This window comes from Vidua chalybeata, chromosome Z, assembly GCF_026979565.1.
Source record: "Vidua chalybeata isolate OUT-0048 chromosome Z, bVidCha1 merged haplotype, whole genome shotgun sequence".
NCBI lineage: Eukaryota > Metazoa > Chordata > Aves > Passeriformes > Viduidae > Vidua > Vidua chalybeata.
In genome coordinates this window covers 20,271,788-20,343,876 of record NC_071570.1, presented here as the reverse complement: position 1 = coordinate 20,343,876, position 72,089 = coordinate 20,271,788, and positions in this window count along the sequence as shown.

The following is a 72,089-nucleotide window of genomic DNA, read 5'->3' as shown; positions in this document are numbered from 1 at the left end:
GGCCAGTGTTCATGGGGCAAAAGGTTCTTCTAAACTTAATGCTATAATAAATCACATAGAAATAGGCATAGCAAACCAGATCTGTGGTTCATTGAATCCAGTATCTTGTCACAGTGGCATGCAATAGTGGTTTCAGAGGCAAAGGAGCAAGATACACCATTTATTTCTCCGAAGTCCAAGTTGTAAAAGCTGGCTTTTACTCTGCCTTCACAAAAGTGTTCTCCCTGGCATTGTGAGAGAGTGAATAAAGTGCCTGGCACATAGACAAGATCTGTAAAATCTCTTGGGACTTTACTTGCTCTTTGCAATTAAGGTATAATTAAGCTGTGTTATATCATATGCTGAACTGAGCTGTTCACAGCTGCCAATACTATATATATATTTATTTATTTATTTATTTATTTATTTATTTATAATAATAATGCATATATTTCACAGTTAAGAAGAGATGCTGCAGTTGGGGCAGTGTGAGTTTGCTGGCCCCAAGTTGGGCAACTCCCTGGGGGCTCCCATGGCAGGGGAGACCCTCCTGGAGCAGTTCTGTGTCAGGAACGAGAGACGCATTGGACTTTTTCCGTCTCCAGCTTCTGTTTATTGTTATCTTGTCAAAACTTCAGCACACTGTCTGCGCCCAGACCTTGCATGCATGAAAACAGCATAAAAATGGCTAATAACTTTGTGCTGCAAGGTCTTTTTAAGTCTAATCAAAAACTAAACTACCCAATTAAGAAGTGACACCTAGATTATTTCCCTTTCTAATCCAATAACTGACCCCTAAACACCTGCAATGCAGACTTTTTTACCCAATTACAAGATACCACCTAAACCCAAGAAGAACGAGGAAGAAGAAGAGGGAAGAAAGGAACTTGAGACAACAGCCTATACCCTCCATCTTGAGCCCATCTATAACATACTAAAATCCTATAACCAAAATTTCTCACCCATGTGACATACTACTATCTAAAATCTCTACAATCTATTTCACACTTTTGTGGTTTCTAGTTTACTTTGAGGCTTAGGAGGCCTTCTCCATGAATGAGGGTCAAAGTCAGTGTTTTCTTGGGAGTCAGAGCACCCCAGGGCAGACAGGGGGATATACCCCTTGCCCTGGGTTCCCACATCTCCCCCTTCTGCTTGAACCAAAAACACTCCTCTCACAGCCTCATTCATCATTCGTCGGGTACACTGAAGTAGACATGGCACAAATATTAAAAGAACAGTGATGCCAATCAAGACGAATATACCTATCTTCACAAGTGCTCTCCATGCTGGAGCAAGATTAAACCAATTGAACATGCCATCTAGCCATGACCCATTCTCTTCCCCGAGTTTGGCCACTCCATCCTCCAATTGTTGAATGCTTTCATGAATAGATTTTAAATGATCAGACAAATTCATGCAACACACTCCTTCAAATTTTTCACATCCATGTCCATGCACTAACAAAAGATAATCAATTGCTGCTCTGTTTTACAGTCGCCTGTCTCACACCTTGAACATCAGCTAATAAATTGCTCAGTGCAAGAGAGGTAGCATGAGAATGCTTACTCAACCAGCACCCCAATTGGTTCAAATGCTTCAAGGCCACTCCTGTAGCTACCTGTGGCAGAAGCAGAGTTGTTATAAATCTTTGGCCTTTCTCCCATGCACTAAAGCTCTCATCACAATTGGAGTCATATCAACTGACAGACCTTTTCCCTCTACATCTTTGTTCTCTTATCATTGTCATGTTGGGTCTCAGCAAAGAAAGTTTCCCAATGCTGCATGGACCACCTTTGACATTGAATGGGATGGCGGGCCAAATTCTGTCCCCACAAATGGAAAAGATTCCCTGCGCTAATTGCAGTGGAACCTTGTTGGACAGTGTGACCATCACTGTTGTGAAATTGCACCAAGATGTCACATTTCCATATATAATGTAATTCAGGGTTACATGTGTTATCTCATCCTTATTTTGTTTTGACCCAGGAAGATTAAATACTATACAAAAATCCATCTTCACTGAGCCAAGAATTTCTAATTCTTGAGGTTCATGAGGAGCCTCAGGGAGAAATTTCATCCAAACAACCCAACCGTCCACTGGATTCAAAATTAATTGTGACAGTCTCCAAGGGATGTTTTTTGGAACTGGCTATTTGTCTACTAGTAAACCAACCAAACATGTGGAGAATGGCTTTCTTGGCCTTGATTGAGTCAAAGAAATGATGTCCAGACCTGACTCATTGACCAGAGTCTCCCAAACATTTTCCCTGGGTTGACTCACGGGCAAGGCTGCGTTGCTTAAAGCAACCAGTGAAGAGATAAGGCTTGAGCTTCATGCTTATCCCCCGCAAAAATCAAATGCACAAACTCCAGATTATGGACTGATTCGTGCAAAAATCTGCAAACCTCAACACAGCCCTCCCTCACAACCCCCCCCGCTCCAGTCCACAAATTCTGCACACAAGATGAAAAGATGACTGATGTCTGTGATGTCAGCTGCAATCTTGACACTGGTTCACGTCTGTGTGCTCGCTTCTGTGCTCCCGGGGTCACCGCCTGCTTGGTTCTGGACTCAATATGGTTTCATGTGTTTCACCAGAATCCACTTTGGTCCCACACCTGTGGAGACACAAGCACACTCCCTGCCCCAGGCCACCAGTCGGAATGGGCCCTCAATCTGCCCTGTCTCCAGGCCTCTGATCAAAACTAAAGGATTCTTCCCCCAGCTTCACCCGGGTGCTATTTGAAAAATGCCCAACAATTGGTGGAGCAGGTTTTGTGAAGGAGAATCTGCCTTGCCCTGGGTTCCCACAGGGCAGGAGTTTGGGAGTTAAACTTCTGCTTTTGGATGCTCTGAAAATCTTCTCACATAAATTTAGACCAAACACTGTCTCTGTTTTTCTGAAATAAAACTGAGTCAGATTTGTTTGTCAAATTCCAATATGACTTAGCAGTTTAGCAAGTGTAAAAATTCTGTTAGCAAGTGTAAAAATTCTGGAGGTGTGCACTTTCATCTCAGAAAGTACTGTTACATTTGCATAGCCAATATAGTCCTGAGATGAAATTGGACTCTTCTGCAATTAACATATTTCCTGACACAATTTCAATTAAAATCCTTAGTATCAATGGTGATGAAGGCTCTAGAAATAATGTTTGACTTTCAAAACTGATACAGCATTTGAAAGGCTGAAAGTTGATAGGAAGTGGAAGACGTCTGATTAAAATCAATTTAGGAGCCATTGTGAGGTTCCAAGCTTACCTGTCATTCTAACTTCTTATACTGAACCTTGAGTTTTTCTCTTCCATAATATAATTCCGCTTCTGACAGAAGATAATGAATTGCATGAGGGACACCCCTGGTGAAATACTTGTAGCAGAGGAGTGCATAAAATTTCCTGCAATTTTTTCATGAGCACCGTATGCCTTTTCTATTTCTGTACCTTTTTTGGTAAATTACAATGAAAAACAAGGGTTATGCAATGCATTTGTTGAATTCATGACCTTCAAAGCCTAACTTTTTTACAAGACCAATAACCATACAAATGTTCCTCCTATTTCATTCAGAATAGTTAAGGTAATAGCTATAAATGAGAGGAGCTGTAACACTGGTTGCTGCTCCAGCACTTCATCCTAGTGCAAACTCTATGGATTAGTGGTGCCTGGTGGTAGTAAAATGCTTTTCAGCTTTTTCTATCAACTTCCATATTAAAAAAAAAAAAAAAAGAAAAAAGAAAAGGCTTATTTCCACATGTGCAACTGTCAGCATCTTGTCCAAACCTCTTCATTTTGTTTGTGTACAGATTACAACTGATTGATGTTCAACACTTTAAGAGCCTAATTCCAGCTATTGCCCATTTTCCTTATCTTGATTAATTGCTTTCACTGTTGAAATGCAGCCTTTTGTACTGGAAATAAGTAATTAATAATTTAGCACTGAACAGTGAGAAATATTTTCCAGAGGGGTTTGTTGTGGGGAGGTTGTTTGTTTGTTTGTTTGTTTGTTGTAGATGTTTTAGCTTGCTTGTTTGTTTGTTAAGTTTTATGATTCTCCAATCATTTCTGCAGAACAGATGACTGTACAGCAAGTCACACATGTAGGAGGGAATAAATCAGCCACCTGGCTTCCTCAGTGGTCACTGAGCCAGTAATGTATTCTTTCCGGATGGTCTAAAGCATTAGTATATCCCTTCCAATTCCGTTTTAGGCAAGACGGCACTTGATTATTCTTGGAACCACATATTGCCAGACATTAAATTTACCTAACAGATCTCTTTATAACACAATATAGTCTTCCTTAACATGACCTACTCAGTTATATTTAGATAGAAAGTTTGTGATGACTTTTTATTGTGCCATTGTTGATTTTTTTCTTTTTGTTTTTAACATAAAAAATGAGTAAGAATGAAGGGAGCATTTTTGCTTGAATTGTTTTCTCATCCCTCTTTGGTTTTAAGAGATTAATTTAAACTCTGGTGTTCCCTGGTGTCTTGGATAAATGGTATGTGGAGCACACATATTCTACCTGAAAAACAGGAAGTTGAATCATTTACTGTACAAGTTAATACATTTTTCTTCAGAGTGATGAATAAATCATTAAATTTATAGTGCTTTATAGATCAAATCATTAAATTGACCATGTTTTAGAGAGAAAAAATTAGACATAAACAACATTTATAACCGCAGTTCAGGCTCAGGACTCATGCTGACCACTGACATCAAGTGACACAGACATGTCTTAAACAGGCCACTTTTTTAAACTGCTTTTAGAAGATGACCTAAGTTGCTACCTCATAATGCCTTCATTTCAGTGACATCATTCTGTTTCCCTCTGATGACTGAGTTAGATAGGGTTTTAATATCTATTTCAAAAGGAAAGGGGAAAAATGTGCTAACATTTTAATTTCCCTAATTCTATGTGGCTTAAAATGGATATAGGAAAGCTTTTCTTCAACATGTTAGGTTTAAAACATAGATTAATTTCTTGGTAAAGTGCAAACAGATAGAAAAATGTATGTAGAGCCTATCTGTTTGAAGTTAGTACCAAATCTGAGACAGCCTAGGCTTCTCTCCTTAGGCTTATACAGAGTCTGTACATATCAGGTTTATGAGAGGCTGGGCAGGGGCAAATGTGAAGGAACTTCAGTGAAATGTAAAGTAACTCAAATAATGCTGGTCATTTTCTTTTAATAGAAAGTTGAAAAGGAAGTACACTACAGACCTGTAAAAAGAGGTTCACGTGATCATGTCTCCTCTGCATCATGCACTACAAAAGGATGCAAAAGACAAAGAATAAAACATTCCTGGTCTGTGATCTGGGATTACGTTTTTCTTCTCCCTCCTCCCTTCCTCCCCAAATGCATTTGAATAAGCAATATTAGACAATGCATGGTGAAAAATATAAAATTCCATTTAAAAATGTGGTTTAGGTAAGGTTTACATGTGCCAGTAAATTCTTTCAAAACACAATCATTGACAACACTTTACAGGAAGTAATAAGTTTTTGGAGAATCTATAGTAGGTTCAGTTTTAAAAATTCAGGATACTTTAACTTTTAGGCAATAATTTCAGGAAAAAGCAGAAGGAATATCCATCAAATGTACTGTAATGAATATTAAAAAAAATTCTTAAAACTGTGATCCACAGATAGCATTCCTGTTGTAATGCCAACATCCTAGAGTAAATTACTTTAGAGAACTACTCTTCTTTTTCAATAACAGACAAAATGCTGTGCAATGAAGTCAACTTCATATTCACCTACCTTTGTTCCTCTGGGAAGTGGTGGTGGCAGGGCACTGCTTTCTGGTGCTTTGACATATCCATTGTAGGCTACTTAAAAACAGTTTTGATGGGGCAAAGGAGGAAGGTTTTTAGACTCTCCAGCCATATTAAAAGTCTATGATGCAGCAGCTGTCCATGGAAGCACATCAAAGAGGAATAAAAGGGCTATCCAGGGGAATACTGGATATCCAGGGGAATACTGACTCAAAAAAACCCCAAACATTGAGGAAGCTTTTTAACCTGCCAAACCTACTCTTTTCAGATTGCTAGCTCTAGAACCTAACTCTAATAAAAATTTCTGCAAACTAAGAGACCTCTTTCTCACCTCTTCCAGGCAACATGAAGTCAAGTTTCAGATAACAATATCACAACAGGGATTTTAGAAGCATTTCAGGAAGAATAAAAAAAGCAAAATTGTGAGACACACACAATTTTCATTGAAGCATCTCTGCTTAAGCAAGTAATCTCTTGGTCTAAAAAGAAGTGTATATGAATTTGTAGCAACTAATTCTTTAACAGCTTAATAATCATAACAGCAGTATAAAATGTTTTGCTCCTTGAAGCAAATAAGATGGCATTACAGTTTAGTTTTGAATCATAATTGAATCCTGTGCAATCTCACAGGAATTCCAAAGTATGCCATTTACATATTTACCTAACAGCACAGCACTGAATTGAAATTACAGTAAAATTCTGCCAATGTTTGGCTGAAGTAGGTTATGTAATCTGGTTGATCCTGCAGTACACTTAAACCTGGATAAAACTAATTTTCAGTGCTAATCATTTTTATTCAGGCTACATCAGACAAGTAGGGGAAGTTTAACTAAATATTACATTTTTCATATCCTAATTTTGTACATTTAAATTTAGGGTAGTTTGCCATCACTTATGGTTCTTGTTTTCAACAGCAACAGCAGTAGAATATGTAGCTTTCTATAGTGTGGCTATTCTAATTCCTTAACATACAAGAGGGGAAAAACAAAGCATGCAATAAACAGTTCAACAAGTTTGAGTGCGAATATTTGGCTTTGTTTTCTTTTGTTTAAAGTTTTTTAAAAAAAATCAGCTGTAATGTTAAAAAGAGGCTCTAGAGTATAACAACAGAAAGACAAAAAAACAAAATCAAAATCATATAAGCTATATTTAAAGCTAAACTTTGTTTAACATCCAGATTTAATGCCTTTTTCTTCAGAAAAAAAGACATGGTTTGTCAGCTGTAGAGACACACTACCATGGCAGATAAGGATGATATCGATGACTGCTTCAGGTTTTGTCCAGAACACTAGTATATATGATTCTACACTTCCAAAATAATATCCACAAACACGAGCTTGAGAAACTGTCTTTAAAAAAGCAAAGAAAACTATCTTTTCATTCTGTGACTCCAGAAGCTGTCCTAATAGAACCCGAAATACTAGTATCATGATGCTAAACTAGACTCATTCTTACTAAGAACAACAGTGTTGCATTGAAAAGGAGGATTATACAGTTTATCCACGTTATTCCATTCTGGAGTGGCAGGGGGGGAAATGCTTAAAACATTTATTAGATTTAACTTTGTCCAGTGAGAACGCTGACAGGTCATGACACTTTTATCAAATTCTCATTTAAAGTAGATACTGACTTCATAAAACAATTTTTTTGTTGTTTTTTCCTTTCTCTTTTTATTTTAGTGGTATGTTGTGAGTAAAACTTCATGATGTAAAACAAATATTTCCACCCCATTTTGTAGCCAGATCATATTTTACATTTATTTACTGGTAATCAGATCATACAGCATTCTTCTTATTTCACACAAACCTTTATGTAATATCCAAGTTCTAATCAAGTGGATTAAATCAGTGTTTTGATAGCTAAATATATTTTCAAATAATGCTAATATGTTAAAAGAACTTGAGTGACAATTCAATTCCAGTAAGGCAGAATGTATATGGTTCTTCATTTTGCCATGGTTGATGGTATAATTAACACTATTAAGGTTTAGAAACCATCCCTAGAGTATGAGCCAGGCTTTTTCAAAACTAAACAATGTATGTCATACTCTAGAGAAATTGCAGGTTCTTTGCAAAAACAAGTAGATTTCTTCTCATCAGTTACATTCTGATAATTTTGAAAACACTTTATGAAGAAGAATAACAATTGCTAGCTTTTGACTTGTTCATTGCTTTCTTGGTTTGCTGGGTTTTTTTTTTGTTTGTTTTTTTGTTTTTTTGTTTTTTTTTTTTTTTTTTGTTTTGTTTTTTTTTTTTTGACAAGTTTTGAAGTTTAATTCTCCAAGAGAGTTTCAGAAAGCAGTAAGCATCTCCTCCACAAATTTGAAAATAACAAATGTACAGAAATGTGTACAAACAGTATAATTTCACACTTTACATAAAAAAACCCAAAACATTGATGTCATCCAAAATAAAACACATTAACTAAGCGTCAAAGACAAATGAAAGTCTCTGAAAAAGCAGCATAACATAAACCTTTCAAAAATGTCAAGGCATTTGGCAAAATAGACAAAAATATCGCCATTGGTGTGCTTTCTTTGTAGTGTCTCTGTGTTCCCACATGACCTGTAACCATTGCACACTTTCAAATGTCATCTATTATAAAGTTTGGCTATCTTAAATTCAAGACACTGATAGACAAAAGCAAATTATGCCCTAGAACAACACTTTTTTATGTCTGACAGGCAACCAGACATGAGAGAGGGCTTAGGTTCCTTGCAGCAGCTACACAGTCTATCAGATCACTAAAACATTCTGAAAATAGGCTATATCAATAGTACTGGATTTTTACCTTCATCTTTATAAAACATTAATTCAATCTTCTGTTTGTATAGGATAGCTAATTGAAAGCAGAGAAGGCATGAGACAAGAAACCAGTATCCATGATACCTCAATTGACAAAGCCATAAGATAAAATTCAGTAGAGGCTAAAACTGCTGGAAACAGTAGTTAACCAAGCCATGCAGGACAGACATGGAACTGTAATTTGATTAAAAATAGCAAACATGGATTCAGAAAAGGAAATAATAGTACCTCAGAATTTTCTGAGAAAAACAAACAAAGAATCTCTTAGGAAAAATGCATACATATCTTGTTTAATTTTTTATATTGTATTCACTTATATTTTCATACAGTTGTCTAGAAAAGATACTTTGATAGTTCTTACTACATGTAGCCTGTATACATTCTGTATACATTGCTAACATAACAAGTTGATTTTTTTAAACTGTGTATTCTGTTTGGAGAGGGAAAGGATATTAAAAACTGATTTCCTCTTCAGGAACATAGAAAATTGTAAAACTCACTTACTCAGATTTTAAAATAACCTTATTCTTTATTTCTGGGAATAAGAAAGCCTTTTAATGGCATTTGTCATTTAAGAACCTGCATTTTCTGGATTAGATCCCACCAACAGGCAGGGCACAGCAATCAAGTATTAGCAATCATGTGTTCTGTTAAGACATTATATAATTAGAATGCAGTACATCACATAGAGTTTATTTATTTATTTATTTACTTATTTACTTGAGAGTGGGGTGGGTGTGTGGGTGTGTGTGTGTGTGATTGTGCATACACACATATTTGATTATAAACATAAGGTTCATTTGTTTCTTCTCAAAGTTCTGAAGATCTCTTTGCTATTTCTCCCTTTTTATTAAAAAAAATTACTTGTCATATACCTTCCACTTTCTGGGAATAAGTACTCATAATTCTGATGAACTGTTTTCAATTTTTCAGACTCTTCTTCAGATGCATTTTTACTGTGCATCTCCTGTGCTTTTGAATTTTTGGTGTAAGTCTTGTTTGAGGTTAGCTGAGCACAGTTTCAGCATCATCAGAAAATCATCTTATAAAGGTAAAACGTGGCTTACAAGAGTTACACCAACCTTCAGAACATGCTTCTGAAACAGATATTGTAAATTGACCAAGAGTCTTAGATACAGCAGAGCTTTATCTCTGTACTAGAATTTGTACCAGAAGTATACATGAGACTAAATATTGATATTTCCAGGGTTTAAAGGTGAGGACAAATGAAATTCACAGTACAGAGCAGCACATTAGAGTGCTGAACTTTCTAGCAGCTAGTTGTAATGTAAATTTTTTAAGATGAAGTTTACTTTTGTTCTTCAGAGGAGTCACTTATTCCCTGTCACAATGCGCTGTTGTATTGTGCTGGGCAGCTGCGGCGTGGGTTTTCGCTCTCCCTGGCTGCACGCGGCTCCTGGGAGCCCGGCTGTGGCGTAGCTTCCACGTGCTGCCGGGGTTTGCTGCCGCGGGTTCCCGGACATGGCTCCGTGTCTCGGGCGCGTGGGCTGGCCAGCCTCTGTTACCATGCGCTAGGGACCCGGCAAAGAGGTAAGGAATTTGTCCATTTACTCTGTGCTTGGCAGGAACGGTTTATTGGTCACACATGGCGTGGTTCGATGGAAAGACGCGACCGCTCTAGGCACTCGCATGGGAGAAAATGGCGCCTGGGTGCCGGCGGGATAGGGCTTTATGGAGGGGCGGGGCGAGAGGATCCACGGCCTGCCGGCCAATAGGGGCGGCTGCTGTGGCGGTGATGCCAGCAACAGCGACCAACCAGAGAACCCCGCAGGGGCGGGCACCGAGCCTCAGCCAGAGCGGGATCGTGTGGCTTAGGGTGGCCGGCACGGGGTTTCCCGGGGCCGGACGGCAGGGTGGTTACAGGAGCGGCACAGGGGTAAGAATCCGGCAGCAGGCAGCATGGGGCCAGACACCGCGGGAGGGAACAACACGGGGGAAACGCGGGATTACAGAACTTGACTTATTTTAACATAAATTAAAAACACTAATCTAAACCCAAACTCCGGGATGCAACATCTCCCCGCTTAATAAAATATAAAAAGAAAGCAGTGGTGTTGATTCAGTCTCTCAAGCGGTGGCCTCTTCTCCCAGCTTCTTCTGCTGCTGCAATTGCAGCGACTGCTACGCAGGTGGAGAGGGCCTGGAGATGGTGCTGAGGCTGGTTCTTCTCAGGGTGATTAGGGATAGGGAAACTAGGAAACAACTTTATTACAAACACAGGAACTGTGGGTATAACTAGGCTGAGGTAGCTGTAAGGGAAGCATTGGTTAGAGAGAGGTAGAATCTTTTCCTTCCTTGCGGTGTCTGCAATTGGATGCAACCCCTAGGTTGGTGGGATCACAGGTTGCATCCACTGGCACCGTATCACTCTGACTCACTGACTGCTCTGCTGTGTAGGGTTTAACATGCCTCCTGGGGATCCACCTGACTCCTGAAGGCGTGGACACGCAGGCATATCCCCGTCCCCAAGTCAAAAGTGGAAATGGACCCTGGATTTCTTTAGAGTCCAGATCCCTCACTAACACTGGAGGCTGCTCCTCTGGCTAGAGCTCCTGATGTTGTTTGAAATGTCTCAGGGCTGGCAGTTCTGGTCTGTCAAAGGAACAGTTTAGGAAATTGATGGTAAACAATGGTTTACAGAGCCTCTCGTGCGGTGACAGCACTCGCACATCCTTTCGCTGCTTTTTGAGGACTTGCTTTAGAGTCTGGCAGGTTCTCTCTATTATGGCCTGGCCGGTGGGGGAGTGGGGAATCCCGGTCTTATGCTGAACCCCCCAATCTTGCATGAAGTTGCGGAACACCTTGGAAGTATAGGCTGGACCATTGTCTGTTTTAATCGTGGTTGGGACCCCTAAGGTGGCAAAGGCCTGGACAAGATGTTTCCTGACGTCTGTGGCCCTTTCCCCTATGTGGGCTGAGGCAAAAACTGCCCCCGAGAAGGTGTCCACAGTTACATGGACATTCTTGAGCTTACCGAACTCAGGGACCTTGGTGACATCCATTTGCCACACCTCACAACTGTGGAGACCTCTGGGATTCACACCTGCTCCCAGCGTTGGTAAAGCTGCCTCCTGACAGTTGGGGCATGAGGCCACAATTTCCATGGCTTGGTCACGCCACAGATTGAACTGGCGTAGCAGCCCCGGGGCATTCTGATGGAACTGTTGATGGTTCAGCTTGGCCTGCTTGACTATGCTCGGCTGGCCTCCTAGGTGTACAGGGGCTGCCAAGGCGTCTGCTCTGTGGTTTCCCTCAGCAATAAAGCCTGGGAGATCCGTGTGTGATCTCACATGTACCACATAAACGGGATGCTCACGGTTAGAAACCAGGTGTACTAATTTTGAGAGCAACCCAAAGATGACCTGATTTGGCACCTCTTTTACAACTGCATGTTCAGCTCTAGACACTGCTCCAGCTACGTATGCCGAATCTGTTACTAAATTAAGTGGTTGTTCAAACCTCTCAAAAGCTCTCACTACAGCATCCAACTCAGCCACCTATGGGGAACCTTCTACTACCTTAATATCTGATTCCCACACCTGAGTCTCTGGGTCCCTCCAAGTCACCACTGACTTGTGGGACTTCCCTGACCCATCCGTGAATACTGTTAGTGCTCGGAGGGGTTTTTTGCTCTGTAATTCTTTGGGCAACAATTTGAATTCAGTATTGAACAAATAATGGCCAGGATGCCCGATCTTAATTTGGCCTGAGAAGCTGTCTAGAGCGAACTGTAAGTTCTCATTTTGACTTAGCAGGTGTTCAAAAGCCTCTTTGGTCATCTTCCCCATGGATGTTTTGATGGGAAGATGGATACATGTAAAGTCACAGCCAGCTAGTACTTGCAGATGAGCCCTGGCCCATATTATGAGCTGCGCCATCAGCTCTTGTGGCCTGGTGATACTCTTGGACTGCCTGTGGCCAAGGAACACCCACTCTATTATTAAGAGGGGGTCCATCTGACCCTTGTCCCACTGAAATATCACACCATACAAATGGGGCAACTCACCCAAGACGATGAATCGGAAAGGCAGCCCAGGTTGGCAACAGTGGGCCTGCCTGCTCGTGATGGCTTTCTGGACCTTCTCGAGCGCTGCTCTGGCCTCTCGGGTCAGGACTTTCGGGGAACCTAAACCCTCATCCCCCTCCCTTTCTGCTAACAAATCAAAGAGGGGGGATAATTCCCCCATAGTGAGTCCTAGACATGGCCTGATTCAATTTAATGACCCGCACAGGCGCTGGAGATCATTCAGCATCTTGGGGTTATCATTTATCTGTATCTGTTGGGGTCTGATCGTCCGGTTGTTAATTTACAAGTCCAGATACTTCCAGGGTGGCAGCAACTGTACCTTTTCTTTCTGTAACTCAAATCCGGCCATCGACAAGGCCCTAACAGTGTCTTCCAGTGCTACTTGCAGGATCTCGCTGTCAGGGGCACAAATCAGCACATCATCCATGTAATGATAGAAAATACAGGATGTCCACTTGGCACACATTGGGGATAGAACCCTAGCGACATACCATTGGCATATAGTAGGGGAACATTTAAAACCCTGTGGTAGTACTGTCCAGTGGTAGCGCTTCATTGGGGCTTCTCTGTTGATGGAAGGCACAGAGAATGCAAAACGGGGAGCATCATCTGGATGGAGTGGGATTTGGAAGAAACAATCTTTAATGTCAATCACAGCCAAATTGTAATTCTGGGGTAGCATAGATGGAGATGGCATACCCGGTTGGAGGGAGCCCATATCTTGCACTGCCTCATTAATTTTTCTCAAATTGTGGAGGAGTCGCCACCCATCTCTCCCCGGTTTTTTTATTACAAACACAGGAGAGTTCCAGGGGCTGTTTGTTTCTACAAGGTGTCCTTTTTCTAAGTCTTCGTTAACTGGTTTTGTGAGCGCCTGCAGCTTTTGCTTACTCAGCGGCCACTGCTCCACCCAGATGGGCTTATCTGTGAGCCATGTTACTTCCTGTGTGGGGCGCTTCTCAGTGGCTGCACCAAAAAATGCTGGGGGACCGGAAATTCTAATTTGGCTCCCCTCTGCGACATGGCATCCCTCCCCCATAATGTAAATTTGCAGTCGATCACGAACAGATTCACTGAGGCCAGCAGCCCATTCGGACCCTGAATTTGGACAATGTTTTTGGATTGTCTTGCCGGCTGTGGCCCGCCTAGTCCTAAGACTGGTGTGGCCACGCTTTGCAGCTCCCAGTGTGACGGCCACTTGTGTGGTAGGATGACTGTCACGTCTGCCCCTGTGTCTAACATCCCATGTAGGTGTACAGATCGCCCCTCGCATTTGAGTTTGCACCATATGAGGGGTTTTTCTTCTCCCAACTTCCCAGCATAAAACACAGAGAGCTCCAGGTCATTGCACAGAGCACAAGGAATGGGAATTGCTTGTGCAATTACCTGGCCCTTAAGCAGGAAGGGGGTGGGGTGGACACAGCGTGCTGCAAGATAGAAGAGCCTCGGATTGAGGGTGGAGATTACTGGAGGGACTTCTATCTCCAGTGGAGTGCTCTTTGTGTCCCCAACAACGAGGTACCTGCAATTTAAGAGATCTTCCTTTTTCCTGGTCTCACAGCGGCAGATGTGTGATAGAAGCTCTGCATCTGCTATGAAAAACTGCCAGGGAACGAAAATGAACAGAGTTAGTGAGTCGGAGTGGATAAGGCTCCCGGTTGTCACTAGTTGAGAGGCAGACGCTTACTGATGGTACTAGATGGTGCATTGCGGCTCCTCTTGCAGCACCGCGACTTGCCTCATTTTTGTCTGAACGCGCGGCAAGTGCGCGTTCATGGGTCAGTTTTTTTGGACCGTGGGGTTCCCATTCCCCCTCCCCCCTCCCGCAACTCTGGGTAGCGCAGTCCCTAGAAGTGGGCATTGAGCCTGGAAGTGTCCCTCCTGATAGCAATGGTAACACCGGTGTATGGATGGAAGTCGCTTCAGTGCTGGGTTCCTCGAAGGAGCAGCAGCCGAGGCAACTTGCTTGTCCTTTCTCTTTGGGGCCTCTTCCTCTTCCATCAGGTGCGCCTTCAGTGTGCATTCCTCGATGATCTGGCTGAGGGTTGGCGGTGGTGAGGCCGGCATTGACATGATGACTCTTTTGCACATGGCGTTGGCATTCATGTGCACCACTTCTAGGATCATTCCTTCCCGGCGTTCAGGTACTTCCATGTGTCTCTCTACGGCTGCCCGGACCCGATCTACAAAATCTAACATAGGCTCCCCCACGACTTGCTTGACTGCCGTGTAGGGTATCCCCGGATCCCTGGCGGGCATGCCCAGGAACGCACACTCTGCTGCACTCCTGGACATGTCTAACACAGCTGTGGGAATTCCCCGAGCTTGCAGTTGCCCCTCACTCCATTCTCCCTCACCCACAAGATGGTCTAGGGTGATTGGTTCTTCCACGAAATCCAGGCTGTAAGGCCCCTCGTGGATTTCGGGAAGCAGGTCTGCTGCTAGCCTTTTCCACCTCCTCTCCCACAGGTCATATTCAGAAGGGAGAAGCAGGCAGTTGAATAAACGCTTAAGGTCAGCCAGCACTACAGTTTTAGATGTTAAAGTGGCTTTTAGAATCCCTTTAAAAAAAGGACTCTTTCTGCCAAATTTTTGCAATGTCTTGCAGACCTCTTTGAGTGAATTGTAGGAGAAGGGTGTCCACACAGGGTTTTCCCCTCCCCTTGTGTAGGGGACTGGAGTGTGGATCGACTGCTCGACTTCATGGAATGGGCTCCGTTGCAGCCCCCCTCCTCCCCCCACCCCAGGTCTCCGAGGAGCGGGAGGATGCAGGGGCGGAGCGCGAGGGAGAGGACGGACAGGGTGGGGAGAATCCTCCTCTTCGGAAGGTGGGAAGAAAGCTACTGAGCCCTCCCGGCTGGGAGAGGGCGGGGCTGCTGACGCGGCAGGTAGAACATGCAAGGAGGGAATGCCTACGCTTACCCAAGGAGGGACAGGGGGAGGGGTGGTAACCCGATGCCTTGAGTGGGCAGTTCCCGCACCCACCGGGAAGCAGGAGGGGGTGGGGTCATAGGGAACAAAGGGAAGAAAGGGATTGTGGGAAGGGGAAGCCTTGCCATGTGGCCGCCCTCCATCTTGGGAAGACAAAGAGATCGACCACGTGGCATTGGCCTCCTCAGGGGGACAAAGAAAGGGGTTTAAAGAAACAGAACTGCGCGGGGTAGCACCAAAACTGGGATTTTCAACTGGGAAAAAGGGATTGGAAGGAGGGTTTAGGGTCGTGGACTCAGCGAATCGACCGATCTCGCTAAGGCAGGGACGCCGGGGTGGCTTGGGGGAGCCAGGAGCACGGTCCACGTTTGTGGAGCTGCCCTGCGTCTCAGATCGACGGGGTGCCCCCCCTCGCTCACCCGGGTTAGGGGAAGAAGGGGTAGGAGAAAGGGATGGGGAAACAGATTCAGAGGGAGTAACAGATTTTCTGGATGGTTCTTTCCTTTCCCCAACCGAGTTTCGCACGGGGTCTGATTTTACCACATCTGAGATCAACAAATGGAATTTAGGGAAGCAGTCTTCTATGGAGGGATCCCTACCGATCCCTTCTGCTAGCCTTTTTCCCACTTGCTCCCAAAATTCTGTTTTGCGCGCGTCCTCGGTAGACAGACAGGGGAAAGCAAAGAACAACCACCGGACAAATTTCTTCACTAAATTTTTTGGGTATTGGCCCTTCACCAAAAGGATTTCCTTAACTTGGGAATAAAATTCCTTTTGTTGGGCAGATAGCACGGTGCCCATGCTTCTTCCACCCAAACCACCTCACCCCTGGGGCAGTAAAAAAAAAAAAAAAGCAAAAAAAACGCAGGCGACTCCAGCGGCTGCCGTTCGTGCCGCGCGCCGCATGTCCCAACCTCGGGAACACGGCCAGCCCTCCCCGTATTAGCTGGACACGTTTCCATGACTAATACTTACCAGACTGAAGTCTCTGCAAAGAAAACCTGCCACCAGGGTCTGGGAGTCCCGGGAAGTGTCCTTTCTGCTGCCCTCTTGGCTGCAAAAGTTTGCACTTCCTGTCCCACGCAGGACACACTGTCTGGTCCCCCGTGGGCGACGGAGACTTCACTGACGTACTTTGGAGAGCCCCTGCTCTTGGTTTCCGTCCGGCACGGAGCTGTGATCCAGCGCGGACCGCTGCCCGCTCTGGATTGGCGGCGGCGTGGCCCCTGGTCGTCGTCGTCGGCTCCCGGCGCTGTTCCTGGAGCTCCGCAGTGAACCTCCGTCCACACGATCAGCTCAGCGCTGGCCTCGGCACCACGTTGGGGTGCCAATTGCAGCGTGGGTTTTTGCTCTCCCCGGCTGCACGCGGCTCCTGGGAGCCCGGCTGTGGCGTAGCTTCCACGTGCTGCTGGGGTTTGCTGCCACGGGTTCCTGGACATGGCTCCGTGTCTCGGGCGTGTGGGCTGGCCAGCCTCTGTTACCGTGCGCTAGGGATCCGGTAAAGAGGTAAGGAATTTGTCCATTTACTCCGTGCTTGGCAGGAACGGTTTATTGGTCACACATGGCGCGGTTCGATGGAAAGACGCGACCGCTCCCGGCACTCGCATGGGAGAAAATGGCGCCTGGCTGCCGGCAGGATAGGGTTTTATGGAGGGGCGGGGCGAGAGGATCCACGGCCTGCCGGCCAATAGGGGCGGCTGCCGTGGCGGTGATGCCAGCAACAGCGACCAACCAGAGAACCCCGCAGGGGCGGGCACCGAGCCTTGGGCTGAGCGGGATCGTGTGGCTTGGGGTGGCTGGCACGGGGTTTCCCAGGGCCGGACAGCAGGGTGGTTACAGGAGCGGCACAGGGGTAAGAATCCGGCAGCAGGCAGCATGGGGCCAGACACTGCGGGAGGGAACAACACGGGGGAAACACGGGATTACAGAACTTGACTTATTTTAACAAAAATAAAAAACACTAATCTAAACCCAAACTCTGGGATGCAACAGGCAGCAACAGCAGGGGCATGACCTTCCCCCCATGAGCTTTGCTATTCCCAGTTATCGCTTGGTCCAGTGCAGGAACAGATAACGATAACAGGGGTCTTGGGGTAGAACTGGATGGAGTTATTAGGTCCAAGACCTGAGACCTCAAGAACAAACCCAGGGTGTCTGCAGAGGTTTTTATAGGAGGAGTGGTATAGGGCAACCAACCAATGAGGGCATGGCAGGGGAGGAATCTAGGGCAGGACTAACATTCTATAAACCTGTCAGGGAGAGCAGGGGAGGGGGATAATACAAAAAAACAAATGGGGTATTGAATACTACAAGATAGACAAGGAACACTCTGGAAAAAGGAGTAGGGATAGGGAGGATTGACAACTTGGGAGGGAGGAAGTTAGGGGAGGGCTTGGGGAGATTGGTAATTTGGGAGGGGAGGAGTTTAGGGAGAATAGTGGGCAAATACTAACTTGAAGCAAAAACCACACCACAACAATTCCTCATACTCATAATTACTATGTGACATTGTCAGGATGCAAGTGAGAGTGAAAAGGGTCCATATGAATTTTTTATTAAACTTCCAATATGTTTTAGGACCATGAAGTATCTTGGAAGTATAGCAAATATGCCATATGCTACTTTCTCACCAGAAAAGCTAGGGAAGCTTTTGACAACTCAGTTTTGAATGTGGGGCTCTTCTTTCCCATTTGAGAATTTTATCATATTGAGGTATTGTTCTCTTCTTTCAGCTTCCACAGATAAACATTACTAGAAAATATTCATTGTCCTTAGCCCTTGAATTTAATTATTTTCATTAACCCTATGTGTTTTTGGTGGCTTCTGAAGAGGTGCAGAACATCTGCTAAAACAACATGTGAAATGTGACAACTAATACCTCATATTATAATGTCTCTAAGTGTCTGTTGCCTTACATGTCATCTTTTTGTACTGTTGAAAAGACTAGGTCATCTTTTAATTGCCTAATCAGTGTCCTGGAGTTACTCACAAATAAGACTCCTGTCTTGCCTTTTGCTTTGCCTAGAGAGTTCTTGTGTCAGTTTCTTTCTTTATTTTTTTCCTCTCCCTTGTTCTGTAGGGAACTGAGCTATCAAAATGCTTGGTATTGATGCATTTCTCCTTTCAAATCTTGTAGCATATGTTTAGAACCCTAAGGGTTCAATTTCTTATCAATAGGATGGAAATTAAAAAAACAGGCATTAGCTTTCTTCTGTGACTCAGTGTCCTGGTTTCAGCTAGCATAGAGTTAATTTCTTCACAGAGCTGTTGCATTGCTGTGTTTTGGATTTGGAATGAGAATGGTGTTTGGTTTTTTTGAGAAGTTGTGTTTATCCTAAGTGAAGGACTTTTCCTTGTCTCATGTTTTGCCAGTGAGGAGGTGAGCAAAAGAAACTGGCAGGGAATGCAGCTGGGACAGGTGACTCTAACTGTCTGAAAGGATACATATGATAGAACGTCATGCCCAGTATATAAACTGGAGGCAGTTACCCAGAAGGGTCACAGTTTGGTTTGGGAAGAGCCTTCTGGCATTGATAGTGGGTGGTGAGCAAGTGCATTGCACATGACTTGTTTTTCCTTTCTTCTTCTTCTTCTTATTATTATAATTTACCATTATTACTGTATTTTATTTTAAATTAATTAACTGTTCTTATCTCAACCTACAAGTTTTTCTTTGATTATCCTCCCCATTCCACTGGGGTGAAGGGGGCAAAGAAGGGGGTGTTTGACTGAGTGGCTGTGTGTTGCTTTGACTTCCAGGCAGGCTAAACCACAACGCTGAGTAGTAAGCAAGCAGAAATATGAAGTAATAGGAATGGATTTAAAGAAAGTTCATAACCTATTCACCACTACTTAGTAGACAGCAGTGCATAGAGATTCACTTTAAAAATATTTTTCAACATTTTCTTTTTTGTTTGGGTGGCCAATGTTCTAAAGGAAGAGGAACAGTATATCTAAAGAATGACTAAGAATATAGAAAAAGATCTCATCTCTCCAGCAATCAACAAATTTATCTCTGAGAATTCACTTACAAAAGACTATATGAACTTCTCTTATAGAAGCAAAATAAGTAATTTGTTAAGCTCAAATATCTGTTGATAATCTAGATACTAGCAAGATTACTTTCAGGTCATAGGCTGAACTTGATGATCTCAAACGTCTTTTCCAAACTAGTTAATTCTGTGATTCTGTAATGCTTTTGTGAAGACTCAAACTCTTTCATTACAAGACTTTTCAAGTAATAGCTTGGAAGGGGAAAGTATTTTTTATTTGTTTTACTTAAGAAACCCATAGCTTAACACACATGGAATGGCATGCCCATGTTCCCTTAAATGAACTCTTATCACAGAAAATAAATTATTAATTTCAGTAAGAACAAAATGGTAGCATGGACATAAAACTTTAACAGTATTTTCATGTTAAAGACACAAAATGGGAGAAGGTATCTAAGTTTGTGGTGGAGTTTACATAAATAAAGAACTTTGAAAAGCAGATTTTACAAACTTTTATAATAATTAATTTCAAATGCTATTTTTTTTAATACTATTACTGTTCTCAGAAAAGGAGAAGGGGAGACAAAAGAGAGGAAGGAAGGAAGCACACAAGCAAAAATAGTTGAGGAAAAGAGACTGTTTTCTCATTTTATATTGGAATAATTTCCTAAAATACTTATATTCACTGTTACTTTGGAAGGAAGATATTTTACCAATGAAATTAATACCTTCTGGTCTAATGTTCCAAACTGAAACCAAAATTACATTTTTTTTTTCCTGGGCCAGAGGGCTAAAATGCAGTTTGGAATTCATTGCACAAAAATTTGGTGCTAAGTTTATGCCACTAATGAAACCCCTTCCCCTTCCCCTTCCCCTTCCCCTTCCCCTTCCCCTTCCCCTTCCCTGAACTTTCCCGAACTTCCCAGAAACTTCCCTTCTGATTTACCTATTTGATTCAATTTAGAATTTAAATAGAAGACGTGCATGAATAAGCTTTTTTCCTTCATTTTCCTTGCAGAATTCCTTTGATTTAGATAGAACATAATTTAGATTCACTAATTTATAAAAAAGTATACAGCTTCCCCCAAAATGATGCTTACACAGAACATCTGTCATTACATCTTAAGAGGGTAATGTAATTAATATAAACCAAAATACACTTCTCAAAGATGTATTGCAAATATCCAGCTATATTTTGCATCTTTTAGCTTCATCTCATTAAAGAAGAATTAATTCCTTTCCCTGGCCAAATTCAGCTGTGGGAAGAGTTGCCAGACCTATAACCAATTGACATGGCTATTGCAATTATAAAATACACAGATGTGGAAAAAAATTGTTTTGTTTCCCTGTTTATATATAAATGAACTGCTATTAAAATAACAGTTGTTTATAAAAATAGTTAAAAATTATCTTTTTGTTTCCTGATGTCTATTTCTTGACACACAGACCTTGTAGGCATTCTGTACTGGTTTTCCTAGGACAGAGTTTATCTTCCTTATAGTTACTTGTGTGGAGTTATGTATTGATTTGTGACCAAAACACCTGATCACACCGATACTTCAATTACTGCTGAGCAATGTGTACACAGTGTTAAGGACTTTTCTGCTTCTCACAGTGAATAAGCTGGGGGTGCTCAAGTTAGGAGTGGACACAACAGGGACACCTGACCTCAGCTGACCATTCGGGTGTTCCATAACACATGGCATTATGTCCAACAATTAGAGCTGGTTTTGTCAAGCAGATTTTACCAGCAGTTCTTTTGTAATTTTCACTAAAAATACTAAATTTGTGTGAATTTACATGAAATTGGGACCTTTCTGCTCATATTCCTTTCCTTTTTGCCTCATTCTGGTAAAATAAACTTTCTGCACTTGAAATATCTGTTAATTTTATAAAGTTCATAGCATGCATGATATGTAGAGGTTTGAGGACTTCACATCTTTGAAATGCAGGCTCTTCTCAAAACTGTATCTCTGAGAATGCTGAACAAACTTAGCCTGCTCTGCTGTTCTAATTGAAAACATATGGCTTACTCTGGGTGATGTTTGGAAAGCTTTCTCAAATCAGTATTATGAATTAGGTGCTCAGATTCTGGGTAGTCACGGGGATTTGGGAGTCTGAAATCCATCTGTTATGTTTCTGTAAAATTGTTTCCTTTGTAGTGTGGTTATAATCAAAATAGGATTAATTAACATATAAAGGCAGGAGAGAGGTCAAAATTCACGAGAAGTTGGCATATTATTAAGCTGTTGTCACACAAAAATTCAGAAATATATTGAGTTAAATGTAACTCTATACAACTATCTGTCCAGCTATTAACTTTAAGAATTCTGCTATAGGGGCACTGAAATCCCAAATCAACTATACTTTGTCTCAAGGTCAATAATCTCTATTGATTTTATGTTTTATTTAGTGCCACAGGACAAAAACTTGTAAAAATTAACATAAAGAAAATATCTTGGATAACATTTAATTTTTTAATTTAAATGAAATAATGGCTAAGATTTCAAATCGTGTATATTTTGCATCAGAAGAGATTGTTTTAGTTAAAACAAAACTGTAAAAAAAATGCTTTAAGAAAATAAGGTAGGAAGAACAAGACAAGAAATTGCTCAGATAACAAAAGTAATAAGTCTGCTTCTCTACGCACAAAGTAAGTTAGCAATAGTTCCCTGTCCCATAAAGGAAAAAAAGGAAGCCTGCCCAGTGTTAATGAAGTGGCTGGCATCAAGCAATTGCTAGCTACATGACCCAGCCTTGTTGACTTCTGCCATGGTTATGGGGAAAGAATCTGAAAGCAGCTGGAAAACAACCTTGTTAATATCCTACAATTAAGCTAGACCTTCATGTCATAAAACACCTAATATTCTTAATATCTCTTTCCCAATTCTGGGTGATTTCAAATCCTTCTTAGCAAGTTTTCCCTTTATTCATTATCCTGTCTGCCTAATACTGAGATATTATTAGACAGTACAATCAATTGATTGAGAAAAAGCTGAAAATGTTTTTCTTTCTGTCCATACAGCAATAGCAATATACATAAATATAAATGCACACACACACTTAACAGACACACTTAACCCCACCTGCCCCATGCACATATATAACAATGTATAGAACATGGAGTCAAGACCTAACATTGTTTATAGTAAAGGTGCCACAAACCAGTGCATGGCAGTGTCAATTATGGGTAATAAATACATTGCTGGATAACTAAATTTCCTCAGTCAAAACCACAGAACTGTACTTTTCATGAGGAACCATTGGCTAAAACATATGTTGTTCCAAGCACCCTAGAATTTCTGAAGTGTGAAAATAAAGAGAGGCCATGCTGTTTGTATGTACTTAAAAGAGACAGAGAAATCTTGACATAAAGACCAGAATGCAACCTATGGAAAGAGACTACTTGAAATCCATTGATATGCAGGCTTGATTCTACTTGAAATTAAGATCATACATTTTGACCAAAGAACACAGCTTCTGCATGGATAATTAAATTGCACCTGAGATTGTATCAAAATTCTTCTCCACACGTTTTTTTCTGCAATGATCACCATATGTTTCCTTTTTTTTTTCTGGAAAACAACAGAGAGAGTGGGGGCAGAAAGACAACTGTGTTGTTTTTATAGAAACTGATGAAAAAGTGGTTTATTTCCTCATTAGTTTTGACAGTCATCTACTTGTTTATTTTTATTGCTAATAGGTGGGTAGCTTGGTGCATGCCTGTGGTTGATCATCTTCACAAAGTCCTCAGCAGAACTAGTTCCCTACATCATTTTGGGATCATTAGCTATTCATAAGGATATGTGTCTGTATATTTGAAAGGAAAGCTGGATTTGAATTTCTCACAGCAATTCTCCTAAAATATGCTGATAAGTGCTAGCAAAATCCTTGCTGTGCAGCAGACAAAAAGAGCTGAGAAAACCCAGACCACAGTTGAAAAAGACCATCTCTCCTACACAATACCCCTGCAAGCTACTGGCTGAGTATACATGGAAGGAAAGGAAAGGAAAGGAAAGGAAAGGAAAGGAAAGGAAAGGAAAGGAAAGGAAAGGAAAGGAAAGGAAAGGAAAGGAAAGGAAAGGAAAGGAAAGGAAAGGAAAGGAAAGGAAAGGAAAGGAAAGGAAAGGAAAGGAAAGGAAAGGAAAGGAAAGGAAAGGAAAGGAAAGGAAAGGAAAGGAAAGGAAAGGAAAGGAAAGGAAAGGAAAGGAAAGGAAAGGAAAGGAAAGGAAAGGAAAGGAAAGGAAAGGAAAGGAAAGGAAAGGAAAGGAAAGGAAAGGAAAGGAAAGGAAAGGAAAGGAAAGGAAAGGAAAGGAAAGGAAAGGAAAGGAAAGGAAAGGAAAGGAAAGGAAAGGAAAGGAAAGGAAAGGAAAGGAAAGGAAAGGAAAGGAAAGGAAAGGAAAGGAAAGGAAAGGAAAGGAAAGGAAAGGAAAGGAAAGGAAAGGAAAGGAAAGGAAAGGAAAGGAAAGGAAAGGAAAGGAAAGGAAAGAAAGGAAAGGAAAGGAAAGGAAAGGAAAGGAAAGGAGGGGGGGAGGGAGGAAGGAAGAGAGGGAGGAAGGGAGGAAGGGGTCCAAAAATGAACACAAGATTCAAGGTGCAAGTTTGAAGATGGATAAGTCCATTTAGATGGACTAAAGTAACAAAAGAGAGTTTATGGATACAATATTAAAGAAGCTGGTGGCTGGTAACAGTTTTACCAACACAAATTCTTACCTATAAAAAGAAGACTGGCAGACAGTAAGGAGCACACCATACACTAGAGATCTAGTCAACTAATAAATCCTAGAGAGCTTGTCCCACCACATTTTCTGTTATATGGGAAAACAACAAAACAAAGCTAAATATCTTCTTATGTATGATACCTAATACTTACTGCCAAACACAAAAAAAAAGCTCAGATCAATTATCTGTGAAAGTCAGGTTATGTTGAAAACAAATAGATTAATACAAATAAAATAAAATTACAAAGTGCTCCTCCACATCATGATAAATAACTTGGATGAAGGTCTTGAAGGTATACTAAGTCTGCCAATCACACTAAATTGGAAAGAGCTGTTGACTCCCTTGAAGGGGGAGAGGCCCTGCAGAGACTCCTTGACAAATCAGAGGGCTAGGAAGTCAACACCTGTATGAAGCTCATTGAAGATAAGTGTCATATTTGGAAGGGGAAGCCTGGATATATGGACAGACTGGGGAATGAGAGGCTGGAGAGCAAACCTGTGGAGAGAGACCTTGGGGTCCTGGTTGATGGCAACTTGAACACGAGTCAGCAGTGCCCTGGCAGCCAGGAGGGCCAACCCTGTCCTTGGGGGTGTCAGGCACAGCATTGCCAGCTGGGCAAGGGAAGGAATTGTGCTGCTCTGTTCTGAGCTGGCTCTGCCTCTGGCTCTGTCTCACCTCAAGTGCTGGACACAGTTTTGGTCACCTCCATACAAGAAAGCCATTAAGCAATTAGAGTGTGGGAGGGGTCCCTGAGATGCCATGGGACGCTACACTGGTATAATGAATACACTGGTACTCGCCTTCTCTTTACTGATGAAGGCTTGTCCATCAAATATTGTACCCTCCTTTGTTCATGTCAGTCAACAGCAATTCCATTCCCCCGTTATGGAAAGTTCTTTGTTCTGGTCACCCCCCATTGGTCTCCCCTGTAAGACCATTCCTTCCCTCTTTCCTCATTGGTTCAGTTCGTGTCACCCCATACTTGTTCCTACCCTTAGCCTTTCCCCTATTGGTTCATTTGTATTGTGACCACTCCTATCCCTCTCCAGTTAAGTACCTTAGCCCCACCTTCCCTCGGGGCTCTCGTAGTCTTCTACCCTTCCGAGTGGTTGTCTCCCTGCCCCTCTCCTTCCTCCTTCGCCCTACTTCTCGCCTTCAATAAATCCTCGAGGATTACAGCAGCCTGAGCATCCTCCTGTCATTCAGTGGAGCTATTCTTACACATCTGGGCACCTGTGGACAACCCTTCTGTGGGTCACCCGGTGGGATAAGATCCTGGGGCAGCCTATGTTAGAGAACATCCAAAGAAGGGCAACAAGGATGGTGAGAGGCCTAGACGGGAAGTCATATGAGCAGTGGCTGAGGTCACTTGGTTTATTCAAACTAGGCAAGAGGAGACTTGAGATGAGACTGTATCACAATCTACAATTTCTTCATGAGGGGAACAGATGAGGCAGGCACTGATCTTTTCTTTCTGTTGACCAGTGACAGGACCTGAGGAAATGACATGAAGCTGTGTCAGGCTAAGTTTAGTTTTGATATTAGAAAAAGGTTCTTCCCCCAGAGAGTGGTTGGGTATTGGAACAGGCTTCCCAGAGAAGTGGACACAGCATCTGTGACCTGACAGGATTCAAAGAAGCATCTGTAAAATTCTCTCAGGCACAAGGTGTTGTCTTGGGGCTGTCCTGTGTAGGGCCAGGAGCTGGACTTGATGATCCTTTTGAGTCCTTTCCAATTCAGGATATTCTATGATTCTCTGAAAAAAAAGTCTGATGAGATTAAGGAATCCTAAACCAGCCATTAATTAATACAGTACTGAAGATGAGGAAATACTTATAGGTAAAGGAACACCTTCAAGCAGAAACTTCCAAAATAAGTTTTCTCTGGTGAGACTTAATATGATAATCCTATTCCATTTTCTTAAAAATTATTTATTATGACTAAAAGAAGTGGAAGACATAAACTTTAGGATCGGTATACAATTCTTATTGTCTTATGAGACTACAGGATCAAGTGTAATCATCATGGTTGGAAATCAGGCTTCTGGATGTACCAGAAAAGAGAAGACTAGTACTAAAGGCCACAAAGTCCACAATCAAGCCTTGCCCAACAATCAAGAAAACCGATTGATGTTCTTCCAATATCAAGATTTTCTAATTTTTCTTCCAAATTTGTATGCTTTAAGGATTTATTCCTTTGCTGTTTTCTTTCTATCAAGTACCTGGATGAGCCAGCAAAACTCCTGTGCAACAATATTACAGAATAATAGGTAGATAAGTAACTGTATGCTTCATGGGTTAAAATAGGACTATATCAATAAAATTTTATTGTACCTCACAATGTCGTCTCATGCCTTAGCCACATCACTCCAATAGTGGTGGCCAAGTGAGAAAAAACAGATTTGCACTACATAGAGGGCACCGTGTTAATTCCGGTGTTTCTTTACTTTTCATATATTAGCTCTGCAACTTTAGTAAGCTCCTTTGTAATGCACAGACTATGTATTTCAATGTCATATTCAAGAAAAGACTATGGAAATTGTGGACAAACACCTGGAGCACTGGTACTAAAAAAAACAGTAATTGAAGAATAAATAATAATTATAGGAAGATATGAAAGAAAGAGAAATAAGTAATAGATCGTGTGACAGAGCTGTTCTATTCATGTTCCTCAGTGCTCTGGATATGAAGAGATGACCTTTAGGTTTGTTGCCCAGACTTCCCCATGTCTCATGAAGAAACATGAAAGGAAAGCAAAGAGCTTTGTTTTTTTATGTCAGAGAGAAGTCCCTGATTCAGTACAATTCAGAACACAATATAATATTCCCTCTATGCCTTGTGGGCAGGAAACAGGCAGTAACACCTCAGTCAGTGTACACCAGCCAAATAGTTGATATTCACTGAGGAAATATTTCACACCCTTCAAGATGTGTAACTGTATGACTGAATTCCTAATTAGCAATCCAATTTTTTCCTTCATTTTTTTGTATCTGTTTGTAATTTCTAATCAACATACTTATCCTTAGCATGCCAGTTGCCATGACAACTTCTTATTTTGATGTCTTCCATTACTGTTTTCATCATAAAGGTTTTTAGTTTAAAGATATGTTGCATCCTTCCAGGATTGCTTAGAACCTGTTGATTCTTTGCTCAGGAAAAAAAATCGACCTTTTTTGTTTGCCACAGGTTAAGGTGGTGATGATTTGGGACCTGGTGGTGATTTTGGTATTTATTACAAAATAGCAGAGGAGCCCATATGGACACATCTCCTTGAAAGCATATAAAATACAGCATCCGTTTAAAAGATATTTTAGCATGTATGATCTGAATCTGACTCAGAGCTTCCATAGAAAGAGAGAGTAACTGCTGAAACTACTACAAAGTGATAAGGTAATTTCTTCAACACTTGACTTGGAGTTTGACTACTAGAATTCACTGTCTTTGTTAAAAATAGGGTTTAGTACAAGCAGTGGCTGTAGAGGCTGTAATGGGCTTTGCTGAGCAAAGTAATGGGCTTTGCTGAGCTTTGCTGAGCAAAGCCCATTAGGCCACACACCTTTTTAGTAAGAGACTTTTGAGTTCTCTGTGCCATAGTGATCTGAACAAACTAGCTTTTGTTGGCTGAAATTGTAAAAGATAAAACCGTCATTTTTAACAGCTCCATCAACTTCAGTGTAAGCAAGGTCAGAATCATGTCCACACCTCTTTGGAGCGTTATACTTTAAATGGTTTTGGTGTAATAGTCCCTCTCTTTGCCTAAATGAACAATTTTCCTTTAAGTATCAACTAGTTATTACCCTACAGACTCATTGTTGCAGAATTGCTTTATTTTTTGAGTAATCATTAAGAGATATCCATTTCCTGAAATTGCCATTAGAGAACAACAGTGAAAATCTAATAGTTAAGGGTGAATAGGAGTATTAGTACAAATAAAAATAGTTAAAGTAACATCAACAAATAGAACATGTTTTATTTGTAGTAAAATAAGGGGCAACTATTGGCAACCTTTCAAGAACCACAAAACTTAACAATGCAAGTGGTATTATTCTTTGCCGTTATGTTGTGTGGGTGAAAGTGCTTGTTATTTGTGTGTTTGCATTTTAACTGGCCCCGAGAAAGATGGGTAGAGGGATAGAAACAGACTCCATTTAACTAAACAAATACAGGTTTTGTTTTTCAGTTAGAGCTTGTATTCCAGACCAGTTGAAAACCTGTTGCTGGGGGGGGAAATTTAGAAAGGAACCTAACTCCAAAAACAAGTGCTACATTCATCCAAATAGTTTTAATACTTAGTATGCTACAGTAATTGTCTCAGATCAAGAAGGTAGGCTTTGAGGTTTTTTAATGTTGATGTGTTTTAGCCAGGATAACATCACAAGGATGAGCAAATTCTCTTTGTGAAAACTGCAATACCAGTCAGAATTTATGTCTAACAGTCATTTACTCTTGCATCTGCTAAATCTTGCATCACTGGTCTAATACAGGAAGGAGCAAGGAAACAGAATGTATATATATATATATGGAGATATAGATAGATAGATAGATAGATAGATAGATAGATAGATAGATAGATAGATATGTATAAATAATTCAGTTCTAATGCAATATATAGGAGATAAAGCCACCCAAATTCTTGAAATTTAAAAGAACTTCCAACAGGTCTAGAGAAAGTAAAAGTAAAGCTCCTTACATGTGTGTTCAGGTAAATTTTCAGCATTCTAGTTAGAGGAATAATTTTAATTACTTTAATATAAAACAACTTAGAATGACAGATATTTCTAGACTATACTAAAAATAAAATCACCAAATCACATTTTCTTTGTTGTCAATTTTTTTAAAATTCCTTCCTCTAGCTAGAACATAACAGATACAACCTAATACTTAATTGACAATAAAAATAAAGAAATGGAAAATTCCAGTATCCATTGAAACTGATGTATTACAAGAATATGTTAAATAATTATTTTTATGGTAAAGGATTTACAGTTTTTTGCCTATAGACAGTAAATTTTAGATTCATATCTACTGTTCTGTAAAGTAGTTTTCAACAGCTGTAATAGCTTAAACACATTTTTCAACCAGTTGCAATAGCAAAGAGATGGCAAATCTTGTCTGTAATTTTAACACCCAGTTCAGTTAAGATATTGTATGTTAATGAGTTCCTGATTTTTACATGTAACTTCCTTCCATACTAACAGGAAAATATATGTCCATCAAGAAATTAAAGGGAGGCATGCAGTAGGATGATGAATACATTGTTAATTGCTATAAACTGTAACTTTGTTCTTCTGCTTCCCTTGAGACTGCCTTGGGAAACTTCTGTTATAGATGCAGTTCTGTCTCCGACACACCTACGGACACATCTGCATCTTTTGGAAGGCATCTTTTAGAAGGCATCATTTACTTGTTCAGCAATGAGTAAAACTCCTATTTCTTTTAGTGATAAAAAAGCCATATCACTAATACAGTTGGGCAGGTGACCTTGACAGGCCTAGGACTGCCATAGAGACAGCGTTTCTACATTCAATCTCTCCTGTTGCATCTGTTGAATTGTATAACATGTAAAGACAAACATAGTATTATAAAAGGCTCTTGAGTCCTCTCTTCACCAAGCCTTCATGCCCTCCTGCTCTGATAGCTAATATTTTCATCTGGAAAGAAAAGAGTTTAAAAATGTTTTCTTATCCAAATCTCAGCTAGAGATTTGGAGGAAACTTAGCCTACTTTTTTTTCTGGAGGAAAAAAAATATTTTAAATGTCTCTTTTATTTTGTTTTATATGCAAGATAGAGAAACATAGTTTGATTTACATAAGTATTGTCACTTCATAATACTCGAAATTTTTTTACAACAACATCAAACATTCAGAGCACCGGTACTTTTCAGTTTTACCTTATGTACCTTGAAAGTAAATGTTTGTATACATGAAGAATGTATGCAAATGTGCATGATCTTTTTATTCTTGAAAACCTGTCTTGCTAAACTGCAGAATGAAGCAAAGAAGGCATTTTGCAGCTCAGCTTCTTCCATATCCTGGGTAAATCAGTTCCTAACCTTATTCATTAGAAGAACCTAATTTTCCCTATTCTTCCTTTTATAATCTACCTATTAGCAAGCCTTTTTTGTTGTCATTGACATTCCTTACCACATTCAATTCCATTTGGAGAAACCACAAACTTCCAGTTTCAGGATTTCAATAGAGAAAGAATGATAACAAATATGACTGAATTGAGCAGAAGGTAGTGAAAAGTCAGGTCTGGATACCCTGAACTGTTCAGTGTAGCTATGGGGCTGTGGCTGGCTCAGCCATGATAAGAAACTGTTTCTAGAGATCAAACAACATCCTCAGCACTGGTGGGATTTTTGGGCATGGAGCATGTAAGCTGGGTTTTTCACATGGGTGAAGAACAAGCTGAAGCAAAAAGAAATTCAGGCTGGAGGTAAGGAAAAATCTTTTCCCCACAAAGGTAGCCTATCCATGGAGCAAAGGCCAAGGAAGGCTGGCTGACAGTGGGTGGTCCAACATCCTGACTGTGCAAAGCCCTGAGTGACGTGGTCTGACCCTGTGGCTGAGCTTGCACTGAGACTGCAGACCTCCCCAGGTGACCTCCCTGTCAGCCTGAATTTTCTTGTAATCCTAGAGCCAAGCAAAATATTATTCTTGCAGCTGCAAACCGATAGAGTCAGGAACCCAGGTTTCTTGATAGTTGTTCAATAATGAACAGATTAATCATTAATCCTAAAATAAAATCATCAGAAAGCATAACCTCAGTCTCTTGAGCCCAAATTGTTTGTCAGTTATACACATATGAAAGCAATAATAAGGTAGTCATTGCCTTAGAAAACTTAATTTTTACTGTCTATAGGACTTTTTTTGCCATGAACTTTAAGTAAACATAACCTCAATCGCTTTGTGGAATTAAGAACCTTAACAATCAAGTCTATTCCATCTACTTTATCATTCTATGCATTTTGTATATCACATTTGGAAAAAAAAAGTCCCACAAAATAGAACAAAGCCAGTAAAAATTAGCTTTCTGTAAATGAAGAGCTCGCCTTTATATATTGTTTTGTAGGCAGGAGTAAGAAGGAACTTTTTCTAATTTAAATGACTGCTGCACATGCAAACATATCACAGGTGAATATATAAGTTCCCTGTCTCTTTTCACTTTCATGCACATTTTTGTTCCCTTTCCACAGCAAGATCTTCTGAGATTTTTTTGGTGATCAGCTGTTCCCATGTAACCATCACCTACTTTGAAACAGTATGTTCCTATTTTCTGTTTTGTAGGAAGTGAAATATCACTTAAGAGAGGCTAATAAAAATAAGAGTTAGACAATATATCTGAAAATTTTTATATCATACAGTCATTAAAAAATGTCAAATTGGTAAATGGAAATTTTAGGCAGATAAATGAAGCATAAGATTAATTGTAACAATTATTGGGGGAAATCCTGCTCCTAACAGATGTGTCCATTTGGCTGATGTGATGAGCAAAAGCAAAGCAAGTGGTTCCAGACACTTCCCTGGCAATAAAGCGATCTTGCTGATGCAGGTTGGCTTGGTTAGGAGGCGTGCTACTGAGCATAAAACACAGCAGAAACTGGCAGAGATCCTGCAGGATTAGGGCACTGATTCTTTCACCCTCTTTCCTTTGAAATTGCCTGGGATAATTACACTGCAGAAAGCATAAAAGGGTCTTTTTCCTGATGATTCTTCACATGTGCTCATTCCCATGAAATAAATCTCTTTGCAAAAAAGCATAGAAATAGGATAGATCAGGTCTATAGATAGAGGATCACCAGTTTACATCCATGGGACATCAGCTATCTGCTTTAGTATAAAGAAGTGGGTTTAGGTGATACTTGAATAATCAGACCTCCCAAGAACATTTTTAGAATCACATGTAGGAAGAAATTCCTGTAGGTTCAGAACTATTGTTAATAACAGTACTGAAAGTGCATAATAATGTTGCTCTTACAGGAGGAATAAAAGTAATTTGATTAAGACTTAGAAATAAAGTGCAGGAAGAGCATTATTCCATTTGATAGATATTGATTTCATTTAGATTTGCTAAGTATGGGTAATTGGGTGGGTGTTGTGAATAATATTAGAAGATGTGAATAACAAGGGCATGTGTTATAGATGTAATTTTAATGAATAGAAAGAGACTGAGTTTTAATGACTAGAATCAAAATGAAAAGAATCAAGAAAAACACTTGTAATTTTCTCTTCTAGTTTAACCCTGGTGTCCTAGATGTAGAGGTGAAGTTTAAAATGACATAAATAGAATACATAAATAGTAACTTGAGTAAAGTAATAAATTGGGCCAGATCCTTTTTTTTTTTTTTTTCTGGAGAGGAACTATATATTTCAGTATCTGCATATAGACAAGATGCAGGCTAAAGGATCAAAAAGGAAATTATACTTTTAACATCAACTATTATAAAAATGATTTTTCATTACACATATTGTGCTCAAATATAAGGGCTGAACCTGTATGATTTATAATAAAATTATCTTACTTGCAGTCATCAGGATTCTACACATGTAAAGTTCAATCTAACAGAATTTTCCCATATGGTTTTAGAATTTAGAGTAAGTGCAAAGCAGGAGAAATTGGAACAGGGGAGGGTAGATGGTCATGTGAAAATAGATTAAAAACAGAATCATGGAATCACAGAATGAATTGGGGTGGAAGGGATCACAGGGGTCATCTGGCCAAACCTCCCCACTCAAGCAAGGTTATCCCAGAGCACATGGCACAGGATTACAACCAGACTGTCTTGAACATCTCCAGTGAGAGACACTCTGCAGTCTCCTCTCTAGACAATCTGTTCCAGTGCTCAGTCACTTACACAGTAAAGAAGTTCTTCCTCCTCTGCAGGTGTGCATCAGTTTCTTCCCATTGCATCTTGTCCTACTGCCTGGCAGCACTCTGAAGAGCCTAGATCCATCCTATTGAAGCCCTCCCTTCAAGTACTTGCGCATTTGATGAGGTCCCCTCTAAGTTGTCTCTTCTTGAGGCTGAACAGGGTCTTCTCTCTCAGCCTTTCCTCTTAAAAGACAGGTCCCTAATCCACTCCCTAATCAACTTTCTTGCCCTCTACTAGACCATCTCCAAGAGCAGATTGTTGTCCACTAGGACCCCCAGGTCCTTCTCTATAGAGCTGCTTCCCAGTAGGCTGGCCCCTTACCTATACTGGTGCACAGGGTTACTCCTTCAAGAAAAAAATCTGTACTCAGAAGACCTTAGTGCTCCCAGCTTTTCAAGCATTGTTAATGCTTGAATTCATATATAAATATAATAATAGAAACATAATACAAATATATAATACATAAAAACATACATATATAAATTTGGGGGGAAAGTGAGGAATAAATCTGAGGGGGGAACTCCCTCCCAAAAAAAAAAAAAAACAAACAAACCGCAAGCAACAACTTAACTTACCTGCAGACAGGGAAAAAACTAGCTAATTCCAATCATAAACTCCATAAATCTCTACTCTGTCAGTGATTTATGAGTATTGTTACAAAATTTGTATGTAAGACACTTAAAATATGCAAAGGTGATATGTGTTTTCTTTGCAGCTGCTACATGCCAGTGATCGTTGTTTCCGTAAGACACTTGCATTTGTCCATATGTACATGGATCTGTCACCTGCACATGTAAGGATTAACATATCCCTGCATTCATTTAGATAAGTTGTTGGCTATTATGGCATCTTTTCATTCAATTGCCACATGACTTATCAAAAATTTTATCTGGGAGAAGAGATACAGAAATGGAACTGTATATATGAGTCTTTTTAAAATGTAGAATCTGTTTATAGTCACAACTACCTATTTGTTTCTCCTACACTGTATCTTCATTTCTCAGAGAGATACCTTTCACTTGGTCTTCATGTCCATATCCTGTCAATACTACAGATTCCTATGAAAAGAGATGTTCATATCCATATTGAATAGTTAATGTAGGCTTCAAGAAAACATCCTCAAGATCTTGTATAACTTAGGGAAATCCTAATTTTAACTATCAGTATATAGTAATTTAAATGCTCCTAAGGAGTAGGAATAGCTGTGCAATTATTTTTGAGGGGGGAAAATGCCGCCTGTATTAACTTTTGTTTTAAATTACATTCTGAAGAGGTAAGACTAATTCTTGTTTGAGCACGCATGTATTCTAATGGAGCTCTAACCCTTTTTCATTAATTTCCCAGATTCAGGCAATGATCTACAGGCTACTCTAATATAATTTGCTATAGCTCTTTCACATAAAATTTCACATAGAATTTCTGATGTGGTATGATTAATACAGTTAAAGCCAAGGCTGGCAAACATATCCAGTACAAGGGTATTTCTCCTAGTTACCGCAGTACTCCTAATTCCATTTGTGATATTGGAACATTAAAAAATTAATCATGCACTTATAAATATACACATGTAAACACTGTAGTACAGGACTAACATTTTGGAAATGCCTCAATGATAAATAAAAATCTTAGCCTCATTTGTTTAAGTAATTTAGATTTTCTAGAAGAAAATAACAAGCTTTAAAAAATGCACTTTAAAATTTTATTATGTAACAAGAACAAAGTGAATTGCAAGAACTCTTTCCAACATATGAAGTGCATTTATGGAATGTTCACAAAATCTAATGCGTAGCGTGAGCTGTGCTATTACATTACAAATATATCTAGATATACAATATAGAGATACTCAATAAACTGTGGTATTTTAAGAAAAAGAGAGAGACTATTTTTTATGGTATATTTGCTCATATTTTGGACTATAACTATTTTCTGGGCATTAAGTGTCTGTATTTGCAAGACAATAAACTCTACAATTCATTGCTTCTCTCATTGACAATGAAGGTTCCTAACAAAGAAGGCTCCCTCTTTAACACAATGGATGAAACAAATTGCCTTAATTAGTCTTTCTTGGCATTTTTGAGATGTTGTACTCTAATCATCATCATCATGAACAGCAACTAGGATCTACGATACAGTGAATTAAATCAGAGAAAAAAAATATTATATTGTTCTCTAACCCGTATTAAAGATACTGTGTATTTTCTTCTGACATCACCAAATTCCACTGAAAAGCCATACCAAATGACTTCAAGTTAACAGATATCAAAATAAGCAGGCTTCTCAGCATTGCAACAATCATACAGAAGAGATACAGCGCAAAATCGCTTCGCATATGACGCATTACTGGATAATCTTTCCAAATACTTTGACAATAATTTCCATGTAAGTGTAGAAGGAATTTTAATTTTAAAACATTTACCAGTTTTGCAAATAGGTGAAACTTGCTTATTATATTTGCAATATCTTTCCTATTAAGTATTTAGTGTTTCATGCTGAATAATGTACTTCACATTTATATGTGCATACTCTGCATGTGTAGTGGTGCTGTCCCTTTATTTCTAAATATATTCACATATATTTTGATGATGATTATGATGGCACTGTGTTGTACACAGGGTCCTGTAGCAGATGAGTATAATATTTTCTTGTCTGTTTTAAAATGGCTTTAAAAGAAAATAAAGGAAATGAAGGAAATGGGTGAGTGGATATAGTGATTAATAGGAAAACTACTGAAGGTACTCTGCTCTGTTATTACCCATGTAATCATATCATATTTCCTCTTCTCACTCTCTCTCTCCTGTTACCATTTCTTGTGTCTTGTATTTTGACTGCAAACTCTTAGGAGCACAAATTCTTTCTTTCTTTCTGTTGCTTCCTTCCAAGAAAGTTATGGGGACAGTGGCAAACATACCTACTGAAAACACTGAATTTCAGTACACATTCCAGCGTAAGCCTGTCAATGCCTGGCAATTCCACCAAAACTACTAAACAAGTCAGATTTTCTAGTATTTGTTTCTATATGAAAATTTAGTTCAAAACACTGCCCTGTGTGTTTTTTCTGATGAAGGCATGGGACTTTTGGCCACTACTGTTAATATTCATATGTTATACACCCATGAAGATTATTACTCCAAGATTTCTTTTAAAAGCCGTAGGAACTATTTCCAGAGAAAGAGAAAGAAAAGAGGCAAAGTCAGCGCTACAAGCTGAGAAGACATAAGGCCAGACAGCTAGTTTATCTGAATTCCCATAACCTTCTTTTGGACTGTCTCCTCTTCTTGATTCATTATGTGGTCAAGGAGCAAGAACCACCTTGTAAATAAGTACACATTTGTTCATTGGTTGCAGTTCAAATATTCTATTCATCTTCATTGTTAAATAGAGCACAGAAGTAAACAAATAAAATTTTAAAAGCTAAATACTAAAGTAATTCCATCATTGACACCAAAGATGCAGCAAGCAGCAGAACTTCACACAATTTAAACTTAAAACACTTCCTTTGTCCCCTTAACTATTAAACAAACTTATGAAATCCCAAAAGAAATTAAATTCTGTTTCAATCTCTAATTTTGCTAATCTATACACATTCGAATAGCTTCAGTGGAATACAAGAGAGCTCCTTTTGAAACTATGATTAGTCATATCTTTCTGTAGGTTAAACACGTGAGAATTTCAAAGCATCTGTCATTTACTGGATAGTGACTAAACTTTCCTGAATAAATTATGAAAGCCTATCAAATGACAGGCAGGTGATTCAAAACAATTATAGTCCTATAGATGATTTCAGAATTGCCTCTTTTTTTCACATTCTATGTTACGTAAGCTGCAGTATAAGATATAAAAAAAATCTTCTTTTGGAAGCTCTATTAACTCAGATGGCAAGAGCACAAGTTGAAAAAATATACTGGAGCTCAACAGATAAAAAAGACCCAATTTTTAATTTTCTATATGTCTGTATATATGTGTCCTCAGTTTGTAGCTTTCCAAGAACTTAATAACAGACTTAATGTGAATAACAGAGAGATAAAAACATTCGGTAGGAGCATAAGCCTGGATCTGGACACCATGTATTTCCTAGGAAAGCTACCTATTCTTTAGGAATCTTCAAGAAAACTACAGTTTGTAAATAAGACATGCATTTGAGCTATTACTAAAGTAATTTAGTCATGTAGAGAAAATATTTGAATTACATAGGTAAATCTAATTCATAATGTAATAACCGATTAACAAGTTATACTGTTTTTTAATATGAATACATTGTAAAGGATCAAGAAAGAAGTATTAGTTTATCAAGTTGAAATATTGTTGGTGACTCCATAGGACAATGTACTTATATGAAACTTGCAATGACTGCTAGGTAGCAGCTTTAAGGAGGCACCTCCATTAAGGTCTACAGAAGTCAAACTCAAGGTGAAAAAAGATCACTAAAGAACTGGAAAAAAAGAAAAATTGAAAGCAAAATCCTCTTATCAGAAGTGTTCCCGACAGATGAAATTACAAGATCTTTCAGAAAGAAAATTTACTTTTGTAGTAGACCTGACATAGTTCTCCCTTGTGTTTGGAAGCCTGACTCATTCTCTACCTATATGGTGTTTTATATATATATATATATATATATGGTAATATTCTGAATCACAGCCTTGAATAATATTCAACAGCATACTTTTTGAAAATACATATTTACAAATAAGAAAAGCCATCTTTCAAAGAAATTCATTCAGCCTTCTGGATTAATTTGATTTACATAAGCATTGTAGAATGGAGAATTACCCCCTGGTGTTAAATTCAATCTCCACAGATGGTCTTTTTGATCTGTTAATCAGATTTCCTGTATCCTTAGACAATATCCTAATTGCTTATGCCCTCATATTAAAAAAAAAAAAAAAAAAAAAAAAAAAAAAAAAAAAAAAAAAAAAAGAAAAAAGAGACAATTATATTAAATTATCTTAAGGAGGCAGGAATAAACATTTACATTCATATGCTTTTCACAATACTGTGAAATTATATTAAACATAGTTCCAGAACAGAAGAGTTGCATTTAATAAGATGGAATATATGGGAAGGTCTGCATGTCTTCCATTACTATATTTTCTATAACAATTTCTGTATCAATTCTAGATGAAATATCCTCTTTACTTGTATTTATATTCTAGAAAATTTCTTTTGTGACATTTCCAAATTATGTGAATTAGTGAAATTTGCATATTTAATGCAAAACAACTCCACGTATTAGAGACTTCCTTTACCCTTGTATAACACAAAATGTGCTGGTTCTGTTTCCACTATCCTAGTAAAATCCTCAAAAGCAGTCACATATTTTAGTGAAGAAGTGGTGTGTTTTTTTTCTCTCCTACAATATATATAGAAACACCAGCAGCAGCAGCAGTAAGCAGCAGCTGAGGTAAGCCCAGGGCTGAGTTTTAGATTGGGCCCTACAGGGCTGTTTCTGAATTCAGGGACAGTCATGCAGCAGCCCAAAGTCTTGTCAGGACCTGGAAGTTCACAGCAGAGAATTGGGTGAGGAGTGGTCAGCGCCGGGAGCACTGTGAGAGATTTAAATGGTTCTAGGGGACACAGAGTGGGAGTGTCATTCCAGAATGGCATGGCACTCTGCACAGACAAGGCAAACAGCATGATGTGGTCTCCCTCCCATCAGCTCAAAAGAGTTCAAGATTGGATCGTATTCTACAGGGTGCTAAGTCATCTGTATGTATCAGAAAGGATGTGGCAATGAAAACAGAGCTATTGTAGAAACATGAAGGTGTCCACATAGCATCAGAGTGTAATAGAGATAATACTTGTGTGAGGCGAGAACAGGTAGACGATCTGCTGAGTTTGGTAGTACAAACCAAAGAGGAGGTGGAAAGGTTAAGGAGTGTTAGAGGACCTGAGCTTCCTCAGGTTTGTTTGGCAGAGCTGTTCCCTACTTGCTCTATGACAAATGTACTGGCCAAATGCAGCTCACAAAGTGGAGGATTCTGTCTTCTCTCCACAGCATGCAGGAGGGAACCTAGGAGATGGGGCAGAATGGAGATAGGTTCTTTCGTGGGGTGGCAGATGAATCCTTGGCCTCCGTCCCCACATCCCCCTACAGAATATGTATGAGATTCTGGAAACTGAGGGCCAGGAAAATAACCATCTAGATGAAGGATCATCTAAAGGGTTGCCTAAACTGGTTCAGGTGACCAAACATTGCAACAAGCTCTGAAAAGCAAAAGACAAAGGGTAATTCTTGTAGAAGGCTCCCTGCTGAGAGGAACAGAGAATCTGATATGTGGAACAGACCCAACACACAGGGAAGTGTTCCTCCTCCCTGGGGTCCACATAAGGGAAAGCTTCTTGATTTAGTGTGGCCTTCTGACCACTACTGTCTGGTAGTCTTCTGGGTGGAAGAGACAAGATGGAAGAAAGAGTTCCCAGGGTAATGCAAAGAGACTTCAGGGCACTGGGGTATTTGGTTAAAGGAGTAGGTACACAGGTAGTATTCTCCTCAAAATTCCTTCAGTGTTATGGGAAAATACTGAAAGGAATAGGAATATTTGACTGACCTCTAGATGGCTGAGGCTGATACAATAGGTGCCATAGGGATTTTTTGACCATGGGTCAGTATATATGACACCAGGCCTGCTTATGTTGGATAGGGACACCTGACCCAGAGTGGGAATAGGATTATGGCCTGGAAGTTAGCAGACTGATTGAGCAGTCTTTAAATTAGATTCAAATGGAGAAGAAGATAAGATGAGGTTCATTAGAGATGAGCTTATGTTAGCCTAGCTGAAGAGCATCTATGCCAATGCATGCAGTCTAAGCAGCAAGCAGGAGAACCTACCTGGAAGCCACTGTACAGCAGGAAACTTAGGATATAGTTACTATCAGAGAAACATGGTAGGATTACTCTCACAACTGCAGTATTAGGAGAGATAGGCAAAGTACAAAGGGTGGTACTCTGTAATAGGGAGTGTTTTTATTGTATTGAAATTGATGATGATTTTGGAGATAACAAGGTTTAGTGCCTATGGGTAAAGACTGGGGAAGATCAGCAGGGCAGATGTCATGATGGGAATCAGTTATACACCACCAGCCAGGATAAACAGGTAGATTAGGCATTCCACAAGTGGCTGGCAGAAGTCTCACAGTCATCAACACTTGTATTTGAGGGTGACTTCAGGTTGTCAGATGTCTCCTGGAAATACAGCACAACAGACAGGAAACAGTCTAAGAGGTTTTTTAGAGCGTGTGGGAGACAACTTCCTAATACAGCTGATAAATGAGCCTTCAAGATGAGGTGTCCTGCTAGACCTGTTGCTTGTGAACAAAGAAAGACTCGTAGATGATGTGGTTGTTGGCTCTCTTGGGCAGGGTGACCATGAAACTTTAGTGTTTTCTATACTGGGCGAAGTAAGGAGAACAACCAACAGAACTTCCACCTTGGACTTCAGATTGGCAAACTCTGGATTGTTTAGGAGACTGATTTACAAAGTCTCTTTGGAACCAGTCCTGGAGGCCAAAGGAGTCCAGGAAGGCTTTAAAAAGGAGTTTTTTAAATATTCAGAAGCAGGCTGTTCCCATGTGTAGAAAAACAAGTAATCAGAGGAAAAGCCTAACCTGGTTAAACAGAGAACTTAGGCTGGAACTTAGAGGGAAAAAAGACAATCTGTCATTTCTGGAAGGGGAGATTACTTAGGAGGACTATAAGGATGTTGTGAGATCATGTCAGGAGAAATTGGAAGGGTGAAAGCCCAACTAAAACTTAATTTGCCCACTGCACTTAAAGACAACAAAAAAGTTTCCCGAGAAACATTGGCAGCAGATTATAGTCAAGGCAAGTCTCCATCATTTGTTGAATGTTAAGAGTAGTGTAGTGTCAGGGATGAGGACAAGGCAGAGGTATTTAATGGCTTATTTTCCTCAGTCTCTAACATCAAAACCAGTTGTCCTCATGATACACAGCCCCCAGAGGTGTATGTAAGGAATGGAGAGCTGGATGAAGCCTTTGTAATGGAGGAAGAGTGTTGCATCCTGGGTTTGGGTTCAGATTATGATCTATGTTAGCTAGCTGAGTTCTGTGTACCCCCATATTTCCCCCTCCCCGTGGTGGTTCACTCCAGGCTGTCTGCTATTGGAGCTTCCCCCCTTCACTCCTGTAACAACTCCCTGTCCCATCCGGAGAATTCGGTGTCTGTTTTCCCGTTCCCACGACCCCATTCACCCCGGAGCACCGTGTCTGCCCCTGCTGTGTCCCTGTTGGGCGCTCTGGTCCACGTCATCACCACGGTGCCTGTCCTTATTGGGCGGGGGGGCTTCTGCTCCCCTCACCCCACCCCTGATAAAACCCTGCGCCTCCCCTGTCTTGGCGCCATTTCCCCCACTTGGGCACTGGGAGCGTAGGTCGCAGTCTCTCCGCCGCAGCTTACTGCGGCCATTAAAGCCTTTCAGCCTCTCTCATGGGTGAATTGGACATTCCTTCACCTCTTTACCAATGTCCCTTGCGTGTGGCAGTAGAAAGCGTGGCCAGCCCACCTCCCTGGAGCGTGCAGCGCCCGGGAACAAGTGGCAAAATGGGTCTCCAGAGGAAAGCGGTGCCGCTCCAGGTGCCGGAGCTGCTCAGAGCCGGGAGAAACAACGGAGAGCCGCAGAAGAGATTGTTAGTTACCTGCTATGCCATTTAGACACTGAGAAGACCCATGGGCCTTGATGGGATCCACCCCAAAGTAATGAGGGAACTGGTTAAAAACTTGCCAAACTACTCTCAATCACCTGTTGGATATCATCAGTAGTCCTGGTTTACAGCTGCATTTTTACTGGTTAACTGGAGAAGCTCCAGAGGACTGAAAATTAACAAGTGTAACATCTGCAAGAAGGGTCAGAAAGATGATCTAGTGAGCTACAGGACTGTCAGCATTGCCTTAGTTCCAAGCAAGGCTATGGAAGAGATCATTCTGAATGCCATTACATGGCATGCTTAGGACAACCAGGGTATCAGGCCTAGCCAACACTGATGTACAAAGGTCCTTCTGGACCAACCTGATCTTCTTCTACAGCAAAGTGCCCAGCTTAGTAGGTGAGATAAAGATTGTGACTGTTGTCAATATGGTAACGTGTTTAACACTGTCTCCTCTATCATCTTTTTTAAAAGACTGGTTGCCTGAGGCTTGCTTGGGTGATAGGTAAAAAATTGGCTGGACAGAGAGTGGTGGTAAAGAGACCTAAATCCAGTTGGTGTGTGTTCACTAGCAGTGTCCCCCAGAGCTCTGTTTAGGGGCTGTTTTAACATCTTCATTCATGTGGGGATCAGTATTGCACCCTCACTAAATTTACAGATGACACCAAATTGGGTGGGACTGTTATCTGCTTGAGGGTTAGAAGGGTCTACAGAGAGATCTTGACAGACTAGATCGATGGACTAAGAACAGCTGCATGAAATTCAATAAGGTGAAGTGCCAGGTCCTGCACTTGACTTTCCACCCCAGGCAGTGCTACAGGCTGGGAGAAAAGTGCCTTGAGAACTGTTCGGCAGAAATGGACTTCGGAATGCTGCTCAACAGCCAGCTGAACATGAGCCAACAGAGTGCCAAGGTGGCCAAGAAGGTCAGTGGCATAGTGGCCTGAATCAGGAATAGTGCTGCCAGCAGAAATAGGGAAGTGATAATCCTCGTGTGCTCAGCATTGTTAAGGCTGCTCTTTGAACACACTGTGTTCAGTTTTGGGCCTCTCACAACACATTCCTATAAGGAATGGGTGAGTAAGTAGGATATGTTTAGTCTCAAGAAGTGGAGGCTTAGGAGAGACCTAATCTCTCTTAAAAACTACCTGAAAAGAGGTTTTAGTGAGGTGAAGGCCAGTCTCTTTTATCATGCCTACAATGAAAGGATAAGAGGAAATGGTTTTAACCTGAGATGGAAGATTCAGATTAGATACAAGGAAAAAAAATGTCACTGTTAGAGAGGTCAGGCATTGGAATAGGCTGTCCAGGGAGCTGGTAGAGTCACCATCCCTTGAGGTAGACACCTGGACTTGGTACCAGATGATGTGGTTTAGTGGTTTAGTGGTTATAGTGGCAGCATTAGGTGGATGGTTGGACTGGGTCATCTTGAAAGTCTTGATGATTCTATTTGAGAGAACCACCACTGCTACACTACTAGGTCCAATATTTTGCCTTTCAGCAAGTAAATATGCAAGACACAGAGTACCAGATTTCCATTCTCACTACTTAGCCATGAGACCATTCTTCCTCTTTGTACTAGTGGGAGGACATTAAGTGATTTGATTTGCATAGAACTATTATAATAATTTCTTTTTCCAAATCAATTAGTGTTTATTTATAGTATTCCTTCACTCCTTTCCTCAGACTGTATTCTGTAGGATTTCCATCAAACTTAAGACAAGATTTGCATTCTTACAGACAATTTCAAGTGTTTAATTTATGCACACAAAAATTCATGCAAGAAGGACAGAACATGACTATTGCATTTGGAAAAAAGTGAAGCAACCTATATGCATGGCAGCCTGTAAAAAGGAAAAATTGACTTAGTAACCATAACTACACTATATGCACCTGTTTATAATGCTGATTCCAAATTGTTGAACAGCTGCCGACATAGAGTACATATTCTTAAATTCAGGAATATATCAGCCAACTAGTGCATTAGCCAAACACACTTACATTAGTCACTGAAGTTTTGAGAAGCATTTTAAGAGTTAGGGTGATGATTAAACATTATTATTAGATAAAAATTAGTATTTGAATCATAATGGATTATGCAGAATACTTCTTTATGTCCCTATTTTACCTACAGCTGATAGTTCTAAAAAAAGATTATTGCATCAGCAACATGTATTTGTTTGAAAATTAATGGGTATGTTATTCTGTTGAAAGGGATCTGTATCTGTTAGATTGTGTGTTTTTATTTTGGTGAATATGCACTATCACTGCATAGATGAGTGACCATGCACTTCTGCAATTCTGTTGATCCAAAGACTCAAATGAATTGACCAAACTGATTGAGAAGTCCTATCCAGTACTCAGTAAAATATATCCATTTTGGACAACTTCCTCGAATTGTTGTGTCAGATAAGGATCTTGCAGTAAGCCAATTCCTCATCTGGTTTAAATATTGCCTGTGTGCCTTATCTTGGCTCTTCCTCACATTATTTTCTTTGCTTAATTTCATTACTTTTTCATTTTTCATTTTTAGGTTTTTAGCTTTCTTTTTTTTTTTTTTTTACTTAGTTAATGGAAATTCAGATGACAATGGCACTGAGGTTAATACTTGAAAGTTCAAACACTATATAAATGTCCACCTAATAGTGGGCATATAGATTTTTTTTTACAAGCACAGTTTGTGTCAGCACCTATGAGATTTTTTAAAATTTGTTAAGCACAGCAAAACTTGTAGTATGGAAAAACTTAATCATAAATGCATAAAAGAAGAATTAATATCCTCTACTAAAAGTTGTATACTAAAATCAGTAGACTACAGAAGGATTTAACTTTCACTAGTATCCTATTTATCTTATCAAATTGCATGGGATTTTTGTATTATTGATCCTTGAGATTTTACATCTTTATTGCTTTTGATGTTTATAGTACTTTTTCTTCTGTGATTTTGCAAAAACACATGCTCCGTTAGCATAAGTAAACCACAAAGATTTCATATTCTTTAATTTAATACTCTGTAAATGCATCTGTTATTAAATGTTTAGTGTCCATATCCTGCACTCAAGAAATAGTAAACTTATTAATTACTTAAGCAGAGAATAATTTGAGAAGCTGACAAGAAATATCACTGTCATATGGCCAAATGATGGTATCTACACTGCTTAATCTAAAAAATGTGAGCAGCACGTGTCTCGTTTTCACTTTTCAGCCATCTCAGAAATTCTGATGAGAAAATAAACAGAAAATGAATATTATTACTGGATTTCCCAATATCTTGGATGCCACTAACTGTACATAGAAAACATCTACATCTTTACAATTTTATCTTTGCACAAAAACCTGCAATTAACATAAATTCTATACAAATTTAAAATTTTATTTCATTGTAAGGAGCCGCATGGCTATAGTTTACTTAGAGTAAAAAGAAAAGAATAGAATGCCAACTTCATCATCAAATGTAAACAAGATACTGGCTGTGATGCATTTCTTTGGAAGTCTGGCACAGTAAATATGTTCAAGTGGAATTAAAGTGATTGAAGGGTATCAATTTTTTTTTTTTTTTGCAGACATTGCAAAAAAAAACAAAACAGTATTTACTTATAAATTAACACTGCTGTAGGCTTGGGAAGACTACTAAAGAAATTGAAGACTTTTGTTACATCTCATGAAAGTAATTAAAAAATAATAAAAATCTATAAGGAATTGATGAGATTTAAAACAGGATTGTTTTCTACCTTTAAAAACTAATTACTTTCCCCTATATCAGCATTTTTAGGTTTGCTGTGTAGCATTAGGTTACATAAGGATTCTAATATTGTAAGGCAATTCAAGAGTTGTAGTATTTTATACACCTGAAGGTTTTATACAGGATTTTTTTAACATCTGTTTTATTAATATATAAGGGTAAATTATCCTTAAGTCCAAATACTGCACTGGCAAACAGATATCTATCTGATTCTCTGTATTTCTTGAGCCAATAATTACTACAAAACAAGTCAAACTTAACTACACCTAGACCACATTTCAGAGGCTATGGCTCTGAGAATTTAAAATACAGGATAGAAGAGAAAAAGCATAGGCTGTTGAACAAAGAGTCCAGGATTGGAAATGGAGATTTAACTGTTACAGTCTTCTGTTGTGCCTTTAGATAATTTCAGACCAGGAATGGAAAAAATCAAGTTCTTGTTCCCCTTCTAACAACACCAGTGTGATTCCATGAACCTTAACACTACAGGAGAACAGTTAAAAAGTGAGTTTACTGGCACCACTTGCCAGTAGGCCTGGCTGTGCTGTGACAGCAGAGTCACCTCCTTGGATTCACTGCAGCCTGGAGACCATAAGCAAAATATAATGCACAGATTTAGGCAGTGGTTCTATCACTTCATCCTTACAGTTGATCTAGGCCTGTTATCCATTGGGGAATGTGTGCTGGAGATTGACTTCTGCTGGACAGCCATGCAGTGGGTTGAAGATATGCTTAGGAGTGACAGCTCGTGTGTGAGTGCAGAGGGTGTACATTTTGTGCTAATAACTGTTGCTCTTGATTTTAAAAAGCATTTGTTTATTACATTTTATTATTGTTTTATTGATTTTACATAGTAAAATAGTAATCGAAAACATATCATTTGCATGAAGGAAGGCCTAAGCTGTGGCATAACCACCGGCACAGTGACTGACCACCTGCCAAAGCACAAGATAAGAGTTTACTGCACAGTGTGTACCAGAAGACATTAAAAGTTTTGAGAGCTGAAAAGTGATTCCTGTGCTCCAGCACCACAGCTTCCTGTACAAACTGGTTGAGAAGGGTAAGATAAGACAAGATAGGGTGTTTTAGGTAACTTAGATTGGTAGATTATCACTCTGTCGCCATTCAGTTTTGTTTGAGGTTTTGCCGGAGCCTTCCCCGGCTTGGGGAGACTCCGGATGGTGGTAAAGTCTCTCCTCCAACCCGTGCCTTCAAAGAAAGACTCAGTAGTCTTCAGTCATCCGGTCTCAAGGCAGTTTATTGCATGTTATCTCAAGGCACACAGACTCCCTGACATTGTCACTGACTCTGTCTGTCCCCGTCTCTGGCTGTCTCCCGTCTCCCCTCCCCGAGGGGCTGGTGCCATCTTTTATATCACATATTACGTATTAGGTGTTTACAGTTTTTCCCCAATGTCTACTACCTATATTGAACAGTGACTTTCTACTCTAACCCAATCTGTGAGTGCCAACATCACCAAGAACATGGAGAATAGGAAGAAGAAAGAAGGAGGACAGGGCACGCCCAGATCCCTCCATCTTAGAACCTCTGACCCCCATGTACAAACCTTAGACCCCCCTGTACAAGGCCTAAAACCCCCCTGTACAGCACTCAAAAATCCTACCTTTCACTTTGTGACTACTTCTATTATAATATCTAAACTTTTGTGATTTCTTGTTCTTCCTGCAAGGTTGGTAAATTGTTCCATGGGTCAAACTCAAGACCACAGGGGTCCCTGGCCGCCTGCCAGGGTCTCAGAGGCTTCTGCCCTGGGCCCAGAACATCCAAGAGTGTCTGAGGGACACCTTGGGTTCCGACAAGGTTTCCCTGAAGGGAAAAAAAAAAAAAAAAAAAAAAAAAAAAAAGGAATCAAGAGAATCCCATTTTGCTGCTTAAGAGATGCTATACATGTTTGTGATGGAGAAGGAGGGAAAGTTCATTCCCTGACTTCTCATCCATTTCAAATAGAATGGTTAATGAAGTTGAGAATGTGAGAAAAATAATACAATTTTGAAAAATAAAACACAAAGTTGCACTATATATGATATAAAGTGACTTCATACTGTGCTTTTCCAAGAGTTTAAAGACATTTCATCTTTCTTCCCCAGTAATCAATTTTGCTACTTTTTCTATCCCCTTAGTTTTTCCTCTTTAGTATCTAGGCTGGTAGATGGTGTCAAGGAGCAGAATGGTCCCCCTGTTATCCAGGAGGAGGCAGTCAGAGAACTGCTGAGCCACTTGGATATTCATAAATCTGTGGGGCCAGATGGGATCCGTCCCAGGGTGATGAGGAGGGTGATGAGGGAGCTGGTAGATGAGCTTGTGAAGCCACTCTCTGCCATTTACCAGCAGTCCTGGCTCACTGGTGAGGTTCCAGATGACTGGAAGCTGCCCAATGTGACGCTCATTCATAAAAAGGGTGGAAGGAGGATCCTGGCAATTATAGGCCAGTTAGCCTGACCTCTGTACCCAGTAAGGTTAAGGAACAGTTTATATTGGGTGTCATCACATAGCACTTACAGGATGGCCAGGGTATCAGACCCAGCCAGCATGGGTTTAGGAGGGGTAGGTCATGTTTGACCAACCTGATCTCCTTTTATGACCAGGTGACCTGCCTGGTGGATGGCAGAAAGGCTGTTGATGTTGTGTACTTGGACTTCAGCAAGGCCTTTGACACTGTCTCCCACAGCACACTCCTGGAAAATCTGGCAGCCCACAGCTTGGACAGGAGCACTCTTTGCTGGGTTCAGAACTGGCTGGATGGCCGGGCCCAGAGAGTGGTGGTGAACGGTGCTGCATCCAACTGGGGCCAGTCACCAGTGGTGTCCCTCAGGGGTCTGTGCTGGGACCAGTTCTGTTCAATATCTTTATTGATGACATGGATGAGGGGATTGAGTCTTTCATGTAAATTTGCAGATGACACTAAGCTAGGAGTGTGTGTTGATCTCTTGGAGGGTAGGAAGGCTCTGCAGAGAAACCTGGAATGGTTGGATGGATAGGCAGAGTCCAGTAATATGACATTTAACAAGTCCAAGTGTTGAGTCCTGCATTTTGGCCATAATAACCCCCTGTAACCCTATAGGCTGGGGACAGCATGGCTGGACACTGCCCAGGCAGAAAGGGACCTGGGGGTATTGGTCACAGCCGACTGGACATGAGCCAGCAGTGTGCCCTGGTGGCCAAGAAGGCCAAGGGCATCCTGACCTGTGTCAGGAATAGTGTGGCCAGCAGGAGCAGGGAGGTCATTCTTGTCCTGTACTCAGCACTGGTGAGGCCACACCTTGAGTGCTGTGTCCAGTTCTGGGCCCTCAGTTTGGGAAGGACGTTGAGACAATTGAATGTGTCCAGAGGAGACAATGAGACTGGTGAGGGGCTTAGAACACAAGCCCTCTGAGGAATGACTGAAGGAGCTGGGGTTGTTTAGTCTGGAGAAAAGGAGACTCAGAGGTGACCTTATCACTCTCTACAACTCCCTGAAAGATGGTTGTAGTCAGGTGGGGGCTGGTCTCTTTCTCCAAGCAGCAACTGACAGAACCAGAGGACACAACCTGTGTCAAGGGAAATATAGGTTGGATATTGGGAATAAGTTTTTTATGGAAGAGTGATAAAGTTCTGGAATTGACTGCCCAGGGAGGTGGTGGAGTCACCATCCCTGGATGTGTTTAAAAAAAGATTGGATGTGGCATTCAGTGCCGTGGTTCAGCTGAGGTGTCAGGGAACGGGTTGGACTGGATGATCTTGAAGGTCTCTTCCAAACTAGTGATTCTACGATTCTTTTTAAGTATTTATTCTCTTATTAAAATGTCAGGGTTTAATCTCTCCCTTTTCCTATCTCCTTTCCTCCCAAGGCCCTTTCTTGTTTAATAAAAGGGAAGGAATTTTATTACTATAATTCCTTTCTTTAATGCTCCAAAATAGAAGATCACCATATGCGAATTAAAAAACCTGTATAAGATTTTGTTTGTGGTTTGACACAGAAGTGAAGTTTCTCAGGAAGTTTGGGTCAAACCAATCAGTGGTCAGGTTTGGATATTGGCATTTGGAGTGACCACTGAGGGCATGGACATGCCTCTGAGAACACAAAGGGTTAAAAGCAAGAACTCCCAGGGGAACTGTCTCTTTGGTTCCAGTCAGAATGCAGTGCAGACCTCCCCTGCCCAGCGGGGTTCCGGCAGGGTAGGATTTTATGGACGGGCAGGGCGAGAGGATCCACGGCCTCCCGTCCAATAGAGGCAGCTGCCGTGGCGGTGACGTTGGCCACAGCAACCAACCAAGATGGGGCTGGGGCGGTTCCTGGGTCCCTGGGCTAGTGGGGATGCAGCATCAGGGAGATTGGTGGGGAACTCTCTGGCCAGGACGGGGAGTGTCTGCCGGAGTGACTGGGGTAAGCTCCAATAGCATGCAGCTAGGAGCGAACAACCACAGGGAGGGGAAACACGGGGGGTGTGCGGGATTACAGAACTTGGCTATCTAACATAAATTAAAAACCCCTAATCTAAACCCGAACGCCAGGATGAAACATCTCCCCGCTTAATAAAGTATAAAAAGAAAGCAGTGATGTTGATTCAGTCTTTCGTGCGGTGGCCTCTTCTCCCAGCTTCTTCTGCTGCTTCAACTGCGGTGACTACTATGCAGGTGGAGAGGGCCTGGAGATGGTACTGGGGCTGGTTCTTCTCAGGGTGATCGGGGATAGAGAAATCGGGGAAACAACTTTATTATTAACACAGGAACTGGGGGTATAACTGGGCTAAGGTAGCTGTAAGGGAAGTATTGGTTAGGGAGAGGTAGAATCTTTTCCTTCCTTGTGGCGTCTGCAATTGGATGCAACCCCTAGGTTGGTGGGATCACAGGTTGTATCCACTGGCACCGTATCATTCCAACTCACTGACTGCTCTGCTGTGTAGGGTTTAACATGCCTCCTGGGGATCCACCTGACTCCTGAAGGCGTGGACACACAGGCAAATCCCCGTCCCCAAGTCAAAAGTGGAAATGGACCCTGGATTTCTTTAGAGTCCAGATCCCTCACTAACACTGGAGGCCGCTCCTCTGGCTAGAGCTCCTGATGTTGTTTGAAATGCCTCAGGGCTGCTGGTTCTGGCCTGTCAAAAGAACAGTTTAGGAAGTTGATGGTAAACAATGCCTTGCAAAGCCTCTCGTGCAGTGACAGCATTCGCACATCCCCTCACTGCTTCCAGAGGACTTGCTTTAGCATCTGGTGGGTTCTCTCTATTATGGCCTGGCCGGTGGGGGAGCGGGGAATCCTGGTCTTATGTTGAACCCCCCAGTCTTGTAGGAAGTTGCAGAACACCTTGGAAGTATAGGCTGGACCATTGTCTGTTTTAATTGTGGCTGGGACCCCTAAGGTGGCAAAGGCCTGGACAAGATGTTTCCTGATGTCCGTGGCCCTTTCCCCTATGTGGGCTGAGGCAAAAACTGCCCCCGAGAAGGTGTCCACAGTTACATGGACATTCTTGAGCTTACCGAACTCAGGGACCTTGGTGACGTCCATTTGCCACACCTCACAACTGTGGAGACCTCTGGGATTTACCCCTGCTCCCAGCGTTGGTAAAGCTGCCTCCTGACAGTTGGGGCATGAGGCCACAATTTCCATGGCTTGGTCAGGCCACAGATGGAACTGGTGTAGCAGCCCCGGGGCATTCTGATGGAACTGCTGGTGGCTCAGCCTGGCCTGCTTGACTATGCTTGGCTGGCCTCCTAGGTGTACAGGGGCTGCCAAGGCTTCTGCTCTGCAGTTCCCCTCAGCAATAAAGTCTGGGAGATCCATGTGTGATCTCACATGTACCACATAAACGGGATGTTCACGGTTAGTAGCAGGTGTACTAATTTTGAGAGCAACCTGAAGATGACCTGATTCAGCACCTCTTTTACAACTGCATGTTCAGCTCTAGACACTGCTCCAGCTACGTATGCCGAATCTGTTACTAAATTAAGTGGTTGTTCAAACCTCTCAAAAGCTCTCACTACAGCATCCAACTCAGCCACCTGTGGGGAACCTTCTACTACCTTAATATCTGATTCCCACACCTGAGTCTCTGGGTCTCTCCAAGTCACCACCAACTTGTAGGACTTCCCTGACCTGTCTGTGAATACTGTTAGTGCTCTGAGGGTTTTTTTGCTCTGTAATTCTTTAGGCAACAATTTGAATTCAGTATTGAACAAATAGTGGCCAGGATGTCTGATCTTAATTTGGCCTGAGAAGCTGTCTAAAACGAACTGCAAATTCTCATTCTGCCTTAGCAGATGTTCAAAAGCCTCCTTGGCCATCGTCCCCATGGATGTTTTGATGGGGAGATGGATACATGTAAAGTCACAGCCAGCTAGTACTTGCAGATGAGCCCTGGCCCATATTATGAGCTGCGCCATCAGCTCTTGTGGCCTGGTGATACTCTTGGACTGCCTGTGGCCAAGGAACACACACTCTATTATTAAGAGGGGGTCCCTCTGACCCTTGTCCCACTGAAATATCACACCATACAAGTGGGGTAACTCACCCAAGACGATGAATCGGAAAGGCAGCCCCGGTTGGCAACGGTGGGCCTGCCTGCTCATGATGGTGGTTTGGCCCTTCTCGAGCACTGCTCTGGCCTCTCAGGGAATCTAAACCCTCATCTCCCTCCCTTTCTGCTAACAAATCAAAGAGGGGGGATAATTCCCCCGTGGTGAGTCCCAGCCATGGCCTGATCCAATTTAATAACCCGCACAGGCGCTGGAGATCATTCAGCGTCTTGGGGTTATCATTTATATGTATCTGTTGGGGCCTGATCGGCCAGTTGTTAATTTCCAGGCCCAGATACTTCCAGGGTGGCAGCAACTGTACCTTTTCTTTCTGTAACTCAAATTTGGCCACCGACAAAGCCCTAACAGTGTCCTCCAGTGCTACTTGCAGGAACTCGCTGCCAGGGGCACAAATTAGCACATCATCCATGTAATGATAGAAAATACAGGATGTCCACTTGGCACACATTGGGGATAGAACCCTAGCGACATACCATTGGCATATAGTAGGGGAACATTTAAAACCCTGTGGTAGTACTGTCCAGTGGTAGCGCTTCATTGGGCCTTCTCTGTTGATGGAAGGCACAGAGAATGCGAAACGGGAGCATCATCCGGATGGAGTGGGATTTGGAAGAAACAATCTTTAATGTCAATCACAGCCAAATTGTAATTCTGGGGTAGCATAGATGGAGATGGCATACCCAGTTGGAGGGAGCCCATATCTTGCACTGCCTCATTAATTTTTCTCAAATGGTGGAGGAGCTGCCACCCATCTCTCCCTGGTTTTTAAATTACAAACACAGGAGAGTTCCAGGGGCTGTTTGTTTCTACAAGGTGTCCTTTTGCTAACTCCTTGTCAATCAATTTTGTGAGCGCCTGCAGCTTCTGCAGGCCACTGCTCCACCCAGATGGGCTTATCTGTGAGCCATGTTACTTCCTGTGTGGGGTGCTTCTCAGTGGCCGCACCTAAAAATGCTGGGGGACTGGAAATTCTAATTTGGCTCCTCACTGCGACATGGCATCCCTCCCCCATAAAGTAAACTTGCAGTTGATCACGAACAGACGTACTGAGGCCAGCAGCCCATTCGGACCCTTAATTTGGACAATATTTTTAGATTGTCTTGCCGGCTGTGGCCCGCCTAGTCCAATGACTGGCGTGGCCATGCTTTGTAGCTCCCAGTGTGATGGCCACTTGTGTGGTGGGATGACCATCATGTCTGCCCCTGTGTCCAACATCCCCTGTAGGTGTACAGATCACCCCTCGCATTTGAGTTTGCACCGTATGAGGGGTTTTTCCTCTCCCAAATTCCCAGCATAAAAGACTGAGAGTTCCGAGATGAGAGGTCATTGCACAGAGCATAAGGAAAGGGAATTGCCTGTGCAATTACCTGGCCCTTAGGCAGGAAGAGGTGCGGGTGGACACAGCGTGCTGTGAGATAGAAGAGCCTCGGATTTAATGTGAATATTACTGGAGGGACCTCTATCTCCAGCGGAGTGCTCTTTGTGTCCCTGATGAGATCCCTGCAGTTTAAGAGATCTTCTTTCTTCCTGGTCTCACAGCAGCAGATGTGCAATAGAAGCTCTGCATCTGCTATGAAAAACTGCCAGTCCTAGGATCAAAAAATGGACAGAGTTAGTGAGTCGGAGTGGATAAGGCTCCCAGTTGTCACTAGTTGAGAGGCAGACACTTACTGATGGTACTAGATGGTGCATTGCAGCTCCTCTTGCAGCACTGCAACTTGCCTCATTTTTGTCTGAACATGCAGCAAGTGCGCGTTCATGGGTCAGTTTTTTTGGACCGTGGGGTTCCCATCCCCCCTTCCTCTTCCCACAGCCCTGGGCAGTGCAGTCCCTAGAAGTGGGCATTGAGCCTGGAAGTATCCCTCCTGATGGCAATGGTAACACCAGCATGTGGATGGAAGTTACTTCAGTGCTGGATTCCTTGAAGGAGCAGCAACCGAGGTGACTTGCTTGTCCTTCCTTTTTGGGGCCTCCTCCTCATCCATCAGGTGCGCCTTCAGCATGCATTCCTCAATGATCTGGCTGAGGGTTGGCGGTGGCAAGGCCGGCATTGACATGATGACTCTTTTGCACATGGCATTGGCATTCATGTGCACGACTTCCAGGACCATTCCTTCCTGGTATTCAGGTACTTCCACGCGTCTCTCCACGGCTGCCTGGACGCGATCTACAAAATCTAACATAGGCTCCCCCATGGCTTGCTTGACTGCTGTGTAGGGTATCCCCGGATCCCTGGCAGGCATGCCCAGGAATGCACGCTCTGCTGCACTCCTGGACATGTCTAACACAGCTGTGGGAATTCCCCGAGCTTGCAGTTGCCCCTCGCTCCAGTCTCCCTCACCCACAAGATGGTCTAGGGTGATTGGTTCTTCCACGAAATCCAGGCTGTAAGGCCCCTCGTGGATTTCGGGAAGAAGGTCTGCTGCTAGCCTTTTCCACCTCTTCTCCCACAGGTCGTATTCAGATGGAAGAAGTAGGCAGTTAAACAGAACCTTAAGGTCTGATGGCACTATAGTTTTAGATGTTAAAGTGGCCTTTAGAATCCCTTTAAAAAAGGGACTTGTTCTGCCGAATGTGATGTCTTGCAGACCTCCTTAACTGAATCATAGGAAAGGGGTGTCCACCTCTTTTCCCCTCCCCCGGTGTAGGGGACTGGAGTGTGAATCAATTGCTCGATCTCATTGACCGGGCTCGATTGCAACCCCTACTCCCCTCCCCCCACCCCCCGGGTCTCTGAGGAGCAGGAGGACATGGGGGCGGAGCGCGAGGGAGAGGACAAGCAGGGCGGAGAGAATCCTCCTCTTCGGATAGTGGGGCAGAGGTGACTGAACCCTCCGGGCTGGGAGAGCGTGGGGCTGCTGACGCAGCAGGCAGAACATGCAAGGAGGGAACATCTACCCAAGGAGGGACAGGGGGAGGGGTGGTAACCCGGTGCCTTTAGTGGGCTGTGCCCACACCCACTGGGAAGCAGGAGGGGTTGTAGGGAAGAAAGGGATTGTGGGAAGGGGAAGCCCTGCCATGTGACTGCCCTCCTTCTTGGGAAGACAAAGAGATCGACCACGTGACCTCGGCCTCCTCAGGGGGACAAAGGAAGGGGTTCAAAGAAACAGAACTGCACAGGGTAGTGCCGAAACTGGGATTTCCAACTGGGAAAAAGGGATTGGGAAAGGGGTTTAGGGTTGTTGCCTCAGCGAATCGGCAGATTTTGCTAAGGCGGGGATGCTGGGGGGTCTTGTGGGAGCAAGGAGCATGGCCCACGGTAGTGAGGCTGCCCTGCGTCTCAGATCAACAGGGTACCCCCGCCCGCCCACTCGGGTTAGAGGAAGAAGGGTAGGAGAAGGGGATGGGGAAATGGATTCGGGGGAGTAACAGATTTTCTGGATGGTTCTTTCCTTTCCCCAAGCGAGTTTCACGTGAGGTCTACTTTCACCACATCAGAGATCAACAATAGAATTTAGGGAAGCAGAGGGATCTCTACTGATCCCCTCTGCTAGCCTTTTACCCACACGCTCCCAAAATTCTGTTTTGCGCGTGTCCTCGGCAGACAGACAGGGGAAAGCAAAGAACAGCCACCAAACAAACTTCTTAACTAAACTTTTCAGATAGGGGCCCTTCATCGCAAGGATTTCCTTAACTTGGGCATAAAACTCCTTTTGTTGGGCAGATAGCACGGTCCCCATGCTTCTTCCACCCAACCCACCTCACCCCTGGGGCAGTAAAAAAGAAAAAAAAACAAAAAACACAGGCGACTCCAGTGGCTGCTGTTCGTGTTGCACGCCACACATCCCAGCCTCGGGAACACGGCAAGCCCTCCACGTATTAGCTGGACACGTTTCCACAATTAATACCAGACTGAAGTCTCTGCAAAGAAAACCTGCCACCAGGGTCTGGGAGTCCCGGGAAGTGTCCTTTCTGCTGCCCTCTTGGCTGCGAAAGTTTGCACTTCCTGTCCCACGCAGGGCACACTGTGTGCTCCCCCGTGGGTGACGGAGACTTCACTAACGTACTTTGGAGAGCCCCTGCTCTCGGTTTCCATCTGGCACGGAGCGGTGATGCAGTGTGGACCGTTGCCTGCTTTGGCTTGGCAGCGGCGCTTGCTCCTTGGCGGTGGCGCGAGGCCCCAGGCCAGCGGCAGTGACTCCTGGCTCTGTTTCCAGAGCTCTGTGGTGAACCTCCATCCACACGATCAGCTCAGCACTAGCCTTGGCCTCAAGTTGGGCACCAATATGCAGCATTTGCTTTTGTTCTCCCCGGCCACATGCAGCTCTTGGGAGCCTGGCTGCGGTGTAGCTTCCACATGCTGCCGGGGTTTCCTGCTGCAGGTTCCCAGACACGGCTACTGTGTCCCAAGTGTGTGGGCTGGCCAGCTGCTGTTACCATGCGCTAGAGATCCAGCAAAGAAGTAAGGAATTTGTCCATTTACTCCGTGCTGGGCTGGAACAGTTTATTGGTCACGTGGCGCGGTTTGATAGAAAGACACAACCGCTCCCAACACTCGCATGGGAGAAATGGCACCTGGGTTCCGGCGGGGTAGGATTTTATGGAGGGGCAGGGTGAGAGGATCCACGGCCTCCTGTCCAATAGAGGCGGCTGCTGTGGTGGTGACGTCAGCCACAGCGACCAACTGAGACGGGGCTGGGGCAGTTCCCAGGTCCCTGGGCTAGTGGGGATGTGGCATCAGGGAGATTGGCGGGGAACTCTCTGGCCAGGACGGGGAGTGTCTGCCGGAGTGACTGGGGTAAGCTCCAATAGCATGCAGCTAGGAGCGAACAACCGCGGGGACAGGAAACACAGGGGGTGCACAGGATTACAGAACTTGACTATGTATTAAAATATATAAATTAAATATATAAATTAAAAACCCCTAATCTAAACCCAAACCCCAGGATGCAACAAGCATTGTGACATGGAAAGGCAGATTTTCTCCGGGCAGTGCCATGTGTGACATGGAAATGCAAGAGGTGGCAATTGAGTTTCCTGGGGGTGGGTCTATGGTGTAAGAGAGACTCCTCTCTCCCCTGATGGACTGAGTATTGATTATCTGAAGGGTGGCAACTTGATCAGGAATCCTGGGGGGTGTCTCACTGTGGTTTGTTGGAAATTGGGTGGGGGGAGGAGGAGTGTTTTGGAGGGTTTTCATCTGGATTTAGTGTGTTTGTCTTTTATAGTAGAAGTAGCTTAATAAAGTATTTCTCCTTTATTTCTAAGCTTGGGCCTACTCTGCTCTGTTCCTGATCACATCTTACAGCACTTACTGGGGAAGGTGCATTTTCATGGGCCCGCTGGCATTGCGCCAGTGCCAAACTGTGACAGATTTTCAGTGCATTACCCATGGTCTGTCTCACCTGACTAGTTGTAAAACTATTTACAAACTTTCTTTATAATGTTGTTGCTGAGAATACTCATATTCCTTACTGCACATAAAAATGTGGAAAGAAATATCCTTGGTGATAAATTTCTGTGGTTTTCTTAGAATACCTGACAAGAGGAAATATTCTTTGTTCATACATTTAGCTGTATTTCAGTAATAATGTATCATAGCAAATAATAAAATTATTAGAAGAAGAGTCTTTCAATACCTGCTAAAAATTAGATACCATGTAAGAAAATAATGTCTACAAGAAAGATGGAAAGTAGCAGGAGAATGGTTCCTCGGTCTCTTGAATTTTTCTTTTTTGGGATTGTTCTCGTTTGTTCGGTTTCAGTTTGTGGGTTTGGTTTTGTTTTGCTTTTTAGTTGTTTAATTTCCCTCCACTAGCAGTGGCTTATTACTGCCTTATTATGAATCTGAAAAGGGAAACTAGTGATTGGTGGATATTGCCAGTGTTATTGTGTATGAATTGTGATAGAACATTATACTTATAGAGAAAACACACATTAATTTCCCTGTCAAAACATTTTATGATTCCTGATAAATGGTTTCTGAATATTGTTCCTATGCACAATTGTTAAAAAGATTGTCAAGTTAATCTATAAAATATCATAGATCTCTATATTCTTTCTTCCCTTATAAAAGATTTGCTGCTGCACCTTACCTTCTCTGATGTCATGATTGGTTGCTGAATTAGGATGGAAGAATGTAAATACCCATGTACTCACTTATCACATGGAGAGATTTGGGTTTGGGGAGTTTTTTTGAGGTTTGTGAATTTATGTGGTGGTGGCTTGGTTTGATTTTGGTCTTAAGAAGAAAGAGAAGGAACTTTATTTCTACTATGGTGTCAATACTGCTCTTCTGAAAAATAGTAGCAGTGCAAACCTACCAGAGTTTTAGGTTTTGTGTAAATTTGAATACATCAAATACTATTTTGATTGGGATTTACTTATCAGTGATCTTGAATATAGTGATGATCATTACCAAATGTTTCTTTTGCCTCATGTGTGAGACACCAAAGTGGTTAAATTAAAGGTTAAATGAAATGGTTAAAGGTTAAAGACACCAACCATCAGCAATTTGCAAAAGCAGTAGGGTGCTTTGCTGCAGCCAGATTTGCACACCTGAAACTGAAGGGGAGGAGAGGAGGTTTTGGGAGTATAATGGCAAAATCTGAGACTTGCACAAGAATAGCCCAGGTGCAGAGGGAGTGTGCACTACCACCAGAGAATGATCGCAAAAACTGACTTTTGCTTGCTAACAAGCTGGATTTTGAGCCAGTTCAGGAGAAAGATTGAAAACAAGCAGATTCTGCAAGATGAGATAATTCTTTCAATCATGCCAATTTACTCCCTAACACAACTCACTCAGGTCTAAGTCCCTCCTACCAAGGGGAGGTATTAGAACAGTCACATGTAGGCCTGAATATATTCACCCCTTCTGCCACAAGGCAGAATAGGTTCAACTATGACATAAGAAACAGCTGTCATATCTAGAATGAGTCATGAGCCATCAAAGAGTCCCAAAGGGCCTCTTGGGCTCTCCAGCAGAGGACTGTGCATAATCAACCATGTTGCATGCTGTTGCATCAGACACTGCAAAACTATTGCCTTACCAAGGGCAGTACCTGGGCATTCCCATGACCCACTGAACTTTATGTTTCATAGGCATCACCCAGTACTGATGGATCAAGACTTCAACCACCAAAGGACATCAAAATTGAACAATCAAATCTCATTGCTCAGTCTGTGGATGGTGATCACTTTCCTCTCCACTATCTACTCTTATTTCTTTATTTTCCTTATATATTTTCTTATGTAATATCTTATACTTCTATATTTTTACTTTTCTATAGATAATAATCAAAAAGGCTTCATACCTCCCTTCTATTGCAACCAAATTGCTCTAAAATAAACCTGCCATCCATCCATCTGCCATGTATAGATAAATAGATGATGGGTGGATGGATAAATATTAAAAAACTGGTCGTTCAGCACCATTTCACGATAATCTGCCCCAAGCAATCTACTTTAACAAGAACCTCAATTATATTGCCTTCAGTCATTGAGCCAATTATGGTGCCAAAATTAAAATGTAATGTTTCTACTCTGATATTTCCATCTCTAATAATTGAATTACTTTGCAAATGAAGGATCTCACATTGTTTTGGTACTTTAAATGGCATGAAATTAAAAAAAATAAATCAGGAGAAACATGGGAAGAAAATCCCCAAAACCTAACCAAAAATCACTCCTGACCAGGTCTGTCATAATCTCCCAGCTTCATTACAGTTTGAACTTCTGAGGGAGAGAGTTTTCAGGTTTGTTTGGGGTTTTGTAATCGCTAATTTATCAGAATATTATTTGTTATTTATTCCCAAATTGTGGATTTTATTTATATTCTAGATGTTAGCCAGTAGAAGGCAATTTTTTGTCATTACACTGTTAGATCCCATAATTTCTGAACTGTAATTTGGTAATAGCTGCTATGCCATACAGGTGAAGTACTTGACTACATCTGCTTGTTTTGATCAAAATGCCACAGAATTCTTTTATAGCTAGAATAAGAATTTACTCTGCATTCATGACGCTGTGCCTCGGTCGCAGGAGAAGGGGGTTGCGCTGGCTGCTGGCTAGCTCTGACCCCATTTCCCCTCAGCATGTGCCACAAGTGACCGCTCCCCGCCTCAGCCACTGGCAGAGGAGACAGCCTAACAACAAATCAAGGGCTAGATAGGAGGAGTATGGGGTGGAATATAGGTTAACATACAACCAATAGGGAAGGAGAAGGGAAGAGTGCATACTTAATATACCAATGAGTGAAAGGAAGTAGCATAACTGACAACGAAACTTCTAGATAAATGGGTGTAGTAAACAATGACAGACAACCTGCAGAGGCAGGATTTGGAGGATGGACAGAGAAGGATCTGGAAATCAGGGAGGCATAAGAATGACTGACACCAGGACTGACATGGGGAAAGGCAGGAAAACAGGTGGTAAACAGCTTTGGGGAGAGACTATTAAGGAAAACTGAACAGGGGTGAATAGGAACAAACCATTACAACATTTTAAACAATTTCTTAAACAAATAAACTTCAAAACCCCACTATCACACATTCAGAAAAAGAGAAATGAAGAGTAAATAACTGAAGCAGTCAGTGACTGCTGACTCTTATTTCTAGATTGCAGCTATGGGAGATACTTACTTCAGATTTTGTGGTATTTTCCCAATCCAGGAATGCATTCTAAATCATGAACATGGAGCAGAGAGATAGTTTGAATATACTCAGAGTGAGATTAATACACAAATGAGGTCAAACATTTGTAATCAAAATGGCATTTCACATTTATTCACTTTAAAAGGAGAGAATAAGAAGAAAAGATGGAAAAGTAGAGAAAAGTGAAGAATTACAAAAAGTGGGAAATGTAGTCACCACCAGCAATCTGTGGCATCCTGTGAAGATCCTTCTTTCCTCTGTTGGTGGGTAGAGCTCTGTTGGGACCTTCCACCCACTCATTTCTATCTTGGCTGAGCGCTGGTTTGTGGCACTGGCTCAGCAGTTTCACTGCAGTGGGGGAGCCATTACAATGGCACATGCATCAAGGTTCATCATATTCCCAGAATATGCTCAGTTCTGCACATGCAGAATGTGCATGTAATGGTGGGGGTGTGCTCATCACTGCAACCCTGGAGAGTCATGGCCTATTCCTGATGGATGATCATGGCCCGTTATTACACTGGGTCTTCAACTACAGATGTTATCAGAGGCAAATGGGAAATGGCAAATGGCAATGGCAAAATAAGTCACTCTGTAACTGTCCTTTACAAGCAATACAGTAGCACTGAAGCTGGATAAGGAGAAAGAAGAATATAACCCTTTTAGGAGGCTATAGTTTGTCTACCACAGTGAGTGCATTTTGAGTTTCCAAAATGGCAAGGGCATATAGATAAACCTATACAAAATGGCATGTTGGCACACAATTGTACCTGATTTATGTGGGGTTGGGTTTTTTTATTTGTTTGTTATGTTTGGTATGTCCTTTTCCTTTTCCTTTTTTTTCCTATTCCTTTTCCTTTTCTTCTTTATTTTTAACAGGTAACCTTAATGTTATCATTAAGCAGAGGAAGCTGGCATGGTGAAGTTTTGAATTTTGATGTTTTGAGTCAGAATTTTAATAGTCTCTGTGTTGCATTGAGGAATAAATAAGATCTGAAGTGCTAAAAGACTGTGAAAAAAGCCATAATCATCTATGTCCATTCCCTTATCACACAATTTTATTTAGAGTTGTATATAAAGTATTCCATCATATCACTGTTGAGTTGCTTCCACTACTTAATTGTATTTTCTATCGATTTTGTATGTAACATACAAGTCATACAATAGGAATGCAGTCTTCTTGCCTAGAAAAGAGATCAAATATAACTGACAATCAAGCTATGCACACAAAGGTATGTCAAACAAGTTATATCTTGTAAATTTTTTCTTTTTGTTTTTCAATTGTATTTAGTTATATTATAGCTATGCACTTTCCTTTAACTACATCCTTAAGTGTCCTTAAAAAAACCCCATTCCACTCCAGAAGATTTGAATACCAAGGTTTCACTCAAAGAATTTGCAAATGCCAAGAATCAGCTCTGCAACAGAAAGTCAATCCAATTTATAAAGAACATAAGCTTTGACTATAACATTATCATTGCCCTATGTTCTCTTTCTACAGCTCTACAGACTTCTATTCATTTGTTTTGCAAATATTTTATTAGTAGCAAATGCGCACAAAATGATGCTTAGTAGTAAGGTAAGGTTTCAAAGCTAAAGTATCATATAGATAGCTTGCAAGAAACAAGAATGAGAAAAAAAAAAAAAAAAAAAACTAAACCAGCAACAAAAGGACTAGCAGCTAACCAGCCTAACTCTTCCTGTTATCATTTTAATTTCTCCTTGATCAAAACATTACAACCTTGATTTTCATGTTGGCATATGCGATCAGGAATGCGACCCTTGGGGTTTATGATATCCTATTTTCTGGTTCTAGATAAAGGCAGCAAAGCTGGGAAACGGTCTAGACATTAAGTCCTATGAGAAACAGATGAGGGAACTGAGGGTGTTTAGCCTGGAGAAGAGAAGGCTCAGGAGTGACCTTATCACTCTCTACAACTGCTCGACAGGAGCAGTGGCCAGGTGGGGATTGGTCTCTTCTTGCATGCAACTAGTAACAGGACAAGAGGACAGTCTTAAACTGTGACAGGGAACATTTAGGTTGGATATAAGGAGGAATTTCTTACAGAAAAGGTGATTAGACATTGGAATGGGCTGCCCCAGAAGGTGGTGAAGTCACCATCCCTGGAGATGTTTAAGAAAAGACTGCTCAGTCACTCAGTGCCCTGGTCTTGTTGACAAGGTGGTGTTCAGTCACAGGTTGGACTTGATGATCTCAGAGGATTTTCCCAACCTAATAGATTCTGTGATTATGTGATATATACATATATGCTGCATATGTAGCAGAAGATGTTGAGAAGTAACTTCTCTGTGGAATGCAGTGGCATAGCAGCAGGCACATCTGATGTACTAGAACTCCAGTAGTTCAGGTCCAGGCTATAGTAGAATTTGAAAAAAAAATCTGTCCTTAAGTCCTGTGCTGCAATTTGCTCCAAACTAGTTAATTAATACTCAGATGTACTCACAGTAGCTTTTATTCCAAATTAATTTTATTAATTTTAACTATTCCCCCAATTCTAAATTATGCAATGTTTCATTTTCTACATCTTAGATACAAAAATTAGCAGTGAAATGACATGAAATATGTTTAAGCTTTTAGTAAATTGTAGCACTTAAGATAGCGTTTAGTAAATTGGTTGCGCATTCTGTAGAATGCTGTAGGGATCTTACAAAACAGCTCTTACTCAGTGAAGTATTTTCTAATATCAATGCATAGGTTTACCTAAGAATTATAAAATTTTCTTTCACTTACATACTGTTCATGGCAGTGACTCTTGAGGTTATTGGCACATACATCTGCCAGTCTTCTGTTCTACCTAAAAACAAAAGATGCACCATTGGAACATTTTTGTTGGAACATTCTTTGGAGAATTTTTGTTTGCTTGTTTCTACACTTTGATTTTTTTTCCCTTACTTGTTTCCTTGATCAAGTTTTTCTTGGTTTGGATTTTCCTGCTCTGCCCAGTTTTAATTATGATTTTATGCTTTTGAATTTATATCTCTTATAATCAACAGTACTAGGTGTCTGCAGATTGTGATATGTAATGCAAATAATACTAGTGAAAATTTGGGTTCCTTCATTGTTTTCAGTGACTAAGCACTGAAACGAACAATTTTTAAGGAAAAATAAAAAATAGAAATAAAAGAGGAGAAAATACAAAATGAGAGTAAATGCTACCAAATGGGCTCAAGCTTTAATGAATAGTAGGAATAAGTAAGTTTCAAAGTTTCTCTGCAAATTAAATTTTATCTGCTTCCCAAATGATGAAAGGTGGTTTCCATAGGCAGTTGCCCTTCCCACTGAATGTACAGACACCTTGCAATCTGATGTTACCATATGACTATTAAGTAAACCTTCAAAATTTAGGGAAATAAAATAAAATTTTATCTGCTAGAAATAGCAATGTCTTTTTTTATAAAGATTTTTTTACTTATCAAGTAATTCAGAGCTCTATTATTTTAGAGTAATGCTCTTCCATGGACTACATTTTTTCCTCTTTCTGTGCATTAGTAATTCTTTCCCTCTGATTTCTTATTCTGTGTATGCAGAGGAATATCTTATTTGTTCTGTGCAGCTTTCTCTTTCCCTCTTTCCCAGTCTTCACTTTACATCTATTTCTGTTCATGCTGATACTACTTATTCCGACACTTTCCCCCAGTTTCCAATTTTCTCCTCTGTCTGCCCCCAGGAATACTTTTTGCTGTCTCTCTTACCATTTTACAGAAGACCTGTGATGAGATACATGGTCCCTCAGATTCAAATTATGGATCTCAGGAATACATAGAGTTCATCTTAAACAAGAGACAGAAAACTGTATAAAGGAAATAGCATTTGAGAAATGTATGTGCTATCCATGTAGATGTGTATATAGCATTAACAAGGACAAGCAAGATTAAGATCAGGATTCCATTTCTTATAAGGAATTAATAGGTTTAAGTATGAGAGGTTGCCTGCTTAATGGGTTAGGTATTACAATCTTATATAGTGTGGAGTTTTACAGAGGTTTTTAGTTTTACTTGACATGTATCTCTTTATAAAATATTCTCCTGTCCAACTGGTACTAATTTGCTGAGAAATATGGGTGTGAGGAAAAGAAAGGCTTCCTATGAAAAAAAATAAGAAAAAAAAACCAGAAAGGGAGCAGTGCTTTTATGTCTTGCTATTATTTCTCATCAGTACAAGGCCTAAGGGCGTTGTGTGTATAAGGACAAAAGTGAGCAATGCAGGAGCAGTACTGTGACTGGCACAGAGACTGGAAAAAAATCAGAAATCTGAGAAATAGAACAGCACAGTCCTTTGTAGAATCAAATTGTTTGAAGAATGGAAGGGAAATCACACTGAGCTGAAAGTCAGAATGGGTGAGAAAATGGACACACTGATTTAAAAAATGCTTTTTTGGGACTACCATAGGATCTTAATGGATTGAGACAATATTCAGTCAAATAATCTAAAATAATAACTTTGCAATTTAATATATAGATACATAAAATACAACCAAAATATAATCCAAAGCCAATTTATAAAAAAGGCAAGAAAGGAAAAGCTTAGTTAAGACATCAGCTTACTTAAGCTTTTGTAATTTCTTATAAGAAATAAGCTTACCTTGGTTTTGTAATTTCTCCCAGCTTTCTAGAATCTGTTTTCTCTCTTCTGTTATACAAGACAAAAGCTCTGCAAAATATTACAGAAGATTGATTAATACCAAGCTCAGTCATTTAAATAGTTTTTAGAAGAATTTAAACATAAGAGAATTCCTCGATTTAAATAATATCTTCCTTTAAGTTTGGATGGGGCTGGACTTATGTCCATGTGATTAATTTGGAGTGATGGATACCTGTTTTACTGCAGTTTTGTTTTTATCTTTCTCTATGTACTTTTTTTCCTGGAGCATGCTTTCTTGCATTTTGCAGTACAGTTATAGACACATATGTATCAAGTCCTCTTCCATCATCTTTTGTCCAGCAGTGTTTTTCAGCAATGAGGAATTATGTCACTGACCATTATTCTTTGGTCTCCACTTTAAAGCTAGTGGGAGGAAAATGTATAGAAATATTAAAGATTAAAAGAATGCATGCAAATATTTTAGTTTAAGATTTCTGTTGCTTTTGGGAAAGCATTCTGTCATACAGTTTTTTTTAGAGAAGCTCTGTGTTTGTGAAGGCATACACACATTTTGAGTGGATGGAACCTGGGAAAACAACACATTGTTGTGAATCATATTGTAGCTTTAAATTAGAAGGCAAATCTAGTGTTCAAGTTCAAGTTCAGGTGAGCAATATCCTTATGGTTTTCTCTTAACTCTTCAAATTCAGGTAAAAAATATCAAAATTATAAACTGTAATTTAATCTATAGATATTTTTTCTTCAATGTGTTCACAGCAGATATAGTTTTACCTTACTTAGAGGAGAAGAGAAAACGTAATATTCCTTGGTGAAATTCCTTTGAGGAATTTCTTGTTTTCCAGCAGCTGTCTATGCTTCTGTCTCTTGAATACTGTGACTTTGAACAATACAGCCATTTTTACAAGTGGGTGGAGTATCATAGTCTTGTTACTGTTGAATATTTACCTGAGAAACCTTTAAAATGTCTTAAATCTGAATGAAATAATCTCTGTGAAAAAGTACTTATTTGTTCTAACACGAAAACTTACATATAAAATTATATTATGATTTATGTTAGGTAAGTGTCCATCTCAATCTTCACTTATATAATAGGAATATCAGAGGCAGACTGTCCAAGAATCTAAACAGTATTTAATTATTTACAATAGTTTAAAATAAATTTGAATCTATACCTTTTTTTTAAGGAGTTGTATAGTGGCTTTGCTTTAAAGCAACTTCAGTTTGAAAAGTAAGCTTGATAAAGAGGCTGTATATAGTGTCCCTATGTCATGGTAGCATGGGTATCCCACTACTAAATTGTGTACACACAGAGTTAACATATAAGAGTTTTTCCTGTTTCTCTGACGTAATTCCTAGCCATTTATTTATGATAAACTTTCCTTCAATTTCATATTTCTAAATATTGCATGTATGCATACATAATTCTATACACAAAGATAAGAAATAAGTTTGCACTGCAGTAACCTGCATCCATTATAAGGTATTATATATTATATTACTTTTTATTTTTTGCAAGTCTCCATCAGCGTGTTTTGTTTTTTTTTAAACTCTGATTCTGTACAGAGCAACCTACTGGCACTAAAAGAAATATAAGTATATAGAAAATAACCTTGAACTCAGATAATAGCATTACCATCATAAGTTTGGTGGGGTTTTCTTTCATGAAAATCCCAGCTTTTAGAACAAGAAAAGCCTGCAAAAGCCCACTTGAAACAAATAAGAGCAAATATTGTCTGTTGACAAAGTATTATTGTTATTGTGACAATTTTAGGAAAAAGGAAGGTTAAACTTATCTCTAACATTTTGCACAGCAACAGCACATCTGTGTACCTAAGTGTCAATAAAGACAGATGGTACATGGAGTAACAGATGCTGATGCAAAAAATGCAATATGCAATGTAGGAGTTGAAAAAAAATCATTTGGGCCAGATCAAAATACTAAGGTAAGTCTACATGTATCACAATGTGTCAAGATTGCTTTTCTAAAATTAGAATCAAGATCCTGAAATAAGGCTATCTGAGGCAGATTAGAAAGGTTTTGAACAATTCCGCTCTCTAAAATGGAGTCATGCAGATGCTACTGAGGATCATCAGTCTAACACTTGAATGCTGGATAGAAAATAGCACTAAAAGACAAACGGGCCTAGGTGTTTGAACCAATGTCTAGAGGCAATATTTGGTTGTTGCAGCCTCCGGATCTGACTGCTTTTAGATGGAAATTCATTCAATATGAGAGCCATGGCAGGGGCAGTGGCAGCAGCTTAATACATTTCCAAACCTCAGAACAAGGAAACTCTACCCTTGATCTAAACCCAGGTTTTGGTATAATTTCTTACTTACCTCAAGCACTATGGAACTGGTAAGGACTGAGAACACTGTTCTGATTAGAGAGGAAATAAGAAGATGAGATGATCAAGAAAATGACTTTCAGTGGGATTAAACTTCCTGGTATTCTAGTTTAGAAACTGAAATCATATTGTTCATGCCATTGCAAAACAGGAAAACATGGCAGTATGATAGGTAGGATGGCAATAATTATATTTCTGCTCAGGAGGGAAGGATACAATTCAGTACAATTCAATACAACACAGTAGTTAGAAAAAATGGGATGTGAACTCTCTTAGTAGGTGTCTCTTCTTAATAGGTGCCTTCAATAGAAATCTTCAAGTATTGTCAGATGTACAGTAGTAGTCTGCTATTCACTTACAAACGGCCTAATGTGGTGTTCCCAACATGACGTAGTGATAAATCACAGAAGTGCCAATTAAAATAGAACGCTTATAGTGTCAACCATTTTAAAGCAATGCTAAGCTCTCATAACACTCTTTCAAAAATAAAAGGTATAATAAAAGCTTTATATGCTGAGCTTTCTCTTCATATTACTGCCTCCTGGTAAGAGGGGTTCCAACACATGTGATTATATTAGAAAATCCATTGCTTTGTCATTTTCATGTTTCAAAATTTCAATGGCTCCAATCTATTCTTCATATGATAAATCTGGACTCAAATACTGTCTTAGGGCATTGTTATAAATAATTGGCATTTACTGAAATTTTTAATTCTCAATACAGTCTCTCTCACATTCACTCAAAAAAACCCCAGATTTCTGCTCACAAAACAAAACATGAAACACGAGATGTAATAAAAGTGGAGAACAAGTATCTCTCATATTCACTATGAGGATGAAAGTACCTGTTACCAGAAAAATGGTCTAAAAATTTGCCTTCATAGGACCTGCTCTTTTATCATCTCCTTGTTTGCTAGTCTGCATTTATTGGTCTGAGTGAAGTTCAGATATGGCTCTTTGTTGTCACTGCAGACCATTTTTTAAAAAATATCAAATAGTTTTCTAGCTTTTTTATCAGAAGTCCACTTTACATTAGCCCAATTAGCCTATTTATGCCAGTCTAGGGTACCACAGCTGAGAAGAGTAAGAGTAAACTGTCTTAAACATGGGTCCAATGTTTTTTGAGACATTTAGGCTCCAAGAGTTGAATGTAAATTCTCATTAAAGGAAGGTGTTTCTATTTCTGTCTGATCAGAAGGGCTGTTTCCACTAAACATTAAAATTTCTCTTTTTCATTAATATTTTTAACTTTCATTTGAACCATGCAATAAAACTATTTTGTAGCTCACCAACACATTTGTGCTGCAGCCTACTATACAAACAATGCACATTGAAGAATTATATATTACCATCAATATTTGTCCTCTCTGTTTAATCAGTGCTTTGTTACAAAGGTAAGCCTTTCCTTCTCTCCTTAACTTCTTTCATTATGAGCTTAGGTGTAGCTGCATTTTTATTAGAATTGTTATGCCTAATCATACATACTGTATTATTAGTAATAACATGGCAAAACAGAATTAAGACTTCACCTGAATTTGTTTCCTTTTATGAATTTTTGTTAAAACTATAAGTGCAGATTTTCATCACAGTGTGTGTGGGTTTAGCCACGCAATTCCCATCAATATTAAAAAGAATCATGCAGCTAAGTCCCTGCACACCACATTGAAAACACTCTTTAACATTATTTTAATGAACATTCTTTTATGACTAAATTATTTCAGAGTAGCTGAGCAGTTATTATCTTCCTCAGCAACTAGTGATCGCCCACAGGGTAAGTTTCTCTAATATTCTGTTGCAGCCCCTGTGCCTTTGCCATGTTGTTATGGGACCTTTCTAGTTATAAACGATTTTCATTGCAGTGTGCAATTAGAAACTAGCCAACAGAGTAAAGCAGCAAAACTTGATTTTGGCTGCAAGTTGAAGCTGCCCCTGGGGGTCTTTAATTTATGCACAGTCCTTTTTTGTATAATCAAGTTTTTTTTGAAATGTGCCCAGTTTTTTCCTTAGAGGGAACTTTTCTCTCCTTCTTGAGGTTAATTCCACCTTGTTTGTGGTATACAAATCTTCCAAGGTTGTTTTGGATAGGTAGTCACATGCACAATGACAACATAAATCTTTAACGAAACTTCATAATTTCCTTATTTTTGTGCACTTATATTTTGAAATTTGCTAAGTTACAGCCAGAAATCCATTGCATAGTTAATTAGTGAATGTGAACTGTGTTTTTTCTTCTACACACAAATTACATTCATTAGGAAATACCTTGTCATTATATAGAGGTGTGTGCCGCCACAGACCTTACCACATGCATGTCATCCTATTCCTGCACTACCCATTCTCTTCTTTCTTCTGCTCAGAAGGATAAGATAGCATTTTAGTCTTTTGAGTGGGAACACTACAGACAAAAATGTGCGGATTGAAGTGTTACTAATGATACTCAATTAGAAAAAAGTTGATCTAATCTATAAAAAATATCTGGAAATTAATACATAAATTTTCAGAAACTACTTTTTTTTTTTTTTTTTACGCCAGGGAATTAAATAAATATTGTTTATGCAATCCATGCTTGTTACTTAGATTAAGTACAGGCACTGTTAATATTTTGCCAGTTCTAGAGCTTTTTTTTTTTTCCCTTTCTACTGGACCTATCCTTCTACATAGGACTCAGCCTTGGCTAACACATATATAAAATAAAACATATTTTGAACTGCTCCTTTGGATGGCTACATTCTCATCATATGATTGTAAACTGTAATCCATAACAATAAAAATACCATTCTGTGGTAAGGAAAGCTGCATCAGTTTTATAATTTTCCTAAAGCTATTCACTATGGAATTACTTTGATAGCCATGAAACAATAAAAGCAGACAACTGTAATGTTACGGGTTTTTTTCAGTTCTGTGTTCCCAACTCAAATCAGGTTTCACTGTTTTATCTCTAGGAGAGGTGAAAAAATCTCTTCTATGGGTTATGTATTCTTTCTAGGGACCAACATAATAATCTTATTTAATATGTAGATTATTATAACCAATAGACTCAAGCAAGCCATTTAAAGTTTCCTTGCTTTCCTCAGTATGATCCCACATAAATTATTTCTTTGAGACTATGTTCTAAAGGAAGAGAATGTTTAGCTTGTGACTATATTGAAACTGATTAACTCCTATTGACACTGGCTGATCTCACAAATTCATTTCTTTCTGCTTACTAATAAAGAGTTCATGTGGTGTCACAGTCTATGACAATAGTAATGAGCATTAAGCAAATTAGCTGCCCCCAATTGGCTTTGTAATCACATTACCCAAAATAAAGAAATCCACTGACTCAATCAGTTCAAAAGGACTTCTTCAGCAGTCTGAAGAAATAAAAACTAAGTAAGTCTGGATTTTCTTTCTCTCTCTCTTCTCTCTCTCTTCCTTCCTTCCTTCCATGGAAGTTCTTAAATATGAATCATAAATATTTGAACAAGAAATAATAATTTAAACACATAGTGTCTCTCAATAGACTGCAAGTGATGAGTTAAAAGATTGTTTTTCAAAAGTGATCTAAATATTGGGTAGACATTTCCAAAAGGAATTCTAACTACAAAATCTGTTTTGTTCGTTCCAGTCAACTGTGTTTATATGAATATACTTTAAGGAATATTTCACAACTTTAATAATTTCAGTATTCTGTTTCATTTTTTCATTTCCTCTATTGATTTCCAAAAAACAGAATTATAATTGATTAAAATATGTATAATGTAGCCAATTTTTGTGGTAGCAGCTCTCTGGCTACAGACAGTGGCACACAACTTTCCCAGGCATTGAAGCTGTGAGAAGATTGGAGAAAAGAATGAGAAACAATTCTTTGCTTGCTGCACCTCTTGTTGTGAACATGTAGAATGTGTTACGGAAATTTGTTTCCCAAAGGGTGGTTTCTTAATTAGACAATGGTGATGGTGTTATGATTGAAGGACCAAATAGGTCCAGGTGTATTGTAACTGTCTATAAAAGCAATGGGTTTCTTAATAATAATAATAAAGAGATTGATCAGCCTTCTGAGAATCATAGTGTCAATGCTAATTATTACCCAGTTCAGGGATACCCTGCAACAACAAATTTTGATATTTCATTTGCAACTAGCTTTGTGTAATGCATTTTTCCTTTGATCTAATAATGAAAATATGTCAGTATATACTCTTTATAGAAACAAGGTAAAGCGGTCCAGACCTCCTGGGACAGGATGACTACAATATATGAATTTAAATTGTTAAGCTACAAGCCCCACACTCCCTAAGAATTTAAAGACTATGAAAATTAACCAGCATTTCTGGAAGCTTCAAATAATTAAAAAAAAATCCCAAACCTACAACAAACCAACCTGATGTACCAGTCTTCCACTTTATGTAGACTAGAAGGATAAAGTACTGAAATAGACACCCTAATTCTGGTGTAATTTATAATTTAGATTTCAATAGAAAAAT